Source organism: Chenopodium quinoa, unplaced genomic scaffold (genome assembly GCF_001683475.1).
Source record: "Chenopodium quinoa cultivar QQ74 unplaced genomic scaffold, ASM168347v1, whole genome shotgun sequence".
NCBI classification, from domain to species: domain Eukaryota; kingdom Viridiplantae; phylum Streptophyta; class Magnoliopsida; order Caryophyllales; family Amaranthaceae; genus Chenopodium; species Chenopodium quinoa.
In genome coordinates this window covers 1653580-1725668 of record NW_018742681.1, presented here as the reverse complement: position 1 = coordinate 1725668, position 72089 = coordinate 1653580, and the positions used below count along the sequence as shown (strand labels likewise).

Below are 72089 nucleotides of genomic sequence, written 5' to 3'. Positions count from 1 at the left end.
CTTAGAGTTGCCTTTTTAATTCCACTCAAGGTTGTTCATTTCCCAATACCCAAGCTTGGTATTTATAGGGAAATGATCCCTTTATTTCCAATCTCCCATCAATATGGGAGAGTTGGTAAAATGATAATTATTTAATTCCAAAATTAAATGATTAATCAATTCAATCACAAATCGACACATGGCACAATAATAGAGAAAGCCAAGTGAGGACCAAGGCTTGGGGGGACCATTGCCTTTATCCCTAAGGCCATGAATTGGTCCCCACACACAATGCCCAAAACCGAGTCAAGGTGAGCTAGCTGGCTGCCAGCTAGCGTGCCAGCTAGCATCGCCTTGCTGCCCAGCACACAGCCAGCCAGCCAGTGCATGATGCTGCTGGGATGTGCTGGTGCTACGTGCTGGCGCTGGTGCGTGCCAGTGCAATGCGCTGGTGCTATGCATCTCACCATTGTCTCGCACCATTGCTAGCATGGCCCAGCATGCGTGCTGCTAGCGAGCCACGCATGCTGGCCTCTCGCTTCGCCAGCCAGACGCATCACACTCGCACATCATGCGCGCCACGCATCAGCCCCTCTCGCACGCAATGCCTAGCATGTGTGCTGATAGCAAGCCACGCATGCTTGGCTTGACGCTGCCAGCTTGCTAGCCCCCTCGCACACACTCGCACAGCCACACGCATCAGCCTCGGTCATGCACCATGCACGCACATGCCTCGCCCAAGCACCACGCACCACGCATGCGCCAGTGCCTAGCACTAGCTGTGCTTGGTGCGTGTGGTCCTGCCATGCGCCCAACATTGTGCTAGGGCCGCTACGGCACCAGGCCATCCTAGGGCACGCATGGTGCGCCTAGTGATGCTGCCTGGGCTGCGATGGTGCCCAGCCATCCGAGGGCACGCATAGTGCGCCTAGTGATGCTCATTAGCTTGCGATGGGCTACGATGGTGTGCTATGGTGCGCATAGCACTTGCGATGGGCTGCGATGGTGTGCTATGGTGCGCATAGCACTTGCGATGGGCTGCCTAGCACACCTAGTGTGCTTGGGATTTGCGCCTAGCCATGCTAGGTGCATGCTAGCCTGAACTAGCCTAGCATCCACATGGCTAGGCCAATGTGGTGCTAGGGCTATGTTCGTACTTGTCGCTTTGTGATTTTGCGACGCTCGGTCTCGACGCCCTTGGCTCGATTTCCGACGTCTGTATTCGTAAAACTCTGCTGACTCATTAAATCCTTTCGGATTAATTCGTCGTCTCGGATCGGTGATTCGATTGGGTTCGACCCGAAGGGTTCAGTTAAGATCAAGCTAATATTAATTGTACCTCGATATTACTAATCGGAAGCCGCCTCCACCTAGGCATTCCGATCACTTGACCTTACTGAAGAAGTAGCTTCGTAATAATTCTGAACCCTCTATTGGAATAATACACTTGTTGGAAGGACACCGTTCCTTTCACCAAGAGCTACTAATAAAAGTTTGCTATTTTACTTCATCTATTTTTTTATTATGAGAGACATGCCGCCTGCTCCATTAGCAGCCGGCTACTTTCTATCATTATATCAAATGAGGGGCATGCCAACTGGTAGAACAGTCGGCTACTCTCCATTTCACTTAAATATACATTCAATTAAGAGGGGCACGCCGCCTGTAGCCATACAGTCGGCTACTCTCCTAGAACTTAGTTCGCCATGAACTACCTAAGCCCTATGGTCTAATGATCAGACCAGGCGCCCAGCCATCTGATCCAATCTTTAAACTAATACGACCTGTCCCAACATCATAGCAGGCGTCCGGCGGCATCCATTCGGATGAAATTCCTCGCAGTGAGCAGCTCCCTTTTGCGTGGAACATTATTCTATAAAAAAATTACACGGCACCTAGACGACTGTTTCCAAGGACAACCACGTAGCCGTTTTTGAGACAAGGATAACTCTAACACTAAACCAAACCAGTGTTAGCAGTTAACATCCGCGTCGGATAACCGACTGTATTACTTGGGATAAGTACATCCGGTACGTCTTGTGTAAATAGCCAACAAAAATTGGTGAATCAAGGGGACTAGCCGGCCTCCGCCGCTTAGTGCCTTTACTACTCAAGCAGAAAAGATGACGAATGGGTAACTTCAAAGATTGTCCATGAGTCACTCTCTCATACTTAGTCAGGATTCAAAAGGTATGGCGAGTCCGCCTGCCTAAAGGCGAACCAGAGCTCTCGTACTCTGACCCAGCTAAGATGATTTCTTTTCAAACAAAACACGTTTGAAAATCTGGTTCGTGGGTCGATTGCTTTTTGGTAAGCAAGGACTAAAGAACTATTCCTATCGTAACAAACAGGCGGGCTAGTTATAAGCGGCCTGTTCCTTCTAACTTGAAAAAGTTAAACAAACCTAACATATCGCCTAAAATTTGTTGGGGTCCGACTGGGTAAAAGGCTGACTGATCGCCTAACCTGGAACCAAGACAACCATTTGTCCAGGGGCATAGGCAGTCGTTAATTTGTACCTATTCGGAATTTTTGGCTTACAAATTTTAAATATGGCCATAACACAGTCGGCATGACATGCGGATATCAAAGATCCTCTACACTTAGCAAAAAATAAAGCATAAAACAAAATTTGGGAGAGCAAAGACGACCAAAAGATGGCCGCCAAATTCATATAAACACCCGGCTATAAAGACCGGCAAAATATCCAAATAACCCGACCCCCTGGCCTGGTAAAGAGATACAAAAATAAACGGCACGCAGGCCGAAGAAAAGTTGAAGACAAAAAGCTTTAAGTTTGAGGCAGAGTTTCGGTATTGACTGCCTGCCGCCTGATCAGCAAGGTACGCCTGGTTTTGGGAGGCTTCCTTTACTTGTCTCAGCATCAGGGGTAGCTTCTTTAGATGCATCTACCACAATTGGCTGCAGAGCCACCATCACCTCCTCTTCCTCTTCTGAGCTGGACTCGGCCGCCTTGTCATCCTCAGTCGCCTGCCTCATGATTTGTTGGTTGTACTTTTCAGTACAAGCATTAAAATTTTTCTCCCAGGCGGCATAGTGAGCTTTTGGGAAGAGAGTCGTCCAAGTCATCTTCATGATTTGAGCAGAGTCGACCATCATGGCTTGGACTAGCTCCATTTTTTCTTTTTCGGCCTTGGCCGAGAGCTCATTAGTGAGGCTTTTCTCCTGCTGTTGCAGGCGCTCTTTAACAGCAGCCAAGGATTTCTCCATTGTCTCGAAGTGGGTCATTTTCTGCCTAAGCGGCCTCAGCTCATCTCGGAGACTCTTGACCGTCGCCTCCAGCTCATTATTCTTCTTTTTGGCCGCCTCCAACTTAGTACGAATAGTGGAAGTGGCTTGCGCCTGATAATAAAGAATATCAGTTGTCAAAATTTCATTTTGGGCAATTTGAAACATTGCCTTATCAACGTCAGAGGCGGCCATAGCTTTAGCAGCTTTTACCTCTTTATTCTTGGCGCTAATTGGCCTTCGGAGGCTGTGTACTCTCAGCATGGTCTGTAAAAAGGAAAAGAAGGCGTCAGATTTGAGAATAGCAGGCGGCATGCAAAGTAGCCAAATTGAAAAATATTTCAAGTCTACCTTAGAAAGGAGACCCATGATGTCGTCTAGGTCAAGGGTGCCGACTCCCTTGACCGCATCCCTCTCCTCTTGAGGGACGGCCTTAATCATAGACTTGGCCATTTGGACCAAGTCTGGTTCTTGAGGGCCGCCTGCATCAAAAACAAAGAGAAACATCATAAACGTGAAGAAAGTGATGAAAAAAAAATAAGTTAAGTCTAGCAGAGCAGTCTATACCTCTCGGCGGCCGACTGAGAACTAGTGGTGGGTTCCCCACACTTTGTGGGGTGACTGGCTGCTTGTCAGCCGACTGTTTCCTGACAGATCCAAGCGTACTCCCACCAGTCGTCTTCCAAACCTTTGAGTCCGGTTGATGGAAGGAGGAGGGTTTGGAAGTGCCCGCCTGCGAAAAAGATGAATGGTCAATACTGACATAAGCAGTTTGTCAAGACAAGTCCTAAGGCTCGAAACTCACTATGGGCGTCTCCTTGGCAGGAGAATCAGAAGAGGTCCGCTTCTGTTGCATGATGGAGGCTCGCAGCAAGGTAGCCGTCTTCTTGGATGCGGAAATTTGGTCCATAACTTCAACTACAAGTAAGAACCACAACAGTTAGAAAAATTCGAAAACAAATCAAAAGAAGGGTACATATATTCAAGAGGCTGGCTACCTCTAGAGGACCGACGGCTAAGGCCGCAAGCGGCCAGGAAAAACTCGTCATAGAGCCATTGAAACTCTAGGACGCAGTTTAGGGGCACTTGCTCTCGTACCCCAGTAGTAGAGTTTTCCCTAATCTCTACTTTAAAAAGCCCTCGGTCCAGGATCTCTTCCCTGGCCTTGAGGGGAACAAGCGGCATGCTGCGACCGCCTGCTAGAAGAGGCAGATCCTTGTTCCACCTATTATAGCGTTTGTTCAGCAGACGGTCAGGGCTGGCAATGATGAGGAAGGTGTTCCCCCAATCCTTCCATTTATTTTCTTTGCCCCTTGTCATCAAGTAGCCCTTGTGGCTCGTTATTTGGTACCAGCCGGTACCGCTTGCCTTAGGGGTCCGGCTGAGATAGTTCATATGGGTGAACACCTCAAAATTCGGCTCCACCCCGTGCATTTCACATCTGACTACGTAGCCAAGGATGTTGAACCAAGAATTAGGGGCTAACTGCCAAAGCCCCACCTCGTATCCATCGAGGATTTTCTGAACGACTAGGTGAAGGGGAAATCTTAGCCCCGCCTTAATGGCCGCCTCGTAGCAGCCAAAACAGGCGTCCCCGTAGCTGGATCCTGCGGACCAGACGACGGTATCCTTGCCATCAGGCACAAATACTTGATAATCCGAACCCATCGTATGGTCCGAAAGAAAAGTGTCTATTCGTTCTTTTATGGCCTTGATCCGGCCCTTTGGTACATGACAGTAATAAGGAGTATTCAACTCCCTATGAGAGGCGGCTTGAAGAGCTAGAGTCAGACTCACTATTAGAAGAGTCCGACTCCTCCCCTCTCCCTGAGGGGGCCGACCCCTCTTCCTCTTTAGCGGTCGTCTGCTGACTGGCTAGGTCAACAGTGAAGTGGGAAGGAGCTACCTTAGCTCCCTCCTCAGAGCTCACGGCAAAAGGGCCGCCTTGGGTCCCTGCGGTATCAGGCGGCTGGTCTGACGTTTCACTAATCGGAACCCGGAAAGAGGAGCCATCAGAGTTTTCTGTTCTCTTGGTCTTTTTTGTTCTTGCCATACTGTCCTGCATAGATACATAGACTGTTGGATTCCGGGACTTACGCAAAGTTTGAAGTACCGCAGGGCAGTCGGCACCCCTAGTCCTAGACTCAACCGTCCCCGGTGACCGACTGATTGCTAACCTAGGCCGTGCCGGATGCTTTTGAGGTCTCATTTTCAAAAAAAAAAAAAGAAAAAGTGCAAAAGCAAAAAGAATAAAAGAACAGACGGTTACCTGAAACTTAAGTTCTGAAGATCTTGATCAAGTAGGCGCCTAGTAAAACAGTCGTCCTGGCAGGTCAAAAGTTGCAAAGTGTCAGAGCTCAAGTTCAGGGGTCCGAGAGTTCTCTTGAAAAAGTTCGCAAATGTGAACAAAAGACTTGGTCAACATGCCTTTATATAGGGCAAAAGATAATGCAAAGAGTCGCCTCCAAATTCAAGAAATGAGTGGGAAAAATGCTCGGCCCGTCATAGGGCGACACCTGTAGCAGGCCGTCGCCTGTTACAGGCCGACACCTGTCACAGGTGACATGTGAATAGTCACGTGCCACCTATGAGGGGAAAATGATTAGGGGATTTTTCCCCCTACTAATCATCAACTGACAAGTGGACCAATCAGGGCCTGCCATGTGTCCGCCACATGGGCTAATAGGAGTCTGCCACGTGTCAGGCGTTGATCTGTCCACCATGGACCCGTTGTGTCACGCCACGTGACCTCCGTATGCCAAGCAGGCCACCTAGGCCCAAATTCCGAGGGAAGCCCAGTCAGCCCTAGGTTAACCAAAACCTTGGATTTGACACGTTTCCCAAGGTTATAAATACTCTAATAAATCCTCATTAATGAAACAAAAAGGCAATTAATTACTCTGACCTAGAGAAAATCTTTACTTTTTCCGCATTTATTTCTCTTAAAACAAGTACTAACTTGACCGTCGAAGGCGGAGCTCCCACTACCCGGAGTCTCCGTTGTTTTGCAGGTACAGGCGCACGGTTCCAGTCCCGGAATTGTAACTCTCCCGCAGGACATCAGAAAACCCCGAAACATCAGCTACTTCTTCCAATCATTCTGAGATATTAGCAATTCACGAAGCTAGTCGTGAATGTGTATGGTTAAGGTCGATAATCCAACATATAAAAGACATTTGCGGTTTATCATCCGAGAAAGAGGCACCGACAACTTTATATGAGGATAATGCAACTTGTATTGCGCAACTTAAGGAAGGATACATTAAAGGCGACAGAACAAAGCACATCTCACCCAAATTTTTCTTCACTCATGATCTTCAGAAGAATGGAGATATAAATGTTGTGCAGATTCGTTCAAGTGAAAATCTAGCAGACTTATTCACTAAGGCTCTCCCAACCGCAACATTTAAATAATTAGTTTATCGTATTGGATTGCGCCGTCTCAAAGATCTTCAATGACATAATAATGAGGGGGAGTAATTGCGTGCTGCACTCTTTCATGGTTTTTTCCCACTGGGTTTTTCCTGGAAAGGTTTTTAATGAGGCAGCATATAAACGCATTAAATCTCTCTTAGATAATTGACATCCAAGGGTGAGTGTTACAAAATATAATAAATGTGTATGCCAATTATGGCTTGTAACTCCCAATATTATGATTCTCCTTGTAACCCCCATATGCCTTTACTCTACATTGTAACTCCCATGAATGGACTCTTTATAGTCCATATACATTAGTCCATATACATTGTAACTCCCACTAGTCCATATACATTAGTCCATATACATTAGTCCATATACATTGTAACTCCCACTTGATGACATGAATGGACTCTTTATGGTCCATATAGGTTACATATTCTCATCATGTATATATATAGGATGGTCTAATGAAATGGTATGATTAACACAATTACTTTCTACATCCTCTCTAATATTCTCCCTTTCCTTTTATTTTATAACAACTTGAAATTATTTTTATTGAATTTAAATTATTTTTACAATAAGTATATTTACCAAACTAAAATTAGTTACTGATTAAAACATATTTATACTGATTCTCTATTATTTTTTAAATAAACTACATATACTCTCTCCGTGTTTTAAAAGGCACATAGTTTTAGATAATTTAATATTGACTTAAATAAAATAAGTGGTAAATGTGGTAGTTGGAGTATTAAAAAATTGTAAAAGTAAGATAGTGGGGTTAATACTTAATAGTTTAGTTTTGTTCCCGAGAGATGTCCGGATTGTTGATAAAATTTTAGAATAAACTTTTGACTTAAATGTTCATTAATACGATCATGTAGTCCATTTTGATAATGCATGATATTTAGACATACGATATCCTATCCCTTATTTATAGAATAATGTATTTTTTTTTTAATTTTGTTTGTAAATGGATATCTATGTTATTATTGACTTGAAATTATTGTTATTGAACTTAAATTATTTTTACTGATCTGAAAATATTTTTACCAAACCAAAATTATTTTTTCTGATTAAAACTTAATTTTATTGATTCTCAATTATTTTTTAACTAAATTAAATATTATAAATGGATCTTATTTTAAAGAACTTTTTGAAATGATGGAAATAAAACCGAGTTATAGGATATTTATTTAAGTTATGATTAAGGTTGTATACATGAAATATTAGAAGTATAGTGATAATAAAACTCTATACAACATATTTATCTTAAAAAATCTATCCAAAAATCGGTTATTTAGCATCATATGTGTCACAATAATACCTATTTTTCGCCGAGGTGGCACGACACTTGGCAAAAAATTGGAATGCCAAGTGTCACTGTCTCGTGGCTTGGTTGCGAATTCGGCTTTATTTATTAGTGATATGATTTTTTATTTAACCCCTTAAAATATACTATTTATTTAATTTTATCTTATTTTTATCACCTATAAAAAAAATCATCTTACCATTAAGTAGAGGTGATAAAAAAAATCGGGCCGGGCCTTAACATGATACGTCGGCCCAAACCCGCAAAAAAGTAGCGGGCTTTTTGGGACAAAACGGGCTTTTTTCGAATCAGGTTCAGGCTTTTAACTAAAAATACGTTTTTAGGCTTTGCCCAAACCCGCCCTTGTTTCGGGCTGGATCGGGCCGAGCGATGTTGATCACCTCTGCCATTAAGTACCTGAGTTTGGTGAAGAATTCGACTATATAAATTGTTGACCTTCTGAAGACCTTTTCCCTTGATTTTTTTCCCCTATTATACTAATTAGTTGATGTGTATGCTTAATGAAATAAACACACATAAGGATAATTTCAAGCCTAATTGTCTAAAGGATTAAACTACTAAGAATTAAAGAAAACAAGTAGATAAGTTAAGTTTAAGGCCGCGCCACCCCCTAATTACTCAACTTAAAACAAGCTTAAACACTTTAATCACTAGCTAAAAAGATTTGCATGTTTCAAATAAAAAACTTGATTCAATAATCTAAAAATTCTAATTGGATTAGCCGTTTACCTAGAGCCTATTTATAGGAGATAATCCTAGCCCTAGTAAACTTAGGACAAGTTCCTAACTCTTTTCTAAAAAGGAAATAGAATCCTAACAAACTAAGGAAACAACCACGTGTACACTAATTAACCAACTTTCGAATAAAACATGTTTAGTTTTCTAAACTAAATCAAACCATAACAATCATGTCTTAACTTAGATCTTGAATTAACAAAATCCTAACCAAGATCAACTTACAATCATTCGTCTAAGTTAAGAAACTCCAAGGTCTAGTTAAAGAAAGCTTACAAAAACTAAACTATCTTTAAAGAAAATTAAAAGAAGTTAAAGAAACTTAAAGAACACTAACGCTTAAACCAAGAAAAACCTTTCAAGTGAAAAAGAAGAACCTGGAAGCAAAAATCTAAGTAATGAACATAAAAAGATAAGTATGATCCACTACTGAAGTTTCTTAATTGAATGGCGCACACTACTACCTTGCTTGAAATTCCCATAAATTGTCAATTACAAGCTTCAAGTGAATTAAAATCAATCCAAGCATAGATTGTCCTCGTACAAATACAAAGATTCTCGAACTTCTTATCCAATAAAGGATCATCAACTTATTTTAAAAATTAATTTTCTTCCAAATTTTCCAAATTTTTGGTGGGGGATTTAATGTTTGAAAATTGAAGAAATTGATAGAGGTTAAAGTAGGGTGAAAGTAGTCCAGTGAAGGTGAAATCGTGTAAAAAGAAGTGAGAATTGGAGCTCACAATCAGAATCAAGGAATACATGTTGAATCAAAATTTTATTATTATTTAGGTGGTAATTTAAAATAAAAATTTATTTAGATGGTTAAATAGAAATTGGACCTTTTTAGATAGTAATTACAAAAAATCCTAATATTTATTCATATTTATACTTCAAGCCAAATAGCTCTATTTTATTTTGGTCGTACCTACATCACTTTATTGAGTAAGGTCATGTCCTAATAATTGGCGCTCACTATATGCAGTCTGCTAATACTTTGTGAAAGCCAAGATGATGATATGTAGAACTTAGGGAGAGAGCGAGGGAAAGGGGGGGGGGGGGGCGGGGAGGGGAGGAGGAGGTCATAGAAAGAATAGGTTCAAAATCATGATCAATTCCTTTTTCAAATCTCACAGTAGTTGCATGAGCCTTTTCTACATGCTACAAATGATCTATGAAAAGGAAAATCCTAAAACAAAATGAGAAGTAGGGGTGTGTGCCTGAATGATAGACTAGGATATGTTTTTTGAGGTTTTATTGAAATATCTCTTTGGAAACAACGAATATAATGCCACTAAAAGTGTGTACTTGTAAAATTAGGAATATCTTAGTGGTCAAAATATTCCTCAGCCCATCAACTATCGAGTTAGACTTCGAAATAAAACTTTATAGTGAGAGAAAGTAGCTAAAGAGAAGTTTGAGCAATACTTGGACTGCACTTTGGTGTGTGTATAATAACGACGAACTTACAAATCTTTCACAATACAATCGGTTATACCTTACAAATCATTCACTATACAACCTGTTGTATAATAAAAATTGCAATAAACTTGTTCCATCAATATATGATGGGGATACCATGGATACTTGTTTCAATATTCACTTTGATGGGTCTTGGGATAAAACTACAAAAAGATCGGTGATTAGGGGATTTTTATCCCACCACGTGGACCAATCAAGACCCTCCACGTGTCATCCATGTGGACCAATCAGAGTCCGCCACGTGTCACTCAGTGAAGAGTCCAAAGTGGATCAATCAGGGCACGTCACGTGGTAGACAGATATCCAACTAGGAATGGTTGCCTTCAAGGCTCAAACTCCTAGGCAGCCTAATCAGTCCTAGGTTTCCGTAACCTAAGACCGAGCACGTACTTCGAGACCCTATAAAAGGGAGATGTTCCCACCTAGGGAACGACATTCACAAACATTCATTGAGAGCATTAATTGCAGAATTAAACACACTTAAGTGTTTACATTCGGATATTGAGGCTATTTGCTATAGCCGAATGATCATTCCTCTCCTAAGAGGAACCTGATCCCATTTACATTTCGCGCTTTTTACATCCGAACACGTTCTAACTTGATCGTCGGAGGCGGAACTCCCACCAACCGGAGTCTCCGTTGTTTTGCAGGTACAGGCGCCCAGAATCCAATCTTGGAATTGTAACTCTCCCGAAGAACACAGAAAACCCCGAGACATTTGGCGCCGTCTGTGGGGAGAGTACTTCTGAGATGGCTTCACATGAGTCGGTACCACCTCCTAATGAGAAGTGGCCCTCGGCCGAAGTCCTGGTCTACTCAGCTCAGACCAGAACAGCATTGACGAATTTAACGTCGACACCTATGTAGCTGCAGATGGTTCACTCAGAAACAGGCGCACCCGTCCTTTGGAAATAACTACTAGAAAACAGGCCATTTATGACTGAAAAATTCCGTCGGAATCACCCTGAATTCTGTCGGAACTGGTTGTCGGAAAACCTTTTGTAGGAAAAACGATCTTTTCCGACGGAATTTTCGTCGGAAAGGGGTTTTTGACGGAATTCCGTCGGATTAAGAATTCCGGCACCGGAAAATTCCGTCGGAAATTTCCGACAGATACTATTCCGGCGGAAAATTTCGACGGAATTTCTGTCGGAAAAGTCAATAAAAAAATAAAAATAAAAATAAAAACAGCCCCCACCACCACCCAAATCCACCAACACCGCACCTATTGCCACCATCAAAATTCACCCAACACCGCTATTCACCCACCACCGCCGCCTAAATTCACCCCATCACTATCAAAACCCCCCATCACCACCCAAATCCACCACCAAAACCCATAACCTATAACCGGAACCACCCCAACCAAAACCCCACCCACACCAAACCGAAACTACCCCAACCATTAACTTACACCAGCCCCCACCCTACCACCACCGACACCACTACACACCACCACCATTCAAAAAATTAAACCTACAAATCGAAATTAACCCAAAAAAAGGAAAATCAACCAAAAAAAAAACAAAAAGCCCCAAAAAACCGAAAATTAACCCCAAAAATACGAAAATTAACACAACATAATAAAAAAATACCACACAAAACAATCAAAACTAACATTAAAATTACATACAAAATTAACTAGATCTACACTCTAAATTACAAGATCTACAAAACAAAAACCTTGAGACTACGTGGCTCGCGACGGTGGTTGTTGGCTTTGTTGTTGTTGCGTCGTTGTTGTTGCGGTTGATGTTGGTTGTTATTGTTAACGATGCTTGATGTTGGTGGTGAACGGAGGGAGAAGAGGAAAACCACAAGAGAAAGAGGAGGGAGAATGAGAAGAAGACCGAGAAAGATGAAGGAGGGCAAGAGAAGGAGAAGAAGACCAGAGAGAGAAGAGGAAAGAGAAGAAAGAAGAGAAATAGAGAGGAGAGGAGAGGAGTGAGAAGTCTAAGAGGAGAGGAGAGGAGAGGAGAGAGAAAGGGAAGAGAAGAAGAGAGAAGGGGAAATAAGGGAGTAACGGCTGGAGTATATGTAGGGTTTAGATTTTCTTTTTTCTTTATTTTTTAATAGTTCCGACGGAAATTTGATGGAAAATCCGTCGGAAATTTAGTATTCCGGTGGAATTAAAATTCGTCGGAAATTACTTATTTTCCGACGGATTTTTAATTTCGTCGGAAATTTTGGTTTTTCCGATGGATTTTTGTGTCCGTCGGAACGTTTCCGTCGAAAATCGACTGTTTTCTAGTAGTGAATAAAGGAACGGGGCAATGATCAAGCTGGTCCAAGTGATCCAACTGTACAACCGACTAGACAAAACCAGGCGGCCGAAGGCACAACTCTAGTTTCCAGAAATGAGCTCGTGGAATTGATGACCAGCTTCAAAGGGGAAATTAAAGACTTGTCAACAAGCAGACGACTATCTCCAGCAGGGGACAGTCGGCCAAGAAACCTTTTTCCTCAAAGAAGAAGAAACCAGTCAAGGACCGAGTGCCTACTCCCCATCCTAAATTAAAGGAGGAGAACCAGCCTTTGATTGACTTTTCTAAGATTCACTTCTCTGAGACAGAAAAGAGGAAGGCCATCCGGCATGTTCAGGCGGATGGTTCAAAAAAGATGTGTTCTGATGCCCGGTTGTTAATCGAGCATAAGAAACATCAACAACTATTTGAGTTGGCTTCAACGTCGACTTACCCAGACAGCTTTTAGAATACCTCAATGAGGTATTCGCAATCAAACCGACAGGGTCAGTCAGGCAGCCTGTCCGTCCACTTTTGCGCTCAGATGATCCATTCGGCCCCGTATGTGCCTCACCAGCCATACATGCCGCATGGGCAACAATACATGCAGCTAACCCTCTTCGGGAGGCAGGCGGAATAAAATGTCCAACCTTTGGACTAGCAGCTCCGTCTGCTAAGTCTTGGGGAACAACCCTCTGCGTTCTCCCAGGAAATAACCAAGGCTGCACAGCCGGCCAAGGTTAAAAATGTTCTGGTAGGTACCTATGATGGTACCACCAATCCAGAAGATCACCTTATGGCTTACACCAACCTTATGTATTTACAAAGGTTGGATGATGTCGCATGGTGCCGATTCTTCCCAGCCACATTAAAGGGCGTCTCCCAACAATGGTTCGGAAACTTGCCTGCCGCATGCATCAATAATTTCAAGACGCTTACGTACTTGTTTGCGTCTAACTTCTCTGTGAACATCCCTTCTAAGAAAACAAGTCTGGACTTGGGTGCCATTCAGCAGGGAGATAGAGAAGGGCTTCGGTCATATATCAGGCAGTTCAATCTGATGAGAATTCAGATTCAAGGGCTTTCTGATGAAGTGGCCTATACAGACTTTTTCAAAGGTCTGAAAGACGGGTTGGCCTTTAAGTTTGACCTCGTCAGAAAGTGGGTTGCTACCCTCCAAGAGACACTGTTGGAGGCGGACGCCTATATACAGGCGACCGAACTCTGCAACTTTAGTAAGCAGTCGGACTCAAAGCGGTCTGACAAAAAAGAGAATCGGCCATCACAACCGACTAAGAAAGAAGAGAATAAAAACAGAAAAGAAGTTTGGGCGGCCGACAGCTCTGAGCAGCCGTCCCAGAAGAAAAAGAAAGAATCTAAACCATACACCCCCAAGTATGAGTTTAACAAAGATTGTTACTCCATCCTCATGGAGATCAAAGACCGGGTGACCATTGAGCAGCCGGCTGCAATGAAAGGTTCCGCTAAAAATCGGAACAAAAACAAGTATTGTCATTTTCATGAGGACATTAGTCATGACACCAATGACTGCTATAGTCTCAAGCGGCTGTTGGACCGTCTGGCTGACAAAGGAGTGCTTAAGTCTTATATTCTGAGGTCCAAGGTTACACTACAAACTAACCATTGGCAGTCGTCCAAAAAGAACCTTCAACCTGCTAATAGTTCGGACACCGATGAAGAACCGATCTATACAATAGCAGGCGACTTTGCTGGAGGCGGCCCAACCATCCGGGCTACCAAGGAATGCATCAGGCGGCTGGATGTCAGCTTAGTTGATGAGGGGAAGGCATCCAAGGACACTTTCCCTGAAGTTATCATCACTGGGAAAGATAGGGGCAAGGTCAGGAGGTCGCATGATGACCCCATTGTCATCGAATACAAAGTGGCCAACCAGAAGGTAGGTCGAATCCTCATTGACACCGACAGTTCGTTTGATCTCATCAGCCACAAGTGTCTTACAAAATTGAAGTACAAGCCAGGCAGCATGCACAAGGTGTCTCACCCCTTGGTTGGATTTGGGGGTGGAGTTGTACATTCGGTAGGCCGGATAGATCTACCCATCCGGCTAGGGGAGAAGGACGCCACATGGTAGTCCGATTCTTGGTCGTTGAAGAGCTGACGGCCTATAACTTGATATTGGGTCGTCCCACTCTAAATGAATCAAAAGCTGTTATCATCCCATCCTTTATGCTCCTTAAGTTTGAGAAGGATGATGAGTCTGTTGGCTTCTTAAGCGGAGATCAGAAGACGGCTAGAGAGTGCTACCTCTCGGACATCAAGCCTACAGTGGCCGCATCCGGCCAGGGCAATGATTCAATAGACCTTGACAAAATTAAGGATGTTGCGCCTGCTCAAATAGCAGCCGGCAAAAAGAGAAAGGCCGACTAGTTGGTGGCCATTAAAAAAGAAAAACAATAGAAATCACTCACCAGGGAACGGTCGGATGAACTCCGTCCCCAGCCGGCTGGTGAACACATTCATATTGCTCTAGACGACACACGACCAGAGCGAACTGTTAAGGTTGGGACGACTGCTTTAGAAAACTTGGGTGCAGACTTGCACAATTTGTTAAAAGAACTCAAAGACATTTTTGCCTTTGAAGTAGAAGAGATGCCAGGCATAAGTCCGGATCTTGCTGTTCATAAACTTGTTGTGGATCCCAAAAAGAAGCCGGTTAGGCAAAAGAAAAGGAACCATGGTGAAGAAAGAAGTCGGGCGGCAGCCGCCGAGATAAAAAAAACTGTTGGATGCTAGGTTCATTCGAAAATGTTACTTCCCAGATTGGGTTGCCAATGTTGTGCTTGTCAAGAAGCCGAATGGTACTTGGCGCATGTGTGTTTACTACACAGATTTAAACAAGGCATGTCCCAAGGACAGTTATCCTCTACCAAAGATTGACAGTTTGGTCGATTCTACAGCCGGCCATGCCTTGATGAGTTTTATGGACGCCTATTCAGGTTTCCATCAGATACCCTTGTGGAAGAAAGATCAAGAGAAGACGACATTCGTCACTGATCAGGGGTTATTCTGCTATACCGTGATGCCGTTTGGTTTGAAAAATGCGCCTGCTACTTTCCAACGAATGATTAATACAGTCTTCATTAATCAAATTGGGAGGAATGTAGAGGCGTACATTGATGACATGGTATTCAAATCCAAACTACAGGCGGATCATCTTGCTGACCTTTGAGAAACATTCGCCACACTCAGGCGGCACCAGGTCATGCTCAATCCCAAGAAGTGTGTTTTTGGTGTTGAGTCTGGGAAGTTTCTCGAATTTCTGATTGATCAAAGGGGAATATAGGCCAACCCAGAAAAAATACAGCGGTCATAGACATGATGTCGCCCCGCACTATAAAAGAAGTTCAAAAGTTGACAGGTTGTCTGGCGACATTGGGAAGATTCCTCAGTCGGTCAGGCGACAAGTGCCTCTATTTCTTCCAAGCCATAAAAAAGAAGACTATGTTTGAATGGGGGGCGGATGCTGAGGCGGCCTTTCAGAGATTGAAGGAACACTTTCACTCTTTGCCAAGGCTTGTTAGCCCTTTGCCAAAGGAAGTGTTATACATGTACCTAGCCGTCTCAGACCATGCGCTCAGTGTTGTTCTCCTTGCTGAAAGAGGCGACACCCAGCTCCCGGTCAAATTCATCGGTCATGTTCTACGAAATGCAGAATTGCGGTACCTCATGGTTGAAAAGTTTGGACTTGCTCTCTTCATGGCAGTAAAAAAGTTAAAACCTTACTTCTTGGCGTATCCGGTTGTGGTCTACACAGACCAACCTGTCAAGCAGCCTATGACAACCATGGAATCATCCGGCTGAATGATCAAATGGGCGATTGAAATTCAAAGCCTTGAAATCTCCTTCAAACCAAGGTTGGCAGTGAAGGGACATGCGTTTGCCGACTTCATTGTCAAAATGACAAAGCCGTCTGATCTTGAAAACCTTGATTAGGTTGGGAAGGTATATGTGGACGGGAGCTCTACCCTGAACGGTTGTGGTGCAGGCGTCATATGTCAATCTCATGAAGGGGATAAGTATGAATATGCACTACGATTCAAGTTCCAAGCCTCATATAATGAGGCAGAATATGGAGCCCTACTAGCCGGCATCCGCATGTGCAAAGCGGCAAGGGCAAGAAAAGTTGACGCTTACTCTGATTCACAATTGATTGTTAGCCAATACCATGGTGACTATGAGGCCACCCATCCGACTATGATCAAATATTTGCAGGCGGCCAAGGAAGAAGCTGGGACACTTGATGAATTTCATCTAAGTCAGGTGCCAAAGTCAAAGAACAATCAGGCGGATGCTCTCTCTAAGCTGGCATCATCCGCCTCTTGTGATACACCTAGGTCAGTCTTTTGGGAAGTTATGGAAAAAATAAGTATTCAAGAAGATCCCATTGGAGTATTGGACCGAAGCTCAACCTGGATGGATGGCATCCGGGCTTACTTAACAGATGACACTTTGTCGGATACTTACTTAGAAATGGTCGCAATGAAAAAACGTGCGGCTGGTTTTGAAATTCATAATGGAGAACTTTTCAAGAAAGGCTATCTTCTACCTTTGTTGAAATGTATCACCCAAAAATGGGGACGAGAGGTTTTAAAGGACCTGCATTCGGGCTTTTGCGCCTCCCCCATAGGCGGCAGGACCCTTGCAAAAAGGATCAGGCGGCAAGGCTACTTTTGGCCTACCCTCGAAGCATATGCCATAGAAATGGTGAAGAAATGTGACAAGTGTCAAAGATTTGGCAAACTCATACACCATCCGGCCACTGACCTGACGGCCATTCACAGCCCATTACCATTTTCCAAATGAGGCATGAACATTCTAGGTCCATATATGCCTGCTATAGGCGGACGGAGGTATATCTTGGTTGTTATCGACTACTTCACCAAATGGGTAGAAGTAGAGGCGGTTAAAGGCATTAAGATAAAGGATGTCATCTCCTTCATCTCGAGAAATTTTATCACCCTGTTTGGGGTACCCATGTCTATGGTCTTTGACAATGGTTCTTAGTTTGAGACGCCTGCTCTCAAGAATTGGTTGGGAGACCAAGGGATCTCTCATTGTTTTGCATCAGTCGGCCGCCCTCAAGCAAACGGCCAAGTAGAAGCCTTCAACAAGTTAATCTCATATGGCATTAAAAAGAAAGTTGAAAGAGCTGGCGGCTGATGGGCGGATGAATTGCCGCATGTTCTATGGGCCATCAGAACGACTGAAAAAGGGGCAACTGGTGAAACCCCATTCTCATGGTTTATGGTGCATAAGTTGTTTTACCTATTGAGCACTATGAGCCGACTCTTCGAGTCATGTTATATGATGAGGAGGCTAACTGGGAGGCCATGCGGCTAGCATTAGACTAACTTCCGGAACGTAGGGGCAATGCTGCCTTGCGTCATGAGATCTACCGTCTGAGAATGACGAGAGCCTACAACAAAAGAGTACATAAGCGGCTCTTGAAAGTAGGGGACTTTGTGTTACAAAAAATGGAGGCAACCGGTAGGGCCAATGAGCAGGGAAAGGTGACTCCCAATTGGGAAGGCCCTTACCAAATCTATGAAGAAGTAAGAGGCGGCACCTATCTTCTAGAAACACCAGACGGCAGGTAGCTAGCCAGAACTTGGAACGTAGACAACTTGAAAAAGTACTACTTCTGAGACTTGTAAAATTTTTGTAAATAAAAGCATATCAATAAAAAGTTGTTGTTTGTTTTCAATACTTTTCGTTTACTTGGTTGCATCCTCCCAATGGGACGGCTGCCTGCGCAATGTGCAGACAACCTTATTACAAATTGCCATCTACTCCAACAAGAGTAGATATAAGCTAAGTCTAAAAAACTTAGTAGGTATGTGTTTTTCCTTTTAGAACAACCTAATAAGGCCTATGGCCGGATGTTCTAAATGAGGCCTATGGCCGGATTTTCTAAATGAGGCCTATGGCCGGATGATCTTAATGTATTAAAAATACGTCTGCTCCACATGAGAAGGCGTCCAGTGACACCCATTTGGGTGAATTCATCGCAGAGAGCATCTCCCATTTGGGTGGCACATTGCTCTATAAACTTGAAAACAAATGGCTCCACCGACTGTCTAGTTAAAGATAAGCTCGCAGCCATTTTAATAGATCAAATGAGACTAAGATAACAAAAACTGCCGACTGTTTCAGACAAGCGGTAACCAGTTATAATCTTGGTCAGATACCGCCTGTTATTGCTCAGGGGCAATACAGACGGCTAAATTTGAGGATATAAGCTAAGTCCACTATTCCTACTTAAGTTAACGAAACCAAGACAATTAAAGCTACTGCTTGTAATATAACAAGTGGTCGCTACGTTGGTTAGATATCCCGTTTGACGCCGCTATTGTACAAGTATCATACAAACGGCCAATTTACAATCAACTAAATAAGCTAAGTATAAAAACTTAGCAGCTAAGCGTGGTTCATCTTAAGAACTATAATGAGGCCGAAGGCCGGATAATGCTAAACGTTTACCCGCCTATGTAATGGCTGACTGTCCGCCTGGTTTGGGGCAATCACCATAGTGATTGATTGACTTAGAAATCAGTCATACTCCTTAAAGTATCGAAAATTTCCAAGTCAATCAATTTACCTTTGAAAACCAGGCGCACAGCCGCCCAGGGGCAAAAACAGTCGGTATAATGAAAAAAGCATTCAAACAAAAAACAAGTTATACTTAGAAAAAATTTATGAAATGCAAAAATTTAGAGCAAGTGTGAATTGGTGAAACCGGCCAAATGGTCGGATGATTCATAAACATAATCGGCCTCGTGACCGACAAAAAGAGTTAACTGGTACAACCAGCAAGAATTGTTAATAAACCCGACCCCTTTGTCGGTAAAGATACATTGAAACATACGGCACGCAGGCCAAAGAAATAAGTACATGGCCATCCGGCCGAAGAAAAAACAACCCAAGACTTAAGCTTCAGGAGGAGGCTTTTCAGTATCAGCAGTCGCATCCTTCTCTTCCCCAGTCAGCTCCTGTTCCTTTTCAACTCCTGCTCCTCCTCCTGATCGGACCCCTCGGCCGAATCAGACGACTCGTCCTCCTCATCCTCTTCCACTTGGGCTTGGTTCATGATTTTATCATTATACTCTTGAGTGGAGGCGGCGAACTGATTCTTCCAGCCATCATAGCTAGCATCCGAGAAGAGAGCCCCCCAAGTCATCTCTATGATGGCGTTGCAGTCGTCCATCATTTATTTAACCAGGGCCTCTTTTTCCTCCTCAGCCCTTGAAGTATATTTTTTGGTGAGTTGGACTTCCTGGTTCTACAGCCTGGACTTGAGTTTGTCCACCCGAGTGCGAAGGCCCGGCTGCTTCGGCGTCCGCCTCTTTGAGGGGCTCAAGCTTAGCCTTGAGGTCCTTGACTTGCTGATCCAACTCAGAGACCCGCCTTGACCTGCAGGTTGGCAGTCGCCTGTGAATACAGTATGTCAGTCGTCAATATTTCATTTTGAGCAATCTGAAACATGGCTGTATCTAGAGAAGAGGCGGAGCGAGCATTCGCAGCTTTTACCTCTTTGGTCTTCTCGTGGATGGGCTTTCTAAGTCCATGTACTCGCAGCATAGACTGCATTCGGCAAAGAGAAAAACATTAGTACAGGTGGCTAAAATAGTTGCGTAAATAAGTAAAATTACAAGTTAAAATACCTCAGCGAGAAGAGCGAGGATGGCATCAAGGTTGAGGGTTATAACTCCTCTAACCGACTCCCTATCCTCAAGGGAGATGGCTCTTGGCATAGGATGGCCGACTGTTAAAGATCCAGCCTTTGAGGGGCATCTACACAATCAACACTTTGTAAATACTTGGTGTAAATTTGACCTATAGACCAACTGCTTTCAGAGGTACTGGTCGAATGTTGATTGAATTTGACCCTACAAGGGTAAGGCAAAGGATTAAAGCTTGTAATACCTTCGGTCGCTTCCTTCTTCTTTTGAGGCCGACTAATCCCAGGGGCGGTAAGGGACTTGGGAGGATGGGTCCTTCCAGGCCTCTGGACCTGCCAAGAGTCGTCACATCGCCGACCGTCTGCTTCTGAAGCATTAGGTCTGGCTGTGAAGATAGAGAAGGTTTGGATGAAACGCCCTGCACATAAACCGACATGAGTAAGAAGCAGGCGGGAAAAATTAATCAAATCTTAGCCAAATTGAAAAAAGACTCACCTTGGGCGTCTAAGCCGCAGGCGACTCCTCGCCCTTCCGCTTGCCCAAAAGAGAGCGGTAGTATTGTTTGTTCTTCACTTGGTCAGGAGAAGAGATAATGTAGAACTTGCTCCTCCAATTCTTCCACTTGTTCTCCTTTCCTATTGTCATCATATAGCCTTTGTGGCTAAACAAAGTGTACCATCCAGACACGCTTGCCTTTGGGGTCCGGCTGAGATAATGCATGAGGGCGAATGCCTAGAAGCTGGGATCCACCTCCAGCATTTTGCAGGCGGCAACGTAGCCTAGAATATTTACCCAAGAGTTTGGGGCCAATTGCCAGATATCCAGCTGGTATCCATTAAGAATTCTCTCTACGACCGGATGGAGGGAAAACCTGAGACCAGCCTAAATGGCCGCCTCATAACATCCAAAGCATTCGTCCCCGTAGTTGGACCCTTCTGGCAAGACTACGGTGTCCTTGGCATCCGGCACGCACAAAATAAAACCACGTCCCATGACATGTTCAGCTCTAGAAGTCCCTATTTTGTCAGCCATTGCTTTCCGCCTGCCCGCGGGAATGTGATGAAAGTAAGCAGCAAAATTCCTCTCGACGGGTAGCAAACGGCTCGGCCCAATTCTCCCCCTTTTCCACAGAAAGGGATTCTCTCGCTGTCTCCAGCCGAGAGTGCATTTCTTCGGAGTCATCAGAGACTCTGTCGGATGTACATGGCTCAAATTCACTGTCTAAGCTGTCGGACCTGGCGTCCGCTTGGGGGGCCTGGCCAACAGAGCCCGAGACTTCACTCTCTAATTCTTCCCCTGATTCTTGTAATATTGAATCATTGGGGGTACTTGGGGTGCCAGGCGGCACGTTAGAGATTTCGCTAAGAGGCGCCCTAAAGGAGACGTCCGTGTATTGCTGTCTGGCTGTTTGCTTAATTTTGGCCATGGTGACCTGCAAAGACATAGAGACAGTCGGACTCGGAAAAGTTTGCAAAGGGTGGTCCAGCAAGGGGCAGTCGACACTCCTAGTTCTAGATTCAGCCGTCCCCGGTGACCGGCTGATCACTAACCTAGGCCGTGTCGTGTGCTTTGGGAAACCATTTTCAAAAAGAAAAGAAACAAAGTAAAATACGAGAGAAAAGTAGGCGGTTACCTTTGGTTTGAAGGTGCTGTTGACGCCTGAAAAAATTCTTGGGCAGCTGTTGAAACAGGCGATCAGGTAGTGGGCGGCAGATGCTTTTCTTAGAAAAAGACAAGTTCTTTTCTAAAAGTCAAAGATTTTATGTCCGGAAATCTTGAGAATGTTCGAAAAAATGATTGGGGCACCACCCTTACATAAAAGGGTAAGAATTTCAAGGGGTACCCCTGAAATTCAAAAATTCAAAAAAAAAAAAAAAGAGGGAAAACGGTAAAAAACCGTCCTCTAATCCTCATGTGATACCTGTTATAAGCGCCACGTGGCAAGCCACATCACCCCTGTAAGGAGCAAATGATTAGGGGACTTTTTCCCCGCCACGTGGACCAATCAAGACCCTCCACGTGTCATCCACGTGGACCAACCAGAGTCCGCCACGTGTCACTCAGTGAAGAGTCCAAAGTGGACCAATCAAGGCACGACACGTGGCAAACAGATATCCAACTAGGAATGGCTACCTTCAAGGCCCAAACTCCTAGGCAGCCCAATCAGTCCTACATTTCCGTAACCTAAGACTGGGCACGTACTTCGAGACCCTATAAAAGGGAGATGTTCCCACCTAGGGAACGACATTCACAAACATTCAGTGAGAGCATTAATTGCAGAATTAAACAAACTTGAGAGTTTACACTCGGATATTGAGGTTGTTTGCTATAGCCGGATGATCATTCCTCTCCTAAGAGGAACCTGATCCCATTTACATTTCACGCTTTTTACATCCGAACACGTTCTAACTTGATCGTCGGAGGCTGAACTCCCACCAACCGGAGTCTCCGTTGTTTTGCAGGTACAGGCGCCCAGAATCCAGTCTTGGAATTGTAACTCTCTGGAAGGACACAGAAAGCTCCGAAACAATCAGGATGTGGTTGGACTTGCTCTACAGTGGGTACTGATTAGGGAATTTTTCCTTACTAATCATCACCTGACAAGTGGACCATTCAGGCTCTGCCAAGTGTCCGCCACATGGACCAATTGGAGCCTGCCACGTGTCAAGTGTTGATCAGTCCACCTTGGACCTCTTATGCTACGACACGTGGCCTCCCCCATGCCAAATGGGAAAACCGGCCACCTAGGCCCAAAGTCTTGTGGAAGCCCAATCAGCCCTAGGTTGACCTAAACCTAGGACTGGCACGCATCGCAAGGCATATAAATACCTTTATTAATCCTCATTAATTGGGGGGGTTAAGAACATTAATTACACTCACCTAAACACTTAGATCACTCCTCACCTAGAGGAACCAGATCTCCTAACCTTTACTTTTCCGCACTATTCACTCCTCACACACGTTCTAACTTGATCGTCGGAGGCGGAACTCCCACCACAAGGAGTCTCCGGTTTTTTGCAAGTACAGGCGCAAGGATACCGGTCTCGGAATTGTAACTCTCTAGCTGGACATCAAAAAACCCCGAAACATTTTGGCGCCGTCTGTGGGGAGAGTACTTTCGAGATGGAATCACAGTCTGTACCGAATTAGAGCGAGAGGCGTCCTACGGACGACCCTCAGGTCTATAGTGACTAGGATACTGAAAATGAGGTCGAGGTTGAGACTCATACGGCCCCAGACGGGACCTTACGAGCTCGACGAACCCGTTCCTCTGAAAAGAAGGAACGAAAAGATTGCTAGGTTGGATCTAGTAAACCTGCCGGCCAGCCGCTTGATCATCAACAGGCGGTCGAGGGATCTGCTCCCATCACTAGAAATGAACTCATGACTTTCATGAATAGCTTCAAAGGGGAGATCCAGGATCTCATTAATAAGAAGACGCTTGCTCCCTCCAAGGAGCAGTCGGCTAGAAAACCTTCTCAGTCTGGAAGGAGGAAGCCTATACAGGGTCGAGAGGCGACTCTTCACCCTAATTCTAGGAAGTGGGAGCCGCCTGTGATTGACTTAACAAAGTATCGCTTTCCCTTACCAGGGAAGAGAAAGCCCATTCGTCATGTTCAAGCGGATGGGTCAAAGAAAACTTACTCAGATGCTCGATTGTTGCTAGAGCTCAAGAAGAATGACGGACTGTCAAAGTCGACCTCTACTTCCGATTTTCAAGACAATCTTAATAATACCTCCATGAGATATTCCTAATCCAACAATGAGAGTCAGACAGGCGGCACCTCCCGTCGGTCTGGATCCCATAAAGACCAGTCGGCTCTGCATGTGCCACACCGGCCATACGTGTCGCAGCAACAATATTTCTTGCAGACTCCTCTGCTTGGAGGGAAGACGACAAGAAACATCCAACCTTTGGACTGGTAACTACGATTGCTAAGACTTGGAGAACAGCCATCCGTCTTCTCCAAGGAAATAATAGAGGCCGCCCAGCCGGCCAAAGTGAAGAATGTCTTAGTAGGCGCCTATGATGGCACTACTAACCCAGAGGACCATCTGATGGCGTTCACCAACCTTATGTACCTCCAAGGGTTGGATGATCCCACATGGTGCAAGTACTTCCCAGCTACTTTGAAGGGCATTGCACAACAGTGGTTCGGCAACCTGCCGACTGGTTGTGTGAATAGTTTCAAGACCCTCGCCTACTTGTTCACCTCCAACTTCGCCATGAATATTCCTGCTAAGAAGACGACCCTTGACCTAGGGACTATACAGCAGGGAGAAAAGGAGGGACTTCGTTCCTACATCAGGCGGTTTAACCAGATGAGAATCCAAATACAAGGGTTGCCGGATGAGGTAGCCTACACTGAATTCTTCGGAGGTCTAAAGGATGGGTCGACCTTCAAGTTTGACTTGGTCCGAAAGAGAGTTGCTACTCTCCAAGAAGCATTAATTGATACGGAAGCCTACATACAGGCGACAGACCTGTGTAATACTGGGAAGCAGTCGGATGGAAGAAAGTTCGACAAAAAAGAAAGCCGACCAAAGCAGTCGGCCAATAAAGATGAGAAGAAGAGAAAAGAAGTCCGGGCGGCCGACTCTTCTGATCAGCCGTCCCAGAAAAAGAAAAAAAAGTTTAAACCATACTCCCCGAAGTATGAGTTCAATAAGGATAGCCAAGCTATCCTCAAAGAAATCCAAGGTCGGATGACCATTGAGAAGCCGGCCCCCATGAAAGGTTCTGCGAGTAATCGGAACCAAAAGAAATTCTGTGATTTTCATGAAGACATTGGTCATGATACCAATGAGTGTATTAGCCTCATGCGCTACCTAGACCGCCTGGCTGAAAAGGGTGATCTTGACTCCTATGTCAAGAAGTCCAAGGGGAAGGCTCCCCCCAAGCAAAAGCAGTCGGCCAAGAAGAATCATCAACAGGCCGACAGTTCAGATACTGATGACGCCATCGTCTACACTATAGCAGGCGGCTTCTCAGGAGGCGGCCCCACTATCAGGGGCAACAAAGACAACATCAGGCGGTTAGATGTTAATTCCATTCACCACGGACGGAGTGCCAAGAGTTCATTCCCAGAAATTGTCATCACAGAAGAGGATCTAGGAGGTGTTAGGGGGTCGCATGATGACCCCATTCTCATTGAATGTAAGGTGGCCAACCAAAGAGTTGGCCGGATCCTGATAGATACCGGCAGTTCCTCTAATCTCATCAGCAACAAGTGCTTGGCAAAGCTCAAGTACAAAACTGACTGCATACATCCTGTATCTCACCCTTTAGTAGGGTTTGGAGGAAGTGTTGTACACTCAGTGGGACGAGTGAATCTACCCATCCGTCAGGGTGAGAAAGGGGAGGCTCGTCACATGGTGGTTCGGTTCTTAGTGGTTGAAGAATTGTCGGCCTACAACATGATCTTAGGACGACCCACCCTGAACAACTCTAAAGCTGTCATTATTCCCTCTCTTATGCTGCTCAAATTTGAGAGGGATGATGGAACAGTCAGCTCCCTGAGAGGAGATCAGAAGATGGCACGAGAGTGCTACCTCTCTGATATTAAACCCACTGTAGCGGCTGCTTGCCCAAGTGGAGAGAACAATGACCTTGCACAAGTCAAGGAGGATGCGCCTGCCCATGCAGCAGGCGCCAAGAAAAGAAAGGCCACCCAACTGGGGCCCGAGAGAAAAGAAAAAAGATAGCAATCACTGGCAGAGGAGCGGTCAGACGAATTCCGCCCTCAGCCGACTGGTGAGCATACGGATGTCATCCTGGACGACTCACGTCCTGACCGAACAGTCAAAGTTGGGACGACTGCTCTTGCGGTACTAGGTTAAGATTTTCACCAACTCTTGAAGGAAATCAAGGATATCTTTGCATTTAAGCTACATGAGATGCCAGGCATCAGTCCAGACTTGGCAGTGCATAAACTAGCTGTGGATCCGAAAAAGAAGTCGGTCCGGCAAAAGAAACGGAACCATGGTGAAGAAAGAAGTCAGGCGGCCGCCGCCGAGGTTAAAAAGTTGCTTGATGTAAGGTTCCTTCGGCAATGTTCATCAGGTGAAAATGTTGTGCTAGTAAAGAAGCCGAATGGTACCTGGCGAATGTGTGTGGACTACACTGATTTGAACAAGGCGTGCCCCAAAGATAGCTATCCGTTGCCTAAGATTGACAACCTGGTCGACTCAACAACCGGCCATGCTTTAATGAGCTTCATGGACACCTACTCTAGCTTCCATCAGATTCTTTTGTGGAAGAAAGATCAGGAGAAGACGGCATTCGTCACTAATCAAGGGTTGTATTGTTACACGGTCATGCCGTTTGGTTTGAAGAACGCCCCGGCTACCTTTCAAAGAATGATAAATACGGTCTTCTTTGACCAAATTGGAAGTAATGTCGAGGCATACATAGATTATATGATTATAAAGTCCAAACTTCAGACGGATCATCTAGCGGACATCCGAGAAACATTCACCACACTCAGGCGGCACCATGTCATGCTCAATCCCAAGAAATGTGTTTTTGGGGTTAAGTCTGGGAAGTTTCTCGGATTCCTTACTAATCAAAGAGGTATAGAGGCGAACCCTGAGAAAGTGCAGGCGGTCATTGACATGTAGTCACCTCGCACCGTCCGAGAGGTTCAGAAGTTAACAGGTTGTCTGGCGGCTCTTGGAAGATTTCTCAGCCGATCAGGCGACAAGTGCCTTTACTTTTTCCAGGCAATAAAGAAGAAGGCAAGGTTTGAATGGGGGCCGGATGCTGAGGCGACCTTCTTAAAGCTAAAAGTTCATCTGCATTCCTTGTCAAGGCTGGTCAGTCCCTTGCCTAAAGAAGTGCTCTACATGTATATGGCAATATCAGACCATGCTCTAAGCGCCGTCCCCCTTGCTGAAAGAGACGGCTGCCAGCTCCCGGTCTACTTTGTCAGCCATGTGTTGAAGAATGCCGAGTTGAGGTACCCCTTAGTGGAAAAATTCGGTCTTGCTCTCTTCATGGCCGTGAAAAAATTGAAGCCTTACTTCTTGGCACATTCAGTCGTCGTATACACAGATCAGCCGATCAAGCGGCCACTGACAACCATGGAGTCGTGAGGCCGGATGATCAAATAGGCGATAGAGATTCAGAGCCTTGAAATCACATTCGAGCCAAGAAAAGCAGTAAAGGGGCAAGCATTTGCTGATTTTATTGTAGAGATGACTCGGCCCTCTGATTCTCAAATTCCAGACCAAGTCTGGAAGGTCTATGTGGACGGGAGCTCCACCTCAAATGGTTGTGGAGCAGGCGTCATATGTCAGTCGCCAGAAGGCGACAGGTATGAGTATGCTCTACGTTTTAACTTCCAAGCCTCGAACAATGAGGCAGATTATGAAGCTTTACTGGCCGGTATCCGCATGTGCAAGGCGGCTGGGGCTAGAAGAATAGACACCTGCTCTGACTCACAATTGATAGTGAGCCAGTATAATGGCGAATACGAAGCAACCCATCCGGCCATGATTAAATATTTGCAGGCGGTACGACAAGAAGTCGGGTCCCTTGAAGAGTTTCATCTGACTCAAGTGCCCAGATCTTAGGATAACCAGGCGGATGCTCTCTCAAAATTGGCCTCCTCGGCCTCCTGTGATACTCCAAGAACTGTCTTCTAGGAAGTTATGGAGAAGAGAAGTATTGAAGAAGATCCTTTTGGAATTCTAGATCGATGTTCAACCTGGATGGACCCAATCAGGGCATATTTAACAGACGGCACCTTGCCGGATGATCATCACTAGGCGGCCTTACTGAAAAAGCGAGCGTCCAGTTTTGAGATGCAAAAGGGGGAACTCTTCAAGAAAGGGTACCTTCAACCCCTCTTGAAATGTGTTACCCCAGAAAAAGGACGAGAGGTCTTAGAAGATCTACACTCTGGATACTGCGCCTCTCATGTAGGTGGCAGGTCACTTGCTCAACGAACAAGGCGGTAAGGTTACTTTTGGCCTACCTTAGAAGCAGACGCCATGGAAATGGTGAAAAAATGTGACAAGTGCCAAAGGTTTGGCAAGTTAATTCACCGTCCGGCTACTGATCTCACTGCCATCCATAGCCCACTACCGTTTGCTAAGTGGGGGCATGGATATCCTAGGTCCCTATACGCCTGCTACAGGCGGCAGGAAGTACATACTTGTTGCAGTCGACTACTTCACCAAATGGGTTGAGGCTGAGGCTGTTAAGGGAGTCAAGACGAAGGATGTGATCTCATTCATTTGGAAAAATGTCATCACTCGGTTCGGGGTGCCCATGTCTATGGTTTTTGATAATGGTCCCCAATTTGAGACGCCTGTTCTCAAAAATTGGCTGGGAGACCAAGGCATCTCACACTACTTTGCATCAGTCGGTCGTCCTCAAGCAAACGGCCAAGTAGAAGCTTTCAATAAGATCATCTCAGACGGTCTTAAGAAGAAGATTGAACGAGCAGGCGGCCTATGGGCAGACGAACTAGCACATGTTCTCTGGGCTATTAGGACGACTGAAAAAGGGTCAACTGGAGAAAATCCATTCCTCCTAACTTATGGGGAAGAAGCTGTTCTTCTAATTGAACACTAGGAGCCGACTCTTCGAATAATGTTGTATGACGAAGAGGCGAACTAGGAGTCCATGCGCCTAGCATTGGACTCACTTCCAAAACGAAGGGGCAATGCAGCCTTGCGCCATGAAATCTACAGCCTGAGAATGACAAGGTCATATAACAAAAGAGTGCACAGGCGTCCACTCAAAGTGGGGGACTTTGTACTAAGAAAAATGGAAGCAGTCGATAGGGCTAATGAGTCAGGCAAATTAACTCCCAACTGGGAAGGACCCTACCGAATCTATGAAGAGGTCCGGGATGGCACCTACCGCCTGGAAACACCAGACGGTCAACCCTTGCCTCGAACCTGGAATGTAGATAATCTAAAGAAGTATTATTTTTGAATGATGTAAATAGCCAAGAGCTACTAATAAAAGTTTGCTATTTTGCTTCATCTATTTTGTATTATGAGGGGCATGCCGCCTGCTCCATTAGCAGCCGGCTAATCTCCATCTTCTCATCAATTGAGGGGCATGCCAACTGGTAAAATAGTCGGCTACTCTCCATTTTACTCAAATATGCATTCAGTTAAGAGGGGCTCGCCGCCTATAGCTATACAGTCGGCTACTCTACTATACTTAGTTCGCCATGAACTACCTAAGGCCTATGGCCGAATGATCAGACCAGGCGCCCAGCCAACTGATCCAATCTTTAAACTAATATGACCTATCCCAACATCATAGCAGGCGTCCGGCGGCATCCCTCCGGATGAAATTCGTCACAGAGAGCAGCTCCCTTTTGGGTGGAACATTGTTCTATAAACTAATTACATGGCACCCAGACGACTGTCCCCAAGGACAACCACGTAGCCGTTTGTGAGACAAGGATAACTCTAACACTAAACCAAACAAGTGTTAGCAGTTAACATCCGCGTCGGATGACCGTCTGTATTACTTGGGATAAGTACAGCCGGTACCTCTTGAGTAAATAGCCAACAAAAATTGGTGAATCAAGGGGATCAGCCGGCCTCCGCCGCCTGGTACCTCTACTACTCAAGCATAAAAGCTGACGAGTAAGTCACTCTTTCATACTTAGTAAGGATCCAAAAAGGTATGACGAGTCCGCTTGTCTAAAGGCGAACCAGAGCTCTCGTACTACGACCCCTACTAAGATGATTTCTTTTCAAAGCAAACATGTTTGAAAATCTGGTTCGTAGGTCGACTGCTTTTTAGCAAACAGGGACTCAAGAACTATTCCTATTTTTACAAACAGGCGGGCTGGTTATAAGCGGCATGTTCCTTTCTTACTTGAAAAAGTTAAACAAACCTAACGTATTTCCTAAAATACGTTGGGGGTCCGACTGGGTAAATGGCCGACTGATCGCCTAACCTGGAACCAAGACAACCAGTCGTCCAGGGGCATAGGCAGTCAGTACCTAGTACCTGTTCGCAATCTTTGGCTTACGATAAGTTACAAATTTTAAAAACATTTTCAGCCGAAACAGTCGATATGACATACAAGCGGATAGTAGGATCCTCTATACTTTGCAAAAATAAAGCATAAAACAAGATTCCGTGATCAAAGACGACTGAAAGATGGTCGCCGAATTCATATAAACAGCCGGCCATAAAGACCACCAAAATATTCAATAACCCCGGCCCTCTGGCCAAGTAAAGCGATACAAGAATAAACGGCACGCAGGCCGGAGAAAAGTTTGACAAAATGAAAGCCTTAAACATTGGGAGGAGCTTGAGTTTCAACTGCCGCCTGATCAAGCTTAGCGTCAGGTGCTTGATTCTTCAAAGCCCCCTCTTTTGACGACTCGCCTTCAGGGGCATGAGCTTTATGCGCATCCACCTCAATCAGTTGTAGGGCCACCACCTCCTGTTCCTCCTCTGAGCTAGAGTCAACCGCCTCGTCTTCCTCAGCCGCCTGCCTCATGATCTGTTGGTTGTACGTTTCGGTACAAGCGTTGAACTTTTTCTCCCAGGCGGCATAGTGAGTTTTTGGGAAGAGGGTCGTCCAAGTCATCTTCATGATCTGAGCCGAGTCGTCCATCATGGCCTGGACTAATTCCATTTTTTCTTTCTCGGCCTTGGCCGAAAGCTCGTTAGTGAGGCTCTTCTCCTGCTTTTGCAGGCAGTCTTTGAGAGCCGCCAAAGATTTTTCCATGGCCTCAAATTGGGTCATCTTCTGCTTAAGCGGCTTCAGCTCATCTCGGAGACCCTTGACCGTCGCCCCCAGCTCATTATTCTTCTTTTTGGCTGCCTCAAACTTGGTGCGGATAGTGGAAGTGGCCTGCGCCTGATAATAAAGAATATCAGTTGTTAAAATTTCATTTTGGGCAATTTGAAACATTGCCTTATCAACGTCAGAGGCGGTCATAGCTTTAGCAGCCTTTACCTCTTTGTTCTTGGCGCTGATCGGCCTTCGGAGGCCGTGTACTCTCAGCATGGTCTGGAAAAAGGAAAAACAGGCGTCAGATTTGAGAATAACAGGCGGCACGCAAAGTCAACACTAAAAATATTCTAAGTCTACCACGGAAAGGAGACCCATGATGCCATCTAGGTCAAGGGTGCTGACTCCCTTGACCGCATCCCTCTCCTCTTGAGGGACGGCCTTAATCATAGACTTGGCCATTTGGACCAAGTCCGGTTCTTGAGGGTCGCCTGCATCCAAAAAAGAGAAACATAAAAAACATGAAGAAAGCGATGAAGAAATAAGTTAAGTCTAGCAGAGCAGTTTATACTTCTTGGCGGCCGACTGTCCCTAAGGACGTGTGATGGTTTCCCCACACTTTGTAGGGTGATCGGCTGCTTGTAAGCCGACTGCTTCCTGGCAGAGCCAAGAGAGCTCCTAATCACCAGTTTGCGAGCCTTCGTATCCGGCTGCTGGGAAGAGGAGGGTTTGGACGTGCCCGCCTACGAAAAATATGAAATGGTCAATACTAATAATAGCAGGCTTTTAAGGCAAAGTTTGAAAGATTAGAAACTCACTATGGGCGTCTCCTTGGCAGGAGAATCAGAAGAGGTCCGCTTCTGATGCATGATGGAGGTCCGCAGCAAGGCGGCCGCCTTCTTAGATGCAGAAATCTGGTCCATAGCTTCAGCTGCAAATAAGAACCACAAAGAGTTAGAAAAAAAATTCGAAAACAAAGCAAAAGACGTATACATGCTCAAGTGGCCGGCTACCTCTGGAGGTCCGACTGCTAAGGCCGCAGGCGGCCAAAAAGTACTTGTCATAGAGCCATTGAAACTCTGGGACGCAGTTTAGGGGCACTTGCTCTCGTACCCCAGTAGTAGAGTTTTCCCTAATCTCTACTTTGAAAAGCCCTCGGTCCAAGATCTCTTCCCTGGCCTTGAAGGGAACAAGCGGCATGCTGCGACCGCCTGCTAGAAGAGGCGGATCTTTGTTCCACCTATTGTAGCGCTTGTTCAGCAGCTTGTTAGGGCTGGCAATGATGAGGAAGGTGTTTCTCCAATCCTTCCATTTATTTTATTTTCCCTTCGTCATCAGATAGCCGTTGTGGCTAGTTATTTGGTACCAGCTGGTACCGCTTGCTTTGGGGGTCCGGCTAAGATAGTTCATATGGGTGAACGCCTCAAAATTCGGCTTCACCCCATGCATTTCACATCCGGCTACATAGCCAAGGATGTTGAACCAGTAATTCGGGGCTAACTGCCATAGCCACACCTCGTATCCATCGAGGATTTGTTGAACGACCGGATGCAAGGGAAATCGAAGCCCAGCCTTAATGGCCGCCTCGTAGCAGCCAAAACAGGCATCACCGTAGCTTGTTCCCGCGGGCCAGACGACTGTATCCTCACCATCCGGCACAAATACTTGAAAATCAGGACCCATCACATGGTCCGACAAAAAAGAGTCTATTCGTTCTTTCATGGCCTTGATCCGGCCCTTTGGGACATGACAATAGTAAGGAGTATTCAACTCCCTATGAGAGGCGGATGGTTCCGACCAGCCGTCCCCCTTTTCAGCAGCATGAGAAAGTCTCGCCTCATGCAAACGATAGTGCCTTTTTGCTGACTGTCCAGGTCAACAGTGAAGTGGGAAGGGGCTACCTTAGCTCCCTCCTCAGAGCTCTCGGCAGAAGGGCCACCTTGGGTCACTGCGGTATCAGGCGGCTGGTCCGACAGCTCACTAATCTGAACCCGGAAAGAGGAGCCATTAGAGTTTTCAATCCTCTTTGTCTTTTTTGTTCTTGCCATACTGTCCTGCATAGATACAAAGACAGTTGGATTCCGGGACTTGCGCAAAGTTTGAAGTACCGCAGGGCAGTCGGCACCCCTAGTCCTAGACTCAGCCGTCCCCGGTGACCGGCTGATTGCTAACCTAGGTCGTGCCGGATGCTTTTGAGGTCTCATTTTCAAAAAAGAAAGAAAAAGTGCAAAAGCAAAAAAAATAAAGGAACAGACGGTTACCTGAAACTTAAGTTCTGAAGGAGAGCTTGATCGAGCAGACGCCTAACAAAAGCAGTCGTCCTATCAGAAATAATCGGCGTCAAAAGTTGGAAAGTTTCAGAGCTCAAGTTCAGGGGTCCGAGAGTTCTCTTGAAAAGTTCGCAAATGTGAACAAAAGACTTGGTCAACATGCCCTTATATAGGGCAAAAGGAGAATGTGAAGGGTCGCCTCCAAATTTAAAAAACGAGCGGGAAAAATGCTCGGCCCGTCATAGGGCGACACCTGTAGCAAGTCGTCGCCTGTTAAAGGCCGACACCTGTCACAAGTGACATGTGAACCGTCACGTGCCACCTGTGAGGGGCAAATGATTAGGGGATTTTTCCCTACCAATCATCACCTGACAAGTGGACCATTCATGCTCTGCCAAGTGTCCGCCACATGGACCAATTGGAGCCTGCCACGTGTCAAGTGTTGATCAGTCCACCTTGGACCTCTTATGCTACGACACGTGCCCCCCCCCATGCCAAATGGGAAAACCGACCACCGTGGCCCAAAGTCTTATGGAAGCCCAATCAGCCCTAGGTTGACCTAAACCTAGGACTGGCACACATCCCAAGGCATATAAATACCTTCATTAATCCTCATTAATGTGGGGGTTAAGAACATTAATTACACTGACCTAAACACTTAGATCACTCCTCACCTAGAGGAACCAGATCTCCCAACCTTTACTTTTCCGCACTATTCACTCCTCATACACGTTCTAACTTGATTGTCGGAGGCGGAACTCCCACCATAAGGAGTCTTCGTTGTTTTGTAGGTACAGGCGCAAGGATACCAGTCCCGGAATTGTAACTCTCCCGCATGACATCAAAAAACCCCGAAATAGGTACTACGACTATTTTTGATGGAGGAGGCTCTTTCGGCATGGCACAATCAACTCTACACTTAGAGGCACAGGCTTCTACCAGGCTTTGCAATGGGCATATGGTTTTTAGGTAAAAGAGGTGCTGATTGTAACAGATTGTCCAAACTTAGCTTCAAACCTGGAACGTACTAATGTCCGGAATATTTCCTTATTTTGGACTTTTGAATCAATAAAACGCTTGGGTGGTAAGTTTGACTTTTGTACAATCTTAAAGGTTTATCGTGACAGGGTTCATCAGGCATATGATATTGCTAATATGTGTCGCATTTCAAGTTCTACTTTTTCTTATAGTACTTTGTTTCTTGTTTTAGCTGTTGTAAAAAAAAATGATGGGGGAATTTATACTGCTTTTGGGGTGTGTGCTCCTACGTTTTAAACCAAAAATAATGAAATATGATTAGCTAACAATGTTGCACGCTTGACATGTGTCTTAGATTTCCACCGTTTTATATTAGTAACTCTTTTGGGCTCCCTCGAGGATCATTTAAACTTCAAATTTCAAAAGCTTTCATAGTGTTTCAAAGTGAAACTTCCGAAAGCAAATTAAGCAAAACCCTATCTTCAAATAGTCGAAAGCAAGGTTAGTACTTGTGCTTCCTATGTCTATGTGTACCCTTTTCTAATAATTTACACTAATTAAAGCATACAATCAGTTGTCTTTCTAATTTAACTACTTATTCCTCTAATCTAGACTCTATTCTAGATGATGTTTCATTTTCTTGTAAGCAATTTGATTTCGTTTCCTAGTCTCATATTAGAAGGGATGCGAATGTTGTTGCCCATCACCTTGCTATTTTAGTGCCTTTTGGTTCCGAGCAAGTTTGGGAGAACTTTTGCCCTTCTGTAATTTCTTCTTATATACAATTGATTAATGATTTGACACTTAACTTTTCTTTGAAAAATAAACTATACAATAAAATTTTTTTTTTTTATTTATTTTCTTTTTTTCACAACAAATTGCACCCTTCATTTCCAATGACTAGTGGCTTGAAAAAAATAAAAAACCAAAAGCACAGAGTAACAGACACATGAGGTGAATGATGAATCATCTTCAGCCTCTCCTCAACGATAAGAAAATCCTCCCAAAATCACAAACACCCACAAAAAAACCTTATAACAATCCTCATTACCTTTTCTTCCACTCTTTTTCTCTTGCAAAATCCCCAAACACTTAACCAAAAAAAACACCACCATTTTCATTTCAGTGTATCATCAGTCCAACAATGGCGTCTACTGCAGCAACACCCACCTCATTCTCTCTCCTCCAATCTTCTTCCTCACACACTTCCTCCTCTACTCGCTCTCCCTCCTTCGTCCGCCTTGCATCCACCCTCCGCCCTCCTCTCCGCCGTCTAGGATTCGTCGGTTCTGCCGCTGATGCCAGCTTCTCCTTCCATGTTGTCTCGAAGATCCAATCATACAAATCACTTTCTTCTAACCCCATTAGAGGGGTTGCTTCAATGGCTAAGAAGAGTGTTGGCGACCTCACCTCTGCTGACTTGAAGGGGAAAAAGGTGTTCGTTAGAGCTGACCTTAATGTCCCTCTTGACGATAGCCAAAACATCACTGATGATACTCGAATTCGTGCTGCTATTCCTACTATCAAGCATTTGATCAACAATGGTGCTAAAGTCATTCTTTCCAGTCATTTGGTATGCGGGTTTTCGCTATTTTTCCGTTTCATTTTCTGGGGTTTTCTTACTTTTTTAATCCAATTACTGCTCCCCCAATGTTTGATGCTAATTTTAATTGGGTTTTGATTATTATTTTTGATGGATAAGCCATTTGTTTAATTCTGTCATTTGAGGTTTTATCTTTGTTTTGCTTGATCATTTTGTTTACACTATGCTTTTATTCTGTTTAGCTTGTATGATTGACATTGTAATGTGTGATTATTAACTTGAGCTGATCTTAATTTACTGCAGCTGCCTAATGTATTCGACTGACAGCTCGAAATATGGGTAAAATGGTTATGTTTGTATTTGGTGATTTTGGGTTGATCTTGAAATTCAGTATTTAAAAACCTATGTTGCATGTATGATACTTACATTGTATGAGAAATCGATTAAATCCGTTCTGGTTTTGTTTTGAATAGTGTTCGTGTCGTGAATCTGGATTTGTCTCAATGATTTGTACTCTGTTGGTTGCAATAAGGACTTTAACTGATGATTAATTTTACTCATTGTCCTTTATCCTGGGTTTTTGTATGAAAATGCTGACTAATCTGAGGTTCTTCATAATCTGCACATACAGTGCTTAGTAATTGTGTAATGGCTGTTTAGATATCCTGGGATTGTATGGCTTGTATTTTCTTTTCATATTTTCTGTCATGCCTTATGACCTTTGTTATTGTAGGCCTTTTTTTTTTTTTGGAAAAATTGCTTCAAATAATACGACCTTTAGCCCGTCCGCTAAAAACAAGTCCACCTTTTGATTATCCCAGAATAATACCACCTTTAAGGGGTGTCCACTTTAAACAGGTTATTTTACCTACAACCTCAGTAACCGGTTATATTTTGTTTTTTCTTTTTAATAAATTCATTTAACAATGTAATTAATCTTAATAACAACTTTAATTATGATTTTATTAACAATAAATCAAAAAAACAAAATAAAAAAAAACAAAAAAAAAAAAATCAGCCCCCTCCTCCTGCCCCTGCCACCCATCACCCTCCTCCCTTACCATCCCTCCCCCACCACTCCCTTACTTACCCACCTTTTCACCTTCTCTCCTCCTCCTTACTCCTCCTCCTTACCCATGTCAATGCAGCCAACCCCACCACCCCTTAAACAACCCCCGTCCCCACCACCATTGTAACAGTTCGGTTGCCCCTGAAACCGCTTGTCGTTCCCACTCAACAAATCGCACAACCAAAACACTCCCCTGCTCCCTCGATTTCCCCACCTTTGCACACTCAAATCAACACCATCAGCAACCCAATTACAGCAAAACAACAGCAACTCAACACACCACGCAACGCAGCAGCAAGCTCCGGCCAGCAGAGCCTAACCGCAACCACCAACGGCCGTCGCAGCACCACCAATTAGCAACAAGTTCTTCGGAGCCTCGCAATTCACCCACAAAACCCCCATTTTAGCTAAATCAATTATCATCCCACCGTCTTGCTTTGATGGGGCTTGAGATTACTTCATCAGTCCATATAAAACTTTAGCGACCTCAATTTCATTGGCGTCTTGTGTCGACGGCGACGATTTCGAAGACGATTTTGGTGGCCGTTGTTGTTTTGGTCCATTAGCCGCCTTCTACACCGGAATAGAACATAGTCAAATCCACAGAAACACATACAAACATCACTGGAGAAGAAGGGGATGAATTTGGGTTGGCTGGGGTCGGGATGCCGGCAGTGGTGGTGGTGGGGCTGGTTTACGTTTAGGGATGGGTTTATTTTTTTTTTAATTTTCTTTTTTTTTTAACCAATATAGCAATAATTTTAAAAAGTTAAAAACATTAAAAAAAATATACATATATTTTCAGACCAATAAAATGATGACACGTGTCCGTATAACCTATTAATCAGGTTACCAACAGGTTACAACTTGTTTAAAGCAGACACCCCCTAAAGGTGGTATTATTCTGGGATAATCAAAAGGTGGACTTGTTTTTAGCGGACGGGCTAAAGGTCGTATTATTTAAAGCAATTTTTCCTTTTTTTTTAAAAAAAAAAAATAAATTATTTTGAATCTCTAACAATATCTAGGATTATGACATATTAAGCTAATGCTTTCCTGTAAAATTTGCCAATGCCTAGGGTATCGATTTGGAATGTCAACTAGCTGTGCGGAGATTTATCATTTGCAATTGAAGTTCTTATCTTTATATCGTCATAGTAGATGTGGTGCATAATTTGAGACTTTGCTTCATAGTTATTTGTTCAGTTATAGGCTCATATGCATCATCTCAACCTGAATAATGTTCTCTTTATGACATGATTATGTGAGTTGCTTGAAGATTTTCACTTGTAATGTAATTTGCTTAAACATTATGTTTAGACCTTTTACTCTGACGAACACTATATATAGCCAGCATCTAAACATTTTTCTATTACTTTTTACCTCATTAACAAATCCTATGGGAACTTGGTGTTTTCAGTGCTCTCCAAGTAACAGAAAGAATACTCCATTTCTCACTAACCGTCTTCAATTTGATTCGTAATCTGGATATAAGGCTTCTAAAAATGGAATTGTCAATTTTTATGTATCTTAGTACCTTTTTCCAAGCTTTTTTATACATATGTTATTTTTTTTTTTTATTCCATCAGATATTTCCATTTTGTATTATACATTTAATCCTAGTATAAGGAATTTGTCTTCCTTTTGATTTCTTAAGGTGTGCATGTGTTTGTTTTAGTTATTTTGTAACGATTGGCTCGAATTCGTCACAAAAATTTATGTCACGCTAGATACTGATGTTTTCAATTCACAATTCCTACATTTTTTATTTCACTGAATTCATTTTTAATTGTCCCTTTTCTCTCTCTCTCTCTCTCTCTCTCTCTCTCTCTCTCTCTCTCTCTCGGTTTTGCTATTGTACTGTCTTCTTGTGTATCTTATTTTGTATATATCGCTATCCCTCTCACATATTAATACAACTAACATCAAGTTGAGTGATTTTATTTTCATTGCGTTCTTTGTTTTGGTAAGTAATTGTCAATCATCTGCAGGTTTGGCTATCCATGTTGTGATTCCTTGGGTTGGCAACTTGGCATGCATTCTTTTGCAGCATAATTAGCTTTCACCACTAATTTTAATTTGTATCTACAAGATTTCTTTCTTTCTTTCTTTTTTTTTTTTTTTTTTTTTTTGATATTTTGTTTATGACAGATGATTGCAATTAATTTCTTTGCTGCTTATAGTTTGTACACTAGTATCTTTAGAAAACACAGAGGTTATATTGAAATTATTGGAGATCATAACTCGTCATATCTTTTTATTGATATGATGCCCTTCACGTAGTGTGTTGGTATTTATTTTCCCTTAAGCCACATTTGAAACCGATGGAATTTATATATGAAGTATAATATATGTATTACCATTGAGTTCATACAACTTTTCCTTGCAACTTCATTGCAGACTTCTCTCATTTATATGCTTACTTGTCAAATTGTTGGGTTCATTTTAACTGCCTGCATCCATATCATATTTCTAGGCACATAAACTTGATGCACGAGGCAGATGGCTTAAAAGTTTAACGTAATAACGAAATTTTGTAGTTTTTTACTGTAATAAATTTCTTTTGCTATTGTTTGCCTTTCTCTTTGTTGCTGGTACACTAGATTGATTTTTCGTCGATTTTGATGCACTGCAAAACTTAATATTAATCTATTGTCCTGTATAGGGGCGGCCTAAAGGTGTTACTCCGAAATACAGCTTGGCACCACTTGTACCCAGACTTTCTGAACTCCTTGGTCTTCAGGTAACATCCTGTGTTCCATGCTCCAAATTCATGATTATTACAATCTTCAAACAGTGGCTGACTTTATAGAGAATTTCGCTATCTGAGATCTATTAACATTATTCAACCTCACATACCTTTCTTTCACTGCATATTGTAACTAATTATAATTTGAAGTTAACAGGTTGTGAAGGCTGATGATTGCATTGGTCCAGAGGTTGAGAAGCTTGTTGCTGGACTCCCTGAAGGTGGTGTTCTGCTGCTTGAGAATGTTCGATTCTACAAGGAAGAAGAAAAGAATGATCCTGAGTTTGCACAGAAGCTTGCCTCCTTGGCAGATCTTTACGTAAATGATGCTTTTGGCACTGCCCACAGAGCCCATGCATCAACTGAGGGAGTTACTAAATTTTTGAGGCCATCTGTTGCTGGCTTTCTCTTACAGAAGGTAGACGCTTTTTATTCTTTTTTTCAAGCTGCTTCTTCGAGATCTCTAGAAATCAAGGAAAGAAATGTCATGCATGTACTTCAGTTAAGCAGAGGTTTGAACTTTTCATATATACAGTGCAGAAGAAGCTTTGCTTACAGCTTGCCTTGCTGCTTACCAGAAGCTTACATTTACTCTGATTTTCATTTGGAGTTCCATAAGGATTTTTTTCTAAAATCACAAAAACTGGTCCTTAATCGTTATCTTCTGTCTATTTTTATGGATCATAAATATTGGGAACTTGTCTTGTGCTATTTTACTTCATCTGATATGTTACATAATTGAGTTTTTTTGGCATAATTGATTCTCTGTATAGCACAACACCACCAATGACTAGCTTAAATCATGTTTGGCCATTCTCATACCTACATAAACCCCCCCTCCCCTCAAATGAAAAAGGAGAAAAACAAAGGTGCTTGAAATCTCTTAGCTGACTGTTAGGTTTCCTTTCCTCACTTTTGAGGAGATTCTATCATTCGAATTCAACATTATTAATCATTTTAATAAATTTGGATTCTTTTGTTGTGGATCAGGAATTGGACTACCTTGTTGGAGCTGTTTCAAACCCAAAGAGACCTTTTGCTGCTATAGTTGGTGGTTCAAAGGTATCTTCCAAAATTGGAGTTATAGAGTCACTTTTGGAGAAATGTGATATTCTACTCCTTGGAGGAGGTATGATCTTTACATTCTACAAAGCTCAAGGTTTATCAGTGGGATCTTCTCTGGTGGAAAACGATAAGCTTGAGCTTGCAACTTCTCTCCTCGAGAAGGCCAAGGCAAAGGGTGTGTCTCTTTTGTTGCCTTCTGATGTTGTTGTGGCGGACAAGTTTGCTGCTGATGCTGACAGCAAGGTAAATTATCTTTTTACAGCAATTATTATTTTTTCATTTTTCTTTTTTTCTTCTTTTTTAAACCTGGGAGTCTGAACATTTCTTGGATTTTGGATGGATCAGAATGGAAGAATAATAAAATTATATACTACCTCCGTTTCACATTTTTTGCAACTTTTCAAAATTTTCCATTTATAATAAAGTTTTTAAAATGATATTACTAAAACATCCTTACTAAAATATTCATAAGCTCAATTAGTTATTTAAAACAAAACTTAATAAAATACTAATCTAACTTAATTAATCAAATAATTTCCCCAAATCTAATTCATTTCCCCCAATTCACCAAACAAGCAACATTCAACCCTCATCAATTTTTTCCAGAATTCAAACCCAATTCTTGAAGTTCTTCTTCAATTCCTTAGTTTCTCCTATCCTTCAATCTGACTTCTCTCTCTCCTCACAAAGACAAACAACCAGTATCGGAGATCTATGCGTGGACGAAATTGACGGAAGTCCGTGTTATATGGTGGTGGTTGAACCGCCATTTACGAATGAATGGCGAGGTAGGTCGGTGGGTTTTTCGATGAGGTGGTCGATGGGTAAGTAGTTTTAGAGGGTGTGGTAAGTGGGTTGGGTTCGATTTGTGTGGGGTTTTACGGAGTGGTTGTGTGGTGGTTGTGGGGGTAGTTTTAGGTTTTGGGTGGTCTGGTTGCGACGGGGTGGATATATCTGATGGTTTCGGGTTTGTACTGTGCAGGTGTGTGGTGGATACAAGGTGGGTTTTAGGTTTTGGGTTTTGGTTGTGTGGTGGGTACGAGCCTAGCGTGGTGGTTGGGTGGTGCTTGTAAGGCTGGTGTTGGTGTCTTTGTACTAGGGTGGTGTTGCGAAGGTGGTGGCTTGTGTGGCGGGTGTTATGGAGGGTGGTGGTGGCCTGTGTGGTGGTTGGGCAGTGCTTGTTAATCTATCCCCATTTTCTCTCTCTTCCTTAATCACATGCCCCTCTCTTTTCTTAATCTCCATTTCTCATTTTTTGCCTAGAAGTCCGTCTTGACTCCAAAGTTGCTAATATGTGAAACGCAGGTAGTAAAGCTTTTTTGTTACTGACAATCAGTATGATGTGTGGCACATTGTAGATTGTCCCTGCAGCTGGAATCCCTGATGGCTGGATGGGATTGGACATTGGACCTGATTCTATTAAGAAATTTAGTGATGCTTTGGACACTACCCAGACAGTCATCTGGAATGGTCCCATGGGAGTCTTTGAATTTGACAAGTTCGCTGTTGGCACAGAGGTAAGACATTGTTTGCTTATGCCTTAATAAATTTTGAGGTACTCTGCTGAATCATGATTGATCTGTAGTTTCAATAATTACATGTATCTGATAAATTATTTCACTGATAGATGTGCTTTTAAGATCTGTAAGTCATGATCCCAATCATTTTTGTTTTCATTTTGCTGCAATTTGGCACTTAGTCATTTGTTTATCACCAGGGTAAAACCCATTTGAAACTTTGTCCTTCAGGATCTGAGCTATATATGCTGTTTGGTTCTTGCTTTGCTAACTCACCCACACAAACAACTCTTTTTGCTATATTGATAATTATTGAACATCATGATCTTAAATATTGTTCATTAACGTTCTGAATTTTGCTTCTCGTTTGCAGGCTATTGCCAAGAAGCTAGAGGAGATTAGTAAGAAGGGTGCAACCACAATTATTGGTGGTGGTGACTCTGTTGCTGCAGTAGAGAAGGTAGGAGTCGCAGAGGCAATGAGCCACATATCAACTGGTGGTGGTGCTAGTTTGGAGCTGTTAGAAGGCAAAGAACTTCCTGGAGTGCTTGCTCTTGATGAAGCCGAGCCAGTTCCGGTTTAAGACAAGTTCATCACGGAATACAAATTCTATTTTTTCTCATCTTCCCTTTCCCAGGTTCAGCCTCTTAACATGAGTTTGTAACTGAGAAACAGATATAAAATGAGCCTCTTTGTAGATACCATTATTTGCAATAAATGTGTTTGATGTTGATCATATGAAGATGTTGCACAAATTTTGTGGAAATACGTATTTCATACAGAAGAATCATGATGTTGACGTGTTGTTTGGGGTGTATCTATAGTATTTATAACTCATACATGCGCACAAGTGTTGAAATATATGGCATTGAATTTTTACAATAGTTTAATACGGAAAATATTTGAGTAATTAGAATATACAGTACAAGCTTAGAAACACACAAAGCATGTGTGTGCAAATGTGCAATATAAGAAACTTCTCCTTACTCAAATAATAAAAAATAAAAACAATAAATATTAGTGGGAGTATATTTTAAAACAACGCATTTTCTGTGTGGTCATGTGGTCGTCTGCAAATAAAATGAAGTAGCCTCTTTAACACTAATGTAGTAATTAATATTATACTAATAGAGTAACCCTTATTATACTGTCGGAGTAACCTTTATTATACTAATAGAGAAACCCTTACAACATTGAAAGGTCAACCCCTATATTACTAAAAGAGTAACCCCTATAACAGTAATAGAGTAACCCCATGGTGGCTCTAAAAGTTTGTGATACACGCTATCTCTATATGCATGCGATGCGTGCGTGATTGATATGTGAAAGCATATAAGTATTCATGTGCTTTAGAAATTAAAATATCTATTAACCTTAATGTAACACGTGTCCTTCCTCAACCTTAATATCATTTAAAAAATTAAAATAAATATTTTAAAATGAAAATATAAAAATATATATATCATTTAAAAAGTTAAGTATTTAAAAAATTAATATCATTTTAAAAATATATATGTTAATTAAAATAAAAAAATTCTAACCAATCTTAATCTATCACTTGTCCTTCCTCAGCCTATAAAACAGGTTACCAGTTTTATAAAGTTATTTATAAAAGATGTGTGTCAAAGGTCGTTTTATTCCGAAATAATAAAAATGTCGATTTATTTTTATAATACATGTAAAGGTCATATTAGTTTTATAATTTATAACTCCGTATTTTTTTTTTAAACATATTCAAAATTACACCAATAACCCTTACAATAACAAAAATCGCACATGTGAAATATTCTAGAATTTTTAACTGTTTATTACATGATTTCTTTTTTTTTCCCTTAATCATCGTTTTTACAACTGGTTAGGATATTCCCCTATCTAGATCACCCCCACTACCCCCCCCCACCCCCCCCCCCCCCCCCCCCTCAACACACAAGACACACACTTCCCTCAATTTGTTATTCAATGGAAAATATTTTATCCTTTTCCCTTCACTTATTTTCCTTCACTTCCATAGTATCCAAAAATTTGCTATTTATAAAGAACTCTATGGTAATGTTAATTCACAATCTATTTTCCTAATCCAAATTAAAGCTGCTGGACAAAAATGCAGCTTAGCCTTAAATGCAATTCTGTGGACAATGTAAGTAACCAAAAAGATAAATTACAGAGTTCAAGGTCTTTAAACAATACCAATACAATAGTTTACTAATTGAGCTACAAGACTTGTGCCCTCTTTCGCTTTCGGTTTTTATCTGCTAGTTTTTGCTTCTTACGTGCTTTCACTCTATCCTCAAAGCCATCATCCAACATCTTCATATTTGCGACCCTCCTTGCCTTGGTAACCTACAGGACATAAGAGGTTTTGCAAGAAAAAGGTTAAATCACTCCCGCCTCAAGTAAATACAGTGTATATAAAGAAGAAAGAAATCTAGCAAAGAAACAAAAGTAAAATCAGAATTACATGATCTGCTTCCCAAAAAAAAAAAAAAAAAAAAAAAAAAAAAAGGCAGATTCTATCTTATGAGATAAAAAGTCTACATGATGTTCTTAGACAAAACCCTTGTTCATGACTAGATCTACACTTATAACTATTGTTGTTTTTTGTGTCCAAGACATGTCCATGACTTGTGGCATGCTATCATCAGCCTAAATAAGCAATGGAGGACCATTGCTAAGTAGTTCACATTGAACAGAAGAAAAGATATCAGAAAAGAGGCCTAAAGAATTGAGAAAGTGGTTCATTAATCTTCTTTACTTGAGGGACACATATCAGTTTTCCATGTTCTGCAAACTTCCACAGCCATTTTCCACAACAAAAAAAGGCCATCCCTTTCTCACTTTGAATTCCTTCAACTCATCCTCCGTCTCACCACCTATTTCAACCCAAAGCTCCATGGTCCATTAATTTTTGTTTACATAATGGACAAAATCTGTTACCATATTTCTACAAACTTCCAAGATTTCTACAAGGGTGGTCTCTTATCTCAACTTCTTTTACATGGCACCAAGATCACTGTCATCCCTCGTCAAATTTTATCATAATCGAAGCCCTACCTCGAGATGGTCTAAATCAACCTATGTGACTACGATTTTAGAGTGGAGTTAATCACCCAATGACAAAAATTGCAATTCTTTGTGGTTACTTACCTTTTGACAAGTTAGAAGCCTACAACTTGTAACTTGTAAGGTATGTAGGAGGAATTCTGTTAACTTTGAGCTATACTAAAGGCTGATTGTGAGGTTGTTGCATAGTAATGCTGTATTTTTTGAGAAGGTGAGAGGAGCGTTGATTGCAACATCGGTGATGGGCTAGCGGTTGTTTGAGAGGCGGTGGATGTAGTGACAGAGGCAGATGCCAAAGGTAGCAAGGAAGAGTTGTTTGCCAAGGATGGAAGTACAAAATTATGATATTGTGATCTTTTTGGAGTGTGGTTGTGTAGTATAAGAGAGTTACAAAAGGAAGGAGGAAATTCTGAAATTACCACAGAGGATTGCTAAGAACTCCAAAAAGAAAAAGTGGGAAGATAGTAGAAAGAATAGCCAGTTAATAAGGGAAATAGGGGTTTGTATTACATTACCTTTTTATGAATTTTCCCAACCAAAAAACCAATTAGATAAAGTATAGAAAGAAATTAGGAGTACATCACGAATATGTTCACTTCACCTGAACTTATGTACTCGGTCAAATCTTATTTAGTTCTAATCTGGATTGATCTGAATTTTTTTATCTAGTCTGATTTTTTTTTTTTTTAAATTATGAATTATTTTAGTCTGGTCTGATGTGATTTTATGTACTATTCTGACAGACCTTTGACTGTATTTTTAAAAATTAATATAAGAAAAAACATTACGAAGGGAAATTTTGTCAGATTCATTCCAATGTGTAATTTCTATGTAATTTTCATTTTTCAAATCTACCCCTAACCCGGAACCTGACTCCTGCTAACCTGTGACTATGTTAGGTTCTGCTTACTGAAATCTTAATTTTTATAATTGTGCATTTAAAGATATATAGTAGTAAATAAACAATAACTAAAAGCATATTAGTCTGAGATAAGTTGAAGATAACAAATTCTAATAATCTAATTCAAGTACTCCAAATTCTTTAATCAACATAACAGTCAAACACTGAAAGTGTATTAGTGATCCAGGGAAGACAATTGCACCCAGCCTTACCCCAACTACTAATTTATTTCACTGTTTGATATCTTCATTAGTGGATTTTGATAAACTATGCCATTATAAAAGGATGGAGCAGATTATTTATCAATTCTATATAATAATCTGAAATCCATTGGATATTTATTGCTAAAGCATACCTCATTGTAGTTGTTGTGTCATGTGGCATACAACATTGTGATTAAAAACAAGTTACTGATTACTAATACCTTGCTAATTTGCTATAATTTCATTAAACCAGTAATATGTATGATGAGCAGATAGTAATGGTGATTGATATGAATGTTTAGAATGTTGGAATAGCAGTTTCTTTATTTATTTATTTTTATTAGAGTGTTTTTTCTCTTATTTTCAACTATTGTAAGTCAAGGTAAAACATATCAGCACTCTCACCTTGGTCATCTCGGCAACCACCTCTTTTTCTTTACATTCAAACTTTTCCATTTGCTTACCAAGTGTTGCTTCTATTCCATGTAAAAGATTCACATCATTCTGCAAAAAATAATGAGCAAAAAACATGAAGCCACCAGAAAAACAACTGTTTCATCATTGCGCAGACAGAAATGTTAATTCTCACCCCTGATACAATGCTCAGCACAAGTCCCTCTCTACCAGCTCTTGCAGTACGTCCTGCACGATGAACATATTCAACAGGATCCCTGCAGTCATCAAATTTTAGCATAAAGCATATACATGGTATTACTTCATTAGATAACAATTTCCAAGTAGATTGTGAGCATATAACCTTGGTACGTCATAAAGTATGACTAGATCCACCATCGGAATATCTAGCCCGCGTTCAACAACTCCTGTAGCCAGCAATATAGGAACTTTCCCAGACTTAAAACGGTGAACAGAAGCTTGTCTTGAAGACTGAGGTATCATTGAGTTCAGCTCGGCAACCTTGAATTCAAGTTCTTCCAACATCAAAGCCAATCGGTGGCATGTCCTATTTGCAAGAGCAAGATGCCTAACTTTGAGATTAACTAGTCTTTGAGAATAATATTTTTAAAAAACTTCTTTGATTTTTGGATTAAATCAATATTTGAACAAAATTAATTTATTAAAAAAAGGATTTAGGGAGAAAATCTAATTTTTTTTTTTAAGTGAAGAATAATTTTTATAGAAAACCATATTTTTCTTGAAAAGAATAAAAAGAATAATTAATGATGAAGATACCAGCTACCACTAATGAAAAGCATCAAAATTTACTTCCATACTAGATAAATAACAAGTTCATTGTAACACTCTCTTACAGTTCATGTTATTAAAAGCAAACGAATCCAGAAAATGAATTTTTGATGTAGAACCCCAAAAGACCTAATATCTTGATATGCTAACTACGTAATAATTGTATCATAATATTACTAGATTATCTTTGTTACATACTTACATACCTGTATTCAGAAAAGAATACAATGACTGAGCGAACACTCATATCTTCCATCTTTGATAAAACATATCGAAGATATACATCCTTGACATGTTCAGGAACAGTAAGATATTGTTGTCGAAGAGACTCCACAGTCTGAAGGCCTTCATGTGCCTCAAAGAAGAATGCCTTGTTAGAAGATAACTCAAGCAATGCTGTTAGATCATCGGTCATTGTTGCAGAAAATAATAAAGTTTGCCGTTTTTTAGGCAAGCACTGAAATATAACTCTTAGCTCCTCCTCAAACCCAACATCAAGAACTCTATCTGCTTCATCCAACACAAGAAACTGCGAAAATGATTCAAAAAAATTTTCCCATAAGCCAGATTATAAGTACAAATGGTCAATCCCTCAACAATCGTCCATAGATTAGGACAAGGAAAACTACATTACATTCCAATTCTATACCTAAGTAATTACACTATTAGCTACCAGCCAGTCACAAATTTTGTATCTAAAGTGCTACCAAAACAAGAGATCATCAACCACAATTTATTAAACATTAAAATACATCAGACATCTATGAAAAACTTATGGACAAAAGTGCGCAAATGAATTGTGCACCCAAAAAACACGGGTATTACACATATTCTGTTTTCCTACCATAGCTAAAAATAAAAAGCATAAACCATATCTGTTTATCATAATGTCATATTATTTATTATTGTCCACCATTTACATTGTGCAACACTTGAGAGAGACATAATTACCATACATCTAACAAGCAAAACATAGAGTAATAACCATTACCTTGGTTCTGGAAAAGACTGGGGGTATATCTGGGTTATCTTCAAGCAAAACTTTAATCCGTCCCGGAGTAGTAATAACCACATGAGGCCTTTGCATCAGCGCCTTCGACTGGGTGATCATATCCATGCCGCCGATGATGACAGTGCAACGGATATGCAAGGATGAGCCAAGGGCACGAAACTGCTCAGCTAACTGAAATGCCAATTCCCGAGTGGGGGTGACAACAAGGGCAAAAACCCCATATGGGTCTTCTGCTAATTGATGAAGAATAGGCAAGGCGAATGTAGCAGTTTTTCCAGTTCCTGTCTTTGCAATACCCAATACATCATTTCCTGCGAGAATCTTAGGAATACAATATCGTTGCACTTCAGTTGGTTTCTTCATTCCGAGTTCTGAACAGGTTTTAATAGCCCACTCTGAGAGTCCTAAATCAGCGAAAGTAGAAGTAGAAGATAATTCATTTTCAGAATCCGGCGTCTGCTTTTCGATTTGTTGATGCCGTTCATTGGATATTTGGGAATTTTGTATAGGAATATCAGTGTGTGAGTCTTGAGGGTTTTTGGAAAAAACCCTTGTTCTTCTTTGAAAATAAAGGGAAGTTGGTATCAATGGTTTCCACATCCATTGCACTACAAAATTAAAATTGGGATGATTTACTTCTTTCTCGCCTATCAAAATTTCAGCTTCAGCTGACTCTGAATTGCTTCAATGGAGAACGTTGAGTTGGCTGCAATAAAGGAGAGAGATAGGTGTTGGAGAATAGAGGGAGAAAATAAAATACGGAGTACAATAACCTGTTGTTTGGGAGTGATTCTGATTCCCCTAAAAATTGCTTAAACAAACAAAAATTTCACAATTACTCTTCTTTAGATAAAAATTCCCTACATACCATTTATGGCCCATTTGGATTTGAGAATTTCATTTGAAATTCCCATTTGGGCCAAATGGCCTGTTTGGATAATACAATAATCTGGATTTGTATTTGGGTCAAATCCATGCAAATCCAAGCCTCTACACAATTACGTCCAGCTCAATTACTTCCAACTTCCATCTCGGATATTGTCATTTCAAATTCTCACATCAAGGAACACATATGTTCTTTACCATATGTGATATTTGCACTCAACTTCTCTAATTTTTACCGTATGGTAAAGAACACATTACCTAGGACAAAACAGTGACCTAAAATTTGATTTCTATATATTTACAATAATATTATGATTTGTATTTATAGAGAATATGTTAGTTTTGTAGGAATGACAATGTAATTTTCATTGACTTCTAGATTATGCATTTCAAGAACAATGAGAGGGTAATTATACACCTCTGTTAGATGCATTGAGCATAGCATCCACAGTCAAATACAACAAATAATAGGAGGTTTACACACCAAACCTATGTGCCATAATAATCTACTTGCCTAAACATTACAAAATCAAATCGAAAAGATCCCAATTACCACCATAACTATACACACATTCCCCTCTACGTACACCAAACATTACTCATATGACAACAGTTTCATCATCCCCAAAAACAAACAACCTGACACTAACAAATCAGAAAGCATAAAATTATACTACTCATATGACAACTATATAATCAGGGCAAAAACACAATTATAACGTATAAGTTATTTACAGGCAGGATAATTACACTTTCTCAATTTAGCATTTCATCGCACATCTAGTGTGCGCTTAAATACTAATCCTCAAAAATTGCAAATTAAAGATCAAATCAAGCATTAAGATCAAAAACATAAATTTTACCACGGAAATCAACTATTTTTATAATAAAAATGAACAACAAAAAATGGCGAAAAATAATCAGCAGCAACTATCGATAAACCCTAGATTATGAAATTGATATTCGATTAGTTAAAGAAGGTTCTACCTCAGAAGCTAATTCAATGGAGGAGAAAGCTCAAAAGCTTCTTCAATGGAGGATGTTAAATTGTGACTCGAAATCTAGTAGGTCTGACTTTGAATGCATATATCTCCCAAACTACAAGTGATTTTGAGGTGATTCAAGTTGGGGGTGATATCTTGGTTCAAGAGCTTTTCAACGATAGGTCATATGCCCAATTCCGATAAGAAACGAGGAAGTTATGGCCGTTTTACAAAGACTTGACGAAGCTGGAACGATGTTGACAAAGTGCTCGACATAGCATGTCCATGCCTGGACGAGTTAGGCGGTTTTTTGGGTCCGTTTTAAGCTTATGTGTTTTATGGAATATTTTCTAAAATTTTATCTTTTCTATGACGACTATTTGAGTATATTTGGAGACAATTTAGTTTGCTCATGTTATAAAAAGACCCTTTATGTCGATTTCAATTTTTCTTTTTTTTTTTTTGGGGAAAACTAGTATAGGTGAAGCAGGTGAAAACATAAACCCCTAATTAGCAGTTTCACGCCACTTAATTGAAAAAAAAAAAAAAAAAAACAGTTTATTTTAATGACGTGTGACGTGGTTGGTATATAGGAAATCTATGTTGCGGAGTATGCTATTCTATCCTATGATTCCTATCTATAGTAAATAGTAATATATAAAGTGAGAAGGGGTTTTAGGTGATTTAAAAAAAAACACCCTTCTCATTTTAAAAAATAAAAAAAAAAACATACTCTCAACATACACATTTGAATCCGAATGTTCAACCTATGGTAAAATGTAATGAATTCACATTAAATAATTACATAACTTATAATAAGACCGCCTTATCATCTGATTGACTAACGAGCTCTAGGGGAGTGAAGCTAACATGGATTTAAACTAAAACAATCCACTATCCACATTCCTAATTAGTATAATACGAGTAAAATTCCATTCCGAAATTTTTTAAACAAGTTCAAATTTAACTTCAAGTGACAGACACATTTAAACCTAAATAAATCAAAGTGACAATATGATATTATATAAGTGTTTCATTATGAAATAAAATCTACAAACCAATCATACATAGAAAACTAGGAAAACAATTTGATCATGCCCTTCCTCTAAAGTTGGTTGTATGATAAATTGGCAACTAAAGCTATTTTTTGCTTAATTTGTTCAATGGGGAGCTCCAAAAGACCAATTAAATAGTCTAAGATTGTACCATAAAACTCAAAAGGAAATTGGCACATTTAATCTAATTTTCTTTCTTAATAATCCAAATATAATTGGAATGCATTGTGTCTAATCAATTCAAGTTTCGGTTTATCGCCAAGCCTGCTCCTAATCGGTTTTCTAGGTAGAAAAGGTGGGTTTTCATAGTTTTGTCCTAACATTAAAGGATTATAAACAAAAGCCTGGAACACATAATCATCCAATTTTTACTCAATTATCATATCATGTTGAGAAAATGCACAAATTCTTGTCGCTTAAGAATATCACAATAAATGCACACATAAATATTCTACGAACAAAATTGCTTGTTATAATCAATCACATATTCGGTAACTATAATCAATCACATATTCGGTAATTATCATCAATAGCTCAATAATCCACATTAGAAATAGCCCTAAACTGATTATTATAACTATTAACGAAAGTTTGAAACAAACCCTAGATTGTGAAATTGATATTCAATGATTAAAAATGAAAAGAATTGATAAGAAAATATTACCTTGGAAGCCGTTACAATGGAGAGAAAGCTCAGGAGCCGCTTGAATAGTTGAATGAGGATTTCAGAGTACGCAGTAAGGAGAGTGAGAAAGAGATGGGGGTTCAATGTGGTTAAAAAATCCAGTAGTACTCCCTCCTCCAGTCCTCCGGCTTCTGTTTTGTTAAGTGTTAACCTTCTTCACTCACCTTAAAATAAATAATTTCAGTTTAATAAAAATAATTTCATTTTAATAAAAATAATTTAAATTTTATAAAAATCAGTAACTTTAAAAAAATATAATAGAGAATCAATAAAAATAATATAAGTTCATCAAAAATAATTTTAGTTCAGTAAATTAATTTCAGTTCAATAAAAATAATTTAACTTCAGTAAAAATAATTTCAGTTTAGTCAAATAATTGCAGTTTAGCAAAAATAAGGTGAAGTGAACGATGTCTTAATCCGTATACAATTTATACTTTCTCTATTATTTTTAGGTGCATTATTTTTGAATTGATAAACTCTTATGCGAATTTCCTCTGTTTTTTTAGATGCAATAATTTTGAATTGATAGACTATTATGCAATTTTATGAGTAGAGAAAGTGGAAAAAAAAATAATAATATATGAGCAAAAAATCTTAAAATGACCAATATATATATAGAATTGAGATCAGGTGAGAACCAAGGTGAATAATAGGAACTAGGAACTAATCTCAACCGTTCATCAAGTTGCATCTAACGGCTCACATTTCACCCGCCTCATTAATGGCATTTTGGTATTTTCCGCGTTGAATGACCTTCCTTCTATTCTTTCCGCAGATTCTTTTCATTCTCTCTCCTCTCTTGCACTTTCTCTCTCTACCCGCAAATCTCTCTCTACTCCCTCAAATTCGCGAATCTGTTCTTCGCTCATCAAGTTTTTTTTCTCTGATTCTTCGATTTTCTTCATTGTTTTGAGGTAATTCGTTTCGATTTATTATACTTTTTTGTGATTTTTTGAATTTTTTTATCGATTTGCTATGTGTTTTGTTTGATTTGCAATTTTTGTTTTCTCATTTGATTTTTTATTTTTGATTTGTTGTTGTTGTTTCTTGTTTGAATTTTTCAGTTTATTTCTTATTTATTTATTGTTCTTTTATTATGATTTTGTGTTCTTGAATTACTTATTACGATTTAGGGTTCATATATTTCGATTTGGGTGTTTTTCGAATTACTTATTACATTTTAGGGTTTTGTATTAATATTTGGGGTTTTTTTTTATAATTTTTAATCTAATTGTATGATTTAGGGTTCTTTCGGTTGTTATTTTATGATTTACTGTTATTTGAGTTATTTCCTCTTTGGTTAAGGTTTTGAAGAAATATTGCTCCATTTACTTTGTTCAATGTTCTGAAGAAACATTCGTTTTAGTGTTGCTGCTTTATTCAATTCTTCTTTTTTTCACTCTTTGTGGTTTTATATTTACTTTATGCCTTGTGTCATTTACTTTTTCTATTGAGTCATTTACTTTTCACTTTTACTTTTGCTTAATCCTTAGAACTGCTTTTTTATTTTGTTTGTTTTACTTTTTGAGCTTTTTTATTTACTTTTTGCTTTGAGTCATTCACTTTTTAGTATACCTCTAATAGTTTTTATTACTATACTTTTTTTCAATTGTTTACTTTTTGTTATTGTTTATTTACTTTTTTCTTTGATTTATTTACTTTTCAGGAAGATGACTGAAAGTGTAGAGCATTGTTTTACTGCTGTCGCTAATGAAGATATGAATGTAAGAATTTTCAAAACCCACTCAGCTTGTGCTGCCTAGGATATATTATAATTCTAGTGAGATCAAGTGATCGGAATGCCTGGATGGAGGCCGCTTCCGATCAGTGATATTAGTGAACAATTAATATTACAGCTTTATCTTGACTGAACCCTTTGGGTCGAACCCAAACAAACCGCCGATCCGAACCAACGAATCAATCCGAAGGATTTAATGAGTCACTAGAGTATTACGAACACAGACGTCAGATATCGAGCCTAGAGCGTCGAGATCGAGCGTCGCAAAATCAACAAGCAACAAGTTTGAGGAAAGCCGTAGCATCACGTTGGCTAGCCATGTGGTTGCTAGGCTAGCTCGAGCTAGCATGCACCTCACATTGCTAGGCGCAAGTTTAGCATGCCATGCGTGCTAGGCGCTGGTGCCCAGCTGCTATCGCAAGGCTAAGCCTTGCTAGCACTGGCGCACAGCAAGCCCAGCTACTATCGCAAGGCTAGGCCTTGCTAGCACTGGCGCGCAGCATGCCTCGCATTGCTAGGCGCTTGCGTGTGGCAGCATAGCACATCGCTATGCACCAGCCAGCAAGCACGCTGGGCTGTGTGTGCGTGCATGTGCCTAGGCCCAGTGCTAGCAGCCAAGCAATGCACAGCACTACGCACCAGCCAACAAGCACGCTGGGCTGTGCGCATGTGCGTGTGCCTTCGCATGGCAGCAGCGAGCTAGGGGCCTCGCCCAGCATCAGCAGCAGCATGCGTGGCTCGCTAACAACACGCATGCGATGAGCTAGCTGTGCTGGCTGGTTGGCAATGCAGGCTACCCAGCCTTGGTGCCAGGCGCCAGCTGGTAGCCTTGGCAGCCAAGGCAGGCTGCCAACTTGCCAAGGCCTTGATGCCGGTTTGGAATTGTGGGGACCAAAGCTTGGAGCCATCCCTTGGGGAGCAAGGCAATGGTCCCTCCTTGGTGATGGTCCTCACCTAACCTCTCCTCTCCGTGTGCCACTTGTTGATTGTTGATTGCATTATCTTTTAATTTATTTTAATTTAAATAAATTAGTTGGAAATGCAAACTATCTTACATTGATCATGAATGGGAGTGCAAGTTGCATTTCTCTATAAATAACCCATGATTGGGCATTTGGAAATCAACTTGAGTGGAACTCAAAAAGGCATCTCTAATTATTGAGAAAACCTTTAAGTTCGTAAAACTCTAGTTTTATCTTTGGTCAAGTCTTGACTAACCCTCAAGACGAAGACCGTTCGGGTCGGGTCGTGGGTACGAGCTGTTGGAGGCCGTCACGCTTGTGAGGCTTTAAGCTTAGAAGTAAGAGCTCGGTTTACGAGCGAAGCACGCTTCAAGGGTATAACTTCTTTCTCCCTTCTCTTAATTGTTGTTTAATTATGTTTATGCATGCTTTATTGCTTTAATTATTAGGGCGGGTCTTGGGGGGTTTCTATTCCGCGTAGAGATGGTCTCTACGAAACCCTACAACGGTATCGGAGCCTCTTTTTTAATTATTGCACTTATTAGTTAATTAAGGTGATTTAAAATGGAACTTTCTAATTGGATTAGAAGCTCGTTTTAATTAATTAAGGCTGTTGAACTCAGATTTTGACTCAAAAATAGTGATTTTTGGGTGGAATCGTTGTTCTAAATCGTTTCTGACCCTTATAGAATTGTCCAGAAGCCAAAATCCCCCCAAAAATATGTTTTTCGAGGGGTTTTTTCGTTTTTGACGAAATTTTTTAAATCTTTATGCCTTGATTAATTTAAGCATGTCAAGGTTAGATTAAATGCATTGTTGCATCCCTAATCTACTGCAATTTTAAACCCTTTTAAGCATGTTTATGAAGTCATAATGTGTGCTTAAGTTGGTATGTTCAATTTTCACATAAACTTGTCATTTCACAATCATGCCAATCAATTGCATTAAAGTGTGAATGTGAAATTTTAAAGTTCCTAGTATATTAAAGATCCAATCTTTAAGTGTTTAAATGGTTGGTGTTTCGGGGTTTTCTGATGTCCTACGGGAGAGTTACAATTCCGAGACTGGAACCGGACGCCTGTACCTGCAAAACAAACGGATGCTCCGGATGATTGGAGATCCGCCTCCGACGGTCAAGTTAGTACTTGATTAAGGAGTAATTAATGCGGAAATTAAAGTGATTGGGTCTCTCTAGGTGAGAGAGTTTAATGTGTGTAATCTGCGTAATCTCCCTTAATGAGGATTAAGGGAGGTATTTATAACCTCGGGAAACGTGCCAATCTAGGTTTAGGTTAACCTTGGGCTGATTGGGCTTCCCACGGAAGTTGGGCCTAGGTGACCGGTTATCCCAGGTGTCATGGGAAGGACACGTGTCGTGTCGTAATTGGTCCATAGTGGACGGATCATTGCTTGACACGTGGCAGGCTCCTATTGGCCCATGTGACGGACACATGGCGGAACCTGATTGGTCCACTTGTCAGATGGTGATTGGTGGGGAAAAATCCCTAATCATTTGCCCCTCACAGGTGGCACGTGACTGGTCACGTGTTACCTGTGACAGGTATCGCCCTGTAACAGGCGACGGCCTGCTACAGGTGTCACTCGGCGAGAGGCCGAGAGATTCTCCCGCCAAAATTTTGAATTCTGGAAGTGACCCTTCGCCTTCTCACTTCGCCTATATAAAGGAGTGTTGACTTCGGTCATTTTCACACTTGAAAACTTTGTGAGAGAACATTCGGACCCCTGAACTTGCTCTGACATTTTGGACCCTTTCTGCCTACCGCCTGTTTGACAAGCCGACTGCAAAGGATTTTCAGAACTTCATCAATCGTCACTCGTTCAGGTAACCGTCGGTTCTCTTACTCTTAATTTTCTCTTTACTTTATTCTTTTTTGAAATGGCACCACAGAAGCACACGACACGACCTAGGTTAGTGATCAGCCGGTCACCGGGGACGGCTGAATCTAGGACTAGGAGTGCCGCCTGCCCTTTTCTGGACCCATCTTTGCCCTTTATACAAAGTCCGACTGTATCTGTGTCTATGCAGAGCATGATGGACAGAACAAAAAAGACTGCCAGGATCTCAAACTCAGACGGCTCCTCCCACAGGGTGCCGATTAGTGAAACATCTGACCAGGCGCCAGATGTGGAAGTGAAACAAAGCGGCTTGAAAGCCGGCAGTTCTGAGGGAGGAGTCAAAGTGACCCCTTCCCATTTTACAGTTGACAATTCTACATTCTCTCCTGCTCCTTTTAAAGGAGAGGAGGCGGGCCCCTCCGGGAGAGGGGAGGAGTCGTCCTCTTCGGACTTGTCAGAGGATGATTCCGAGTCTAGCTCTTCTGGCCATGCTTCTCTGGACACAGAAGAGAAAAACAGTCGCCTGCAAGAGGCGAGGCTTTCTCACGCAGTTGAGAAGGGGGACGATTGGGCGGAGCCATCCGCCTCTCACCGAGAGCAAAATACCCCCTACTACTGCATGGTACCTCGGGGCCGGATCACAGCCATGCAAGAGAAAGTGGAGAGCTTAATCGCAAACCACACAATGGGCCCCGACTTTTTAGTGTTCGTGCCGGATCCAGAAGACACAGTCGTCTGGCCGGCTGGTACCAGTTATGATGGCGCCTGCTTTGGCTGCTATGAGGCGGCCATCAAGGCTGGGATGCGCTTCCCACTACATCCGGCTGTTCAGCGGATCTTGGATGGGTATGAGTTGGGGTTATGGCAGTTAGCCCCGAACTCCTGGGTCAACGTACTCGGCTATGTGGCCGGGTGCGAACTGCACGGGGTGGAGCCGAACTTCGAGGCTTTCGCCCACATGAACTACCTCAGCCGGACCCCTAAGGCAAGCGGTACCGGCTGGTATCAATTGACGAGCCACAGGGGCTACCTCATGACGAGAGGTAAAGCAAACAAATGGAAGGACTGGCGGAGCACCTTCCTTATCATTGAGAGTTCAGACACAGAGCTGAACAAGCGCTTCAACAGGTGGAACAGGAATCCGCCCCTTCTTGCAGGCGGCCGCAGCATGCCGCCTGTTCCCCCCAAGGCTAAGAAAGAGATCCTAGATAAAGGACTCTTCAAAGTAGAGTCGAAGGTGAACTCTACTTCAGGGGTACGAGAGTAAGTACCCCTGCACTGCGTCCGGAGCTTCAAATGGCTCTACGACGAGTACTTTTTGGCCGCCTGTGGCCTCAGCAGTCGGTGCTCAAGAGGTAGCCGACCTGTCGAATACTCTGTTGTTCCATGCATATCTTGTTATGACTTTTATTAACTTTGCTATTTGTTTTTGCAGCGGACGCTATGAGCAAAATTACCGCCTCCAAGGCTGCGGCGGCCATGTTGCGGGCCTCCATCATGCAACAGTCTTCAACCGACTCCCCCAACAAGGGGGCACCCTTGGTGGGCTTCAAACCTTTCACCCTCTTTTTGGAGTTGTGTTTATGCATATACTGACTCTTTTCTTCTTTTTTAGACGGGCGCTCCAAGAGCTTCTTCTTCCCAACAGCCGGACCCCAAGGCCCGGAGGACGACTGTTGCGAGCTCTCCTGGTTCTGCCAGGAAACATGTGGCGGCTGAGAAACAGCCGGCCACTTCTTCTAAAACTCCAGCTGGGCCACCTAGAAGTATGAAATTATCCTTGTAAATTTTAGACTTGCTCCCTTCTTTACTAGGTCTAATCCGTTTGTTTATGCTTGATGCAGCCGGCCCTCAGGAGCCTGACTTGGTCGAGGTGGCTAAGTCTATGATCAAGGCCGTTCCTCCAGCTGAAAGGGAGGCGGTCAGGGGTGTCGGCACCCTTGACCTAGAAGGGATTGCAGGGGTCCTTGCTGAGGTATACTTAGCATATTTTTGAGTATTTGAATTCCAGGACGCCTGTTTTCTTTTTTGTTTGGAAACTGACGCCTGTTCCCCTTTTTACTTAGGCCCTGCTCCGAGTGAACGGCCTTCGCAAGCCGCTTGACCGGAAGAACAAAGAGGTAAAGGCTGCAAAAGCTATGGCCGCCTCTGACTGTGATAAGGCAATATTTCAAATTTCCCAAAATGAAGTTCTGACCATTGATATTCTTTATTATCAGGTGCAGGCTACCGCCGCTATCCGGGCTTAGTTAGAGGCGGCCCAGAAGAGGAATAGCGAGCTGGAGGCGACCATCAACAACCTCAAGGCCGAGCTGAGACCTCTTCGCCAAAAGATGTCCTCATACGAAACCTTGGAGAAATCCTTGGCGAGCGTAAAGGTACGCCTGGTGACCCAGGAGAAGAGTCTTACTCAGGAGCTCTCGGAAAAGGCCGAGCAAGAAAAGAAAGAGCTGGTCCGGGAGATGATGGAAGACTCTGCTCAAATCCAGCGCATGACTTGGGGCCGCCTCTTCCCCAATGCCGACTTTGCCTCATGGGAAAAAACGTACCGCCAGTGTTCTGATAGATATAATCAAGAGATCCTGGCGGCTGCTGAGGAAGAGGCGTTGGAGGAGGAGGAGCAGCCGGTAGTGGCGCTTGTGCCGCTTGGGGGTAATGCATCAAAGAAGGATGCAGCTGAAGCTGAGTCCAGCAAGAAGAGTGCTGACCAGGCGGTAGCTGCTAATATTGAAGATCTGCCCCCTTCTTAAGCTTTATGTCTTCTTTCCACGGCCTGCGTGCCGTTTGTTTGTATTTACCCGGCCAGGGGGCCGGGGCTCTGAATATTTTGCCGGTCTTTGATGACCGGCTTCTTTTTAATGAATTTTTTTTGTTTTGCTTCTAATTTGTTTAAGTATTGAATATTCTGATATCCAATTGTACACTATACCGACTGTTTTACATGGCCGATAGTTGCAAACAGGTACGGATAGTTAGTCACGCCGCCTATGCCCCTGGACGACTGGTTGTTTGTTTCCAGGCTAGACGATCAGTCGGCCATTTATCCAATCGGTATTCGAACCATTTTAAAGACTGGATCCCCTTTAGGCAGGCGGTCCTGTCATTTGTAAAATTTAACCAAGTAGGAAAGTTGTTTCCTACTTGTCATGCTTTTAGGCTAGAGACTTTAGGCCGTCTAGGCCGACTGTTTCCCGCCATATTAAATCTAGTGTGAACAGGTGCTGTATGAACACCTTTTTAGTTTCATACTAAAATTTTTAAGGAGTGACCAAGTAGACATGATTGTTACCTAGTCGCCAAGTAACTGAGTAGTAGAGGTATCAAGCGGTGGGTACCGGTTGTTCCCCTTTATTCGCCAATGTTTGTTGGCTTTTAACTCATAGGTTGTTAACCTAGTAGGAGTAGTGGTTGAGAGCCCCTGTTTGCTAAAAACAAGCGGACGACTCATACCTTTTAGGCTCCATACTAAGTTTGAGAGAGTGACTATGAGTTAACTTTGGTGTTACTCAGTCACCGTCACTCCTGCTTGAGTAGTAAAGGTACCAGGCGGCGGAGGCCGGCTGAACCTTTTGATTCGCCAATGTTTGTTGGCTATTAACTCAAGAGATACCCCCTGCATTTATCCCAAGTAATACAGGCGGTCATTTGACTCAGATGCCAACTGCTACCACTGGTTCGGTTAGTGATAGAGTTATCCTTGTCTCAAAAACGGCTACGTGGTTGCCCTTGGGGACAGTCGTATAGGTGCCGTGTAATTAGTTTATAGAGCAATGTTCCACCCAAAAGGGAGCTGCTCTCTGCGACGAATTTCATCCGGAGGGATGCCGCCGGACGCCTGCTATGATGTTGGGACAGGTCGTATTAGTTTAAAGATTGGATCAGTTGGCTTGGCGCCTGGACTGATCATTCGGCTTGTGGAATTGGTTAGTTCTTGGTGAACGTAGGTGCTAAGTAAGAGGAGGGTTGCCGATAAGAATAAAAATTAAACATGGAGAGTGGCCGACTGTTTGTCAGTAGGCATGCCCCTCTTAGGTAAAAATGAAAACTGAGTATGGAGAGTAGCCGACTGTTTGTTAGTAGGCGTGTCCCTCTTAGTACAAAATTGAATATTAAGTATGCAAACTTTTATTAAGTAGCCCTTGACTATTTATATCATTCAAAAGAAATATTTCTTAAGATTATCTGCATTCCAAGTTCGAGGCAACGGTTGGCCGTCTGGTGTTTCCAGACGGTAGGTACCGTCCCTGACCTCTTCACAGATTCGGTAGGGTCCTTCCCAGTTGGGAGTTAGTTTGCCAGACTCATTAGCCCTTCCAACTGCTTCCATTTTTCTAAGTACAAAGTCCCCCACTTTGAGTGGACGCCTGTGTACTTTTTTGTTGTATGATCTAGTCATTCTCAGACGGTAAATTTCATGGCGCAAGACAACATTGCCCCTCCTTTCAGGAAGTGAGTCTAATGCCAGGCGCATGGCTTCCCAGTTTGCCTCTTCGTCATATAGCATTACTCGAAGAGTCGGCTCGTAGTGTTCTATTGGAAGAACAGCTTCCGCACCATAAGTTAGGAGGAATGGATTTTCTCCAGTTGCCCCTTTTTCAGTCGTCCTAATGGCCCAGAGAACATGTGGTAATTCATCCGCCCATAGGCCGCCTGCTCGTTCAATCTTTTTCTTGAGACTGTCTGAGATGATTTTATTAAAGGCTTCTACCTGGCCGTTTGCTTGTGGACGGCTGACAGATGCAAAGTAGTGTGCAATTCCTTGGTCTCCAAACCAGCTTTTGAGAACAGGCGTCTCAAATTGGGAACCATTATCAAAAACCATAGACATGGGAACCCCGAACCGAGTGATGACATTTTTCCAAATGAATGAAATTACATCCTTCGTCTTGATTCCCTTTACAGCCTCCGCCTTTACCCATTTAGTGAAGTAGTCGACGGCAACAAGTATGTACCTCCTTCCGCCTGTAGCAGGCGTATATGGACCCAGAATATCCATGCCCCACTTAGCAAACGGTAGTGGGCTATGAATGGTAGTGACCGGCCCCCTAGGTGTCGTTAGTTCCTAAAGGTCGAGTCAAGAATAAAAAGAAAACCCACGTCCTAAACTAACCAAAGGTAGCATAGTGGAAGAGGGGTCGAATCCTCAGGGAAGGTCAAACGTCTCTTGCTTAGATCACTTATAAGTCAATTGAAAAGGGAGGAATAAATTTTTGATGGATTTATCTATAGCTACTAGGGAAACAAATAAACTAAGAACTAAATTAACAAGCAACAAGCAGAGGTATAAAACTTCGAAAATCAAGGAATAGCAAACACTAGGGGATAGGGGAGAATTCCTAACTAACAATGATTTCAACAATTAGAGGCAACAAGAATGGTTCAATCGGTCAACCAAACAATTGGGGCCTATGGTCCAACATCTAGGATTCCCTCTCGGGCTCACCTAAACACCGCCTACCCAACCCCGCCTCGGTGGTCGAGGTCATCCCTAACCTAGTCATCATCTCATACAAGCTCACTCTCGCGCAACTAGCATGCAACACAAAATAGGGTCTTAGAGGTGATCAATCTCCAATTCCTAACAACTAAAACCTAGGTTGGAATCAATTGCAAAACTTCTCAATCTACCCAATCTTGCACCGCATATCATTCATTTCATCATTAGTTCATCATTTCCCCCTCCCCTAGCTAGAAACCTAGCCTAGAGAAGGAAGGGTCATACCAAAGCACACAAGAACATTAACAAAAGCAAAAACTAAGTTTAATGAGAGAAACATGGCTAAAACCAGAAAATAGGATGATTAAACTTTACTAAAGAAGTTAACTTTGAAGAGAATATGTTAAGTCTACTTGTAATCTATTCTAAATAGCATGAAATCTAAGCAAATAAGGATAATATTATACTAATAGCAAGAAAATAAAGGATCAAAACCAGAAATTGCAAGTTTAAACAAGGAGGCAACTAAGATATTAAACTATTCTATTGACTTGAAATAACAACTAAAGATAAGCTAAAACTAATTAAAATAGATAAATAAAGCAATAAATAAAGAGTAGGGATAGAAATAATACCAAAAGATTTAATCTTGGATTGAAAATGAAAGAGAGTAACAAAGAGTAGTATTTTAGATCTAATGAGGAACTAAACCCTAACTAATCTAAAGTGCAAAAGAAAGAAAAAAAACAATAAGTTGAAATCTGATTTTCTAATATTTCTCTCTCTACATACCTCTCTCCTCCCAATTACAAGGAAGAGAGGTATTTATACCCTCCTCTAAAACCTAACCCAAATCAAGGCCCAAAATTTTAGGCATCACGTGCAGAGTAAAATAATTAGAGCCGTCGGCCTACGCGTGTAGCAGAGTTCAAATCGGTCAGGGGAAAACGGAGCGCCCGCTCTAAGGCCAGAGCGCCCGCTCTGAAGTCTCGCAGAAAATGCTCTGATTATTCTGGGAGCTAGAGCGCCCGCTTCAACATTAGAGCGCCCGCTCTGAGGGTTGGGTACTTGGTTTTTCTGCAGCAAGGAATACAGAGCGCCCGCTCCATATCTAGAGCGCCCGCTCTGAACTCTTCTTTCCTTCATATTTTGGGCTCTAATGCTCCAATCCCTTTGACTCCAAAGCATGCCTAATCCTTGCATCCAATCCTTGCTTTCTTAGCCACGGGAGGACCTGTAAGATGGAAAACACAAATCATAGGAAAGGTTCTAATAGGAGCAAATTGAAATGGGTTAAAGGAGAGGGAATAAAACCTTAGGAAATGAGCCAAAAATGACTCAAAACCACTCCAAGTAACAAATATGCTAAATAATAACAAAACTAAGCTAAAATAGAGGAAAAAGGGCAAACAAAGGGCTCAATCGGGGAAGAAACGAATTACAAAAGTGGGCCAAATGGCCACTGATCAAATTCCCCCCAACTAAGTCCTTTGCTCGTCCTCGAGCGAAGTAAAATAAGCAAACAAAAATAACCAAAAGCATAAGTCTATACACTAACTCACTTTCGTAGGAATCACGGTCGTTTTTAGCGTAAACGACAAGCCATTTAAACCCCCAAGTCACTTAGGAGGACGAGTATGCTCTCGTGAGGGTTTTCGAGAGAGATTAACCCACAACTTCGCACTAAATCAAGGCAAGGTTTTTAGAGACAAATAGAAAAATAGAAAAATAGAAAAAAAAAAAGGGAAAGAAACACAAACATGAATGGTTGAACTTTCACTACAATGCAATCACAAGGATGCGCAAGCTTCTTGACAAGATAGGTGGACAAGCTAGCTAATGCTCCTGGTTGAAGGCCACATAGCTCATGCTCAAAAGCTTGGACTATAAAGATCCTATCCTCCAATTGTCCCTCACCAAGGCAACCTTCCTCATCTCGATCATGTACACTAGGCGGCTAGTCGTCTCGAATTCCACAAGAGAATTAGGAGAACAACAAGGAGGTGGGCAAGGTAGGATTGCCCTAACTTAGTAAATGCAAATCCAATCTAAAAGCTCGACCCATGACTCTCTCCACCGACATTGACTCAATCACTCAAGGTCCAAAGGGCTTTTAAGGTGCAATGAAATGGCTTGGGGTAAGGGTTAAATTGAGTGGCTGGTGGTGTAAGCTCCTAAGAGTGAAACATTAATGAATCGAGCAAAACCAAGGCCAACTAACCTTAGTTGGTGGGTATTATACCCCCCAACTAACTCTAAACTATATACAAGATCGATGCCTTACTTATGCATTCTTATTCCAACCCTTTTTTTTTTTTTTTTTTTTTTTTTTTTTACCAAAAGATTTAATTGGGGAAACAAACACGTCCCTTGCAATTTACATTATAGACATCCACTATGCCAAACTTTTAACTTAGATACAAAGCCAAGCTCGAGTTTCACTCATTTCTATAAAGGTGAAAATAAAATTAGGTTCATAAGGCTTGTAATGCGGGTAGACAAAAAGTGGAAGGCTCAAGGGGGTACGCAAAAGGTGAATGTAAACCCAAAAACCTGAAATTTGAAAGTAAAGGTGTCCTAGGAAATAAAAAAAGGATCTAAAAAGAACGAAAAATTATGCCCTTATCCCGAAATGAATGCCTTTATCATCCTATGAGTCGATTCGGTCGCGGTCTCAAGAGTCAAATGGAGCGAGTTTTAGATCAAGTAGCAAAACACTAAGTCTCCAAATTTCTAGCCACCTAGCTTTCATTCACAAGATGAGCTACGCCCAACAACCACAAACCGAGGACAAAAGGGATCAAGGCCTAAATAGCCCAAGATATGTCCAATAGGAGTCATTTGAGCAATGAAGCTATGTGATTTTCAACCAAAACATTAAAGACCTTGTAAACCTATCAAACCAAGGAACCAACTCATATATGTTCATACATTGTAGCTACTAATTCAGCCAAACACAAAACAAAGTTTTAACACTTGCCTTGGATAACACTAAGAGAAAGAAAAAGAAAAAGAAAACATTGAAGAGCAACAAGAGAAGTAGGACTTCGTTTGGAATAAATTCCATAAGTGGGGGCGGTAGAAGGTACGTGAATTGAATGCACGTCCTCCTAGGCATAAAGCCGGGCGCCTCTCACGAGGTGTGAACCTCGCCCCGTTGCTACTCTTCAACAAAAATAGAAAGGAAGGGATAGAAGGATAGAAGAGGAACTCAAGAATGAAAGCATCAATTCACACAATTCTCAGTACACAATTCCAAGTATGCAAACATCCATGAATCAATCAACTTAATCCTAACTCCGCTCCTAGGAACTAAGCAAGATAAAATAAATAGAAGAGAGTTTGGAAAGATCTCACCGGAGCCATGCCAATCCAAAACATAAAAAGAATGATGGGTTCCAAGTCAACCAACCTTGGCTCCTTCCAAAAGTAGTATACAACCTGCCAAAAAGTGAGAAATACCAGAACTCCAAAGCAAAAAGATTAGAAAACAAAATAAAGAAGAAAAAGGAAAAGTGATCATGTATAATACAAACCAACAGATACAAGCCAACAGATTATTAAGCACAAGCAAGCATAGGAAAGGCTGCTCATCCCCAAAATGATCTTTTCATTTGCCCCTAGATATGAAAATGCTAAGGCACCCCCCCAACTAAAACCAGGCACCGTCTCGGTGCGATAAAACATGTAATAGTCAAGGGTGGGGGGGGGGGGTCAAAAGAAATGATCATCTATTCCTCAGAGTCTTCCTCTTCCTCTCCCTCTACAACTACAGGGGGCGCCCAATCATAATCAACATCGCATGGCGGCCCATATGGCTCCCACCCACCGTAATAACCGGGGGGAAAGCCGTCGCCCTGATAAGGATAGGCGGGATCACCGAGGTAATCACACCCACCTGGGCGCTGGTAGTTGTAGGGGGGGAAGGAGTGGGGAGGGTCATGCAGGGTACCGGGGCCTTGCCAATAGGGGTATTGGCCGCCGGTACGAGGAATGGGGTTCCCATTGTCATCTACCTGAGGGGGCTCCCAATTCGGGACAGGCCCGTGCTGCGGAGGGTAGTAGGGGTAGTTGACACATGGGCTAAAATGTCCCTGGTCCACATGGTAATCATAAATATGGTTTTGATAAATATCAAAAGTGGGACCAGGAGACTGAGCAGGGGCCTCCTCTCTTTCCCTAGGCCGGGCTTGAGCAAGGTTCCTAACCTCCAGAGTGAGGCTAGCGAAAGCTTGCTCAATATTAAATGCAGAAGAGGAAGAGGGCTCACCTCCCCCCGAGAACTGGGGGGGCTGCTGAAGATGCTGCTGTGCCTGAGAAATAAATTGTTGAAATTGCTCTTGTTGCTGCTGCTGAAACTGTTGCTGCTGTTGCTCTTGATGTTGCTGGAATTGTTGTTGTTGCCGCCTCGCTTGCCTGATTTCATTTCTATGATCAATCTCGGGCTGGGAGAGGTCATTCTCGTGAATTTGCTCCATAGGGACTTGCCATGGTAACTCAGTTCCCGGGGGCGGATTCATCATGAACGGACATGGCATGTAGCACCAAGGGACGTCTCGGATCCGCCAAATGAAGGCCTTACCCGTGACTCCCGTGGAATCCGAAATGAATTGCATTCTTTTCATCTTCTCTATGTTCAATTCGGCTGCCATGTTCAAGCTCTCCATCTGCTGCAGCTGGGTCTTGTATCTGTACTTGAAGGCGATATACGTGACCATCCCTCCCATAAAGATAGGACCAGTCAAGAGGGGGGAGTCCCTTATTGCCTTACATCTCTTGGCAAACAGATACCCTAGATTGATCTTGTGCTCCGGGGTGGCAGGTGGGTAAAGAAGCGCACCCTCGGTAGCTCTCCAAAGAAGATAACTCTTGATCGCTCATTTTACCTAGATCTTTTCTGGAGAAGAAGATATATGCAAGCATCCGGTGAAAGTACCGTAAGGCGGCATGGTGGATCTCTGAGGCCTTGGAGGAGTTTGATTGGAATTCTCTAGCCCCACTCGTGATTCGGGCCCAAAATTCTTGCGGACTGTACCCCTCTATATAACCTTGACCGTCAAGTCCGGAGGTATCCAAGATTCGAGCATTTGGGTCCCAACCAAATAGTTCATTGAAAGCACGGAGGGTAATGTGGCGGCCTTTGTTGAACAACCGGAATTTTACTTTGAATGCATCAATGCCTTCCATACCCTCTTCTTGATTTAACTCGAAGCTAGCAAGAAACTCCAATGTTAGGGGGCGGTAAGTTAGAGGCGGTTGGGTGGGGTAGTAGTAGGAAGTATCTGCGGTGATGTAATCATTTGGCAATCTACAATCCAAGAACGCATCAAACCCTAGATTCACTGCAAGCTCCCTAACCTTCTCGTCTATTCCAATCATATAACAGTCGTGTTGGGAATAGAAGAGAGTTGGATTAATTGCCCTCCTATCCAATGCGGCCAATTTGGTCCTTTGGGCCGCATGTGGCAGGGTAATGTTGAATTGAGTGGGTTGAGCATGCCCACCACTACTACCGGCACCACTACTTTCTCCTACATTACCACTCCTTGGTTCGGCTCTTTGCCTCTTTGAACCGCCAGCCATTTCTTACAACAACAATATAGAAATTTTCCAAAGCAACACACCACAACAACCCAACAATTTCCAACAATTCTACACAATGACCACAAAAACAAAACTCTCCAAAACTTTGCACAACCACCAATTCTAAAATCAAAACTTTCTACAAACCAAAACCTAGCAAAAATCCACAATAATTTTCCCTTTCCAAAGCACCACAACAAACAACACACTACAATTCACAACAAATTTTCACCACATAAAACACAAAACCCATTCATTCACCATCAATTCTCCAATTAAGCCAACCTTAATAAGCAAATATCCAAAGAAATAGGGAAAATTAACTTAGTAAGAGTAGGATTATACCAACAATTGGAGACAAATTAGCCTAGAGTTGAAATTGAAGAAGAACCCGACTTGGCCCGACGCGAACCCGGTAGAACCCGCTTCAATTCTTGATGAAATCCGGACTAGGTGCTGAATTCTTGATGGAGATGTATGATTTTTGGAGATAGGGGATGAATAATTTGTGAATTTTAGAGGAATTCGTAGTTGGAAGGTGGAGATTTGGAGGAGATGAAGGTTTGGTTATGGAGGAAGAAGTTGAGGGAGTTTGAGGTGAGAGAAGGGATAGGGATAGGGAGTTTGAGGTGAGAATTTGGGTGCTCAAAATTAAAAGGGGATAAAACGCAAAGTCTGAAATGAGGGTCGGAGCGGGCGCTCTAAGGGTAGAGCGGCCGCTCTAACATTTCGCTGAAAAATCAGGTTTCTGGGTTGAGAATCAAAGCGCCCGCTCTAAGACCAGGGCGCCCGCTCTAAAGCTGCGCAATTTTCCCACACTTAGTCAATTTTTCACCCAAAACTCAGAGCTCCCGCTCTCTGACCAGAGCGCCCGCTCTAGCTTCTCGGATTTTAGCACCAAAAATGTAGAATTTCTGAGGGACCTTCAAAGCGCCCGCTCTACACCCAGAGCGCCCGCTCTAAATTCTCGAAATTTTCCTTCCTTAGCCCCCTTAAAATCAGAGCGCCCGCTCTACACCCAGAGCGCCCGCTCTAAATTCTCGGATTTTGGCCTCAAGTATTCTGAATAATTCCCAATGATGCAGAGCGCCCGCCCTCTGTTTAGAGCGCCCACTCTAGACTGTCGGATTTTTGGCTTTAAAAGCATTATTTCCCAAACCTGCAAACACTCAAATATCACTCAAACCAAAATCGTTAGTACTTCTATAGGATGCGACCTAAGTACCCGACTCAACCATTGATTGGTTGAGCCAAGAGGTCGTGCCCTTCGGTTTATAGCATTTTGGCTAACGATAACCAACATAAACCATCCCCTCTTTGGGGAAAAATCCTCCGGATTTTTGCAAAGTACTTAAAACAAAAAGTAACTAAAGAGATAGTTCAAAGACAAATATTCACAATATACTACAAAGCATGCTAGTTTAACGTCCCTAGCTTGACGTTACGTCACGAGCAATAAAGCTAAGGGGGAGGAACGGTGTGGACCGTCCCAAGCATTAGGCAACCGATCTTTCCAATATCTCCTTCATCATAGTATCTTTTGATCCGTTGCCCATTCACCATGAACCGGCTCCCATCTTCATGATTTTCCAATTCGAACGAGCCATAGGGGGTTACTTTGGTGATTGTAAACGGCCCCACCCATTTGGACTTGAGCTTCCCGGGAAAGAGTCGGAGACGTGAGTTGAAGAGAAGAACCTTGTTACCCACCTCGAAGTCACGATCTCGAATCCTTTTGTCGTGCCACCTCTTGGTTTGTTCTTTGTAGAGTCTAGAGCTCTCATAAGCATCATACCTCAACTCTTCCAACTCGTTGAGCTTGAGTAACCTCTTTTCTCCGGCCAAGTGAAGGTCCATGTTGAGTTCCTTTACAGCCCACCATGCCTTGTACTCCAATTCCACCGGAAGGTGGCATCCCTTACCATAGACAAGTCGATATGGCGTGGTGCCAATCGGTGTCTTGTAAGCGGTCCGTAAGGCCCATAGTACATCATCCAGTCTTAGGGACCAATCTTTTCTAGACTTGTTGACCATCCTCTCGAGCAAACTCTTAATTTCTCTGTTTGACACCTCCACTTGCCCTTGGGTTTGTGGATGGTAAGGGAGTCCAACCTTATGATGTACCCCATATTTCTTCAAAAGTGCTTCGAGTTGTTTCTTGGCGAAATGAGATCCGCCATCACTAATTAGGCACCGTGGCACCCCAAATCTAGGAAAGATGATCTTCTTGAGCAACTTCAACACTACCTTGTGGTCATTTGTGGGTGATGGTATCGCTTCCACCCATTTAGTCACATAATCCACAGCCACAAGGATATACAAATTCCCACATGAGGAGACAAACGGACCCATGAAGTCCACTCCCCATACATCAAATGGCTCAACTTCTAAGATTGATTGTTGCGGCATTTCATTTCTCTTTGTGATTCCTCCCATCCTTTGGCATCGGTCACATCGAAGGATGAACTTGTGAACATCTTTGCGCATAGTTGGCCACCAAAGCTTGCAACCTAGGATCCTTGCCACGGTCTTGTTGACACCTCCATGACCTCCACAAGGTAGTGAATGACAATGTTCCATAATACCTTCCATCTCATGATTTGCCACACATTTCCGGAACAAACCGTCACTACACTTCTTGTACAAGCTTGGATCATCCCAAAAATACCTCTTAACTTCCTTGAAGAACCTCTTCCTTTGTCGAGCATCATAGTCATGAGGTACCACCCCGCTTGCTAAATAATTTGCAATATCAGCGAACCAAGGGATGGTGTTGGTAACGATCGCCATAAGAGAGTCATCTCGAAGCTCATCATCGATGGGATCCTCTTTGTCAAGGTAAGAAGGGTGGTCTAACGGCAACCTTGAGAGGTGGTCAGCCACTAGGTTCTCACTTCCTTTCTTATCCCGTATTTCAATGTCAAATTCTTGTAAGAGAAGGACCCATCGGATTAGACGCGGCTTAGCATCCTTTTTGCTCATTAAATACTTCACCGCGGAGTGATCGGTGTAGACAATGGCCTTGTTGCACACCAAAAAGGGTCTAAACTTGTCAAAAGCGAAGACCACCGCCAACATTTCCTTCTCCGTGGTGGTGTAATTCTTTTGTGCCGTATCTAAAGTCCGACTTGCATAAGAGATCACATTCAATTTCTTTTCTTTCCTTTGCCCAAGGACTGCTCCAACTGCATTATCACTCGCGTCACACATTAGTTCAAACGGGAGTTCCCAATTCGGTGCTTGCACTATAGGCGCATTCACTAAAGCATTTTTCAAGGTTTCAAATGCCTTAGTGCAAGCATCATCGAATTTGAACTCCACCTCTTTTTGAAGTAAACTCGTCAAAGGTCTCGCTATTTGTGCAAAATCTTTGATAAATCGGCGATAGAAGCCGGCGTGCCCCAAGAAGGCACGTACCCCGGTCACCGATGATGGTGGGGGTAGCTTTTCTATCGCCGAGACCTACCTCAATACCATTAATGGACACTTTATGCCCGAGGACAATGCCCTCCTCGACCATAAAATGGCACTTTTCCCAATTCAACACAAGGTTCGTCTCTTGACACCTCTTTAAAACCTTTTCGAGATTGTGCAAGCATAGGTCAAAAGACGAACCACAAACACTGAAATCATCCATGAAAACTTCTATTGCATTTTCGATCATATCAGAAAAGATTGCTGTCATACATCGTTTGAAAGTTGATGGGGCATTGCACAATCCGAAGGGCATCCTTCGGTAGGCAAATGTCCCAAATGGACAAGTGAAGGTTGTTTTATGTTGGTCATCCGGGTGAATTGGGATTTGAAAGAAACCCGAATAACCATCAAGAAAACAATAGTGTGAATGCTTCACCAACCTTTCCAACATTTGATCGATAAATGGCAAGGGGAAATGATCTTTTCTAGTGGCTTTATTAAGCCTCCTATAGTCAATGCACATTCTCCACCCCGTGACAGTGCGGGTGGAGATATCATTCCCCTTGTCATCTTGTATGATGGTCATTCCTCCCTTTTTGGGAACCACATGAACCGGGCTCACCCATTTGCTATCGGAGATAGCATAAATGATCCCCGCTTCACGTAGTTTGAGGATTTCCTTCTTAACCACTTCCTTCAAAGTCGGATTCAACCGCCTTTGAGGTTCAATGGAAGAGGCATGATCATCCTCAAGATGAATGCGATGCATACACAAGCTAGGGCTAATCCCCTTAATATCATCAATGCTATACCCGATAACACTCCTATATTTTTTTAAAATCTCAATTAATTTTTGCAATGAGGTGTCATCGAGGTTAGCATTGACAATAATAGGATGTAAGCAATCATCATCCAAATAAGCATATTTGAGAGAAGGAGGGAGGGGTTTTAGTTCTACCTTGGGAGGAGGCGTGGAACTCTCCTCCTTAGACTCACTTTGGATCGATGGGAGCTCATCCACGGCTCCTT

General features: G+C 42.4%; 2 protein-coding genes across 2 annotated transcripts; one reads left to right on the top strand and one right to left on the bottom strand.

The window, feature by feature from the left end:
* Nucleotides 1-35120: 35120 nt before the first annotated feature.
* On the top strand, nt 35121-42881 carry LOC110722395 (phosphoglycerate kinase, chloroplastic). The gene is made up of 6 exons (XM_021901662.1): nt 35121-35707; nt 39412-39489; nt 39653-39913; nt 40486-40803; nt 41919-42077; nt 42451-42881. Exons 1-6 carry the CDS (start codon nt 35279-35281, stop codon nt 42658-42660), a joined length of 1455 nt encoding a protein of 484 aa, XP_021757354.1. The 5' UTR covers nt 35121-35278; the 3' UTR covers nt 42661-42881.
* A 1154-nt stretch (nt 42882-44035) lies between these two features.
* Nucleotides 44036-49158, bottom strand: LOC110722394 (DEAD-box ATP-dependent RNA helicase 36-like). The gene is made up of 6 exons (XM_021901661.1): nt 48436-49158; nt 47651-47973; nt 46999-47202; nt 46831-46912; nt 46647-46745; nt 44036-44417 (listed from the first exon to the last, which is right to left on the bottom strand). The coding sequence occupies exons 1-6, from the start codon at nt 49054-49056 to the stop codon at nt 44289-44291; spliced, it is 1458 nt and encodes a 485-aa protein (XP_021757353.1). The 5' UTR covers nt 49057-49158; the 3' UTR covers nt 44036-44288.
* Nucleotides 49159-72089: the final 22931 nt, after the last annotated feature.

Excerpts from the sequence above, each read along its gene's own strand:
- LOC110722395 (XM_021901662.1), top strand. The coding sequence starts at position 35,279 with ATGGCGTCTACTGCAGCAACACCCACCTCATTCTCTCTCCTCCAATCT. Across the intron at positions 39,490-39,652 it reads CTGAACTCCTTGGTCTTCAG|GTTGTGAAGGCTGATGATTG; the intron begins GTAACATCCTGT and ends TGAAGTTAACAG. Across the intron at positions 42,078-42,450 it reads AGTTCGCTGTTGGCACAGAG|GCTATTGCCAAGAAGCTAGA; the intron begins GTAAGACATTGT and ends TCTCGTTTGCAG.
- LOC110722394 (XM_021901661.1), bottom strand. The coding sequence starts at position 49,056 with ATGTGGAAACCATTGATACCAACTTCCCTTTATTTTCAAAGAAGAACA. Across the intron at positions 46,746-46,830 it reads TGCTGAGCATTGTATCAGGG|AATGATGTGAATCTTTTACA; the intron begins GTGAGAATTAAC and ends TATTTTTTGCAG. Across the intron at positions 44,418-46,646 it reads TGGTTGCCGAGATGACCAAG|GTTACCAAGGCAAGGAGGGT; the intron begins GTGAGAGTGCTG and ends TATGTCCTGTAG.